The sequence below is a fragment of the Anopheles merus genome, chromosome 2R (assembly GCF_017562075.2).
Source record: "Anopheles merus strain MAF chromosome 2R, AmerM5.1, whole genome shotgun sequence".
Classification (NCBI taxonomy): domain Eukaryota; kingdom Metazoa; phylum Arthropoda; class Insecta; order Diptera; family Culicidae; genus Anopheles; species Anopheles merus.
Genome location: NC_054082.1, coordinates 59,591,693 through 59,663,781, shown reverse-complemented (window position 1 = coordinate 59,663,781; position 72,089 = coordinate 59,591,693). Strand labels below are relative to the sequence as shown.

At 42.7% G+C, this 72,089-nt stretch overlaps 2 protein-coding genes and 2 long non-coding RNA genes across 4 annotated transcripts in view; all 4 read left to right on the top strand.

The window, feature by feature from the left end:
• The first annotated feature begins 2,806 nt into the window (after positions 1 to 2,806).
• LOC121590584 lies at positions 2,807 to 4,216 on the top strand. Its single transcript, XR_006004435.1, has 3 exons — positions 2,807 to 3,109; positions 3,181 to 3,277; positions 3,364 to 4,216. It is a non-coding gene; the product is annotated as an uncharacterized LOC121590584 (long non-coding RNA).
• A 20,598-nt stretch (positions 4,217 to 24,814) lies between these two features.
• On the top strand, positions 24,815 to 26,210 carry LOC121590368. The gene is made up of 3 exons (XR_006004417.1): positions 24,815 to 25,630; positions 25,696 to 25,786; positions 25,875 to 26,210. It is a non-coding gene; the product is annotated as an uncharacterized LOC121590368 (long non-coding RNA).
• Positions 26,211 to 26,406: 196 nt separating this feature from the next.
• LOC121590367 (uncharacterized protein K02A2.6-like) lies at positions 26,407 to 31,127 on the top strand. The gene has a single exon (XM_041909981.1). The coding sequence runs from the start codon at positions 26,428 to 26,430 to the stop codon at positions 30,949 to 30,951; it is 4,524 nt and encodes a 1,507-aa protein (XP_041765915.1). The 5' UTR covers positions 26,407 to 26,427; the 3' UTR covers positions 30,952 to 31,127.
• A 39,109-nt stretch (positions 31,128 to 70,236) lies between these two features.
• LOC121600559 (uncharacterized protein K02A2.6-like) overlaps positions 70,237 to 72,089 on the top strand; it is a 5,079-nt gene continuing 3,226 nt past the window's right edge. The window contains exons 1-2 of the mRNA XM_041929262.1: positions 70,237 to 70,460; positions 72,017 to 72,089. The exon at positions 72,017 to 72,089 is cut by the window's right edge and continues 3,226 nt beyond it. Of these exons, the coding sequence (XP_041785196.1) occupies positions 70,237 to 70,460; positions 72,017 to 72,089 (297 nt within the window). The remainder of the gene's footprint in view (positions 70,461 to 72,016) is intronic.

The following is a 72,089-nucleotide window of genomic DNA, read 5'->3' as shown; positions in this document are numbered from 1 at the left end:
TGGACACGACTGATGCCGTGCGCTGCCTGCGTTCTGCTTTTATACGCCATGAATCACATCGTTGTCGAGCAGCGAAAAAAGCGTATGGATAAAAACTATCAATGAGTAAGCGAGTGAGCGTCTACCCATTGAGGTTGAGAACAGAATACTGCCGCGCTCATGAAACAAAACGCCCATTGAAAAGAACACATGCGCGCTTGCTCAGTGCACACACAAATTTCCCATGCGCACACAACGTTCAACGCAGAAATGCACGCATGCCTTTCAATGGCGTGCACTGGCGAAACACCTGTGAGGGAATGCCGAGTTCATTGCTATTGTGCGCGTTTCCATTTCGCACCGCTGTCGCATTCACATTCATCCAACAGCACATCTGCGTTTACGTCCGAGGAACAAGCGCTGCTGTCGATGCAAACTTTAGCTTTTATCCAAGTGTGAACGCACGCTGTTTCACACACACACACACACACACACACACACACACACACACACACACTCACACACACACAAAGTAACGTGGTAAAACAAGTGACGGTGCGATGAAAAAAAGGCCCTATCATTTTGTCCGATACTGTAACGGGAAAGGTTTCCATGGAGTTGCAGCTGTGGCATCAACGTTACGGTCACATTGGGAATGGAAACCTGATGAAGCTTATCGATAAGAAAATGGTTGATGGATTGGATCTAGAAGGCAGCGAAAATTACGAAAGCTCGAAACCAGTGATATGTGAACCATGTTTGGCTGGAAAACAAACTCGAGAACCGTTTGTAAATCGTGAAGGAAAGCGGACTACACGTCCGTTAGAGTTAGTGCACAGCGACGTCTGTGGTCCCATCTCACCTTCGACGTGGGACGGTATGCTATACTTCATCACTTTCACGGACGACTTCAGTCATCAGACAGTTGTTTATCTGATGAAGTCGAAGGATGAAGCTGTCGATTATTTGGAGATGTACGAAGCTATGGCTACTGCACATTTCCAAACCAAGATGTGTCGTTTTTGTTAAGAATAAGCAACGTTTTGTTGTTTGGGTTTGACAGTACTGGCGTACGGTAGTATATAAGCGATCGAAAATTGTGAACTTGTACAGTTGCGTCTCAGGAATACAGGGTTTACCAGCATATAAAACAACTGTTCACTTGTTTATAACAATAGTCGTTTTGTATAGACACCGCTGTCTACCACTTGCTCACACGTCAGATGGTGTAAGCTACTCTGTCCAATTCAATAACACAATTTTCGCCTTCGATTAGCAACTGTCAGATTCGGCACAGTTTGTTTTGTTGAGACAAATTTTGCAAAAACCAAACATTTTTAAACACGTTTATTTTATTCAAGCAATATGCAGTATAAACCATACATTTCAATAAATCAAAATATTAATTTTGTTTATTACACAACAACCAGAATAAACCGTGCCGAATCCGACCGTTGTGCAATCGAAGGCGAAAATTGTGTTATTGAATTGGACAGAGTAGCTTACACCATCTGACGTGTGAGCAAGTGGTAGACAGCGGTGTCTATACAAAACGACTATTGTTATAAACAAGTGAACAGTTGTTTTATATGCTGGTAAACCCTGTAAAAGAATTAACATCGAAGCTTGGTCGTTATTCTTTTAGTTCAAAGTTCGTCGCGTTACATTTCTCTCGGTTGATGGTTTGCTTTTCGTCGTTGTTTTAACAGTTTTCGCTGTGATAATGGAGGCGAGTATAGCTGCAAGAAAATGAAATCTTTCTGTCGGCTACGTGGCATCAGGCTCGAGATGGCGGTTCCGTATACACCGGAGTAAAATGGATTGAGTGAACGGATGAATAGAACCATTGTCGAAAAAGTACGTGCAATGTTGGCTGGAAGTAACGTATCGGAAAATTTGTGGGGTGAAGCAGTATATGCGGCAGTATACCTAATCAACCGCAGCCCGACTGTTGCCCTGGATGGAAATCGCACACCTTTTGAAGTCTGGAATGCAAGGAAGCCATATGTAAGTAACCTTCGCATTTTTGGTTCAGAATGTTTCGTTCATATCCCCTAGTAAAAACGCAAGAAGCTGGATGTGAAATCCGAGAAGGCGATTTTTGTTGGCTACGCTCCAAATGGGTATCGCGTTTGGAACGGAAAGAAGGTGTATGTTGCAAGAGATATTGTTTTCAACGAATGCATAAACAGAGACGTTTCATCTGATGACATGAAAATTGAAAAAGATGAACAAGTTGTACTTTATGAACGAGTCCAACTACCAGAATTAGTTCAGGCAGTGAACTGTAACAACGGTGTATAATCAGAACACAACGATGTATTATCAGAACACAACGATGATGTGGAAGCTGCTTCGGATGCAGATCTGGATAGTACGTTGGTTGACGAAACTGCCCACCGGTCACCAGCACTCAGAGATCCGCTGAGATTGAAGCTGACTTTGAAGCTGAGTTGGCGAAACGTCTCAGCCTCCGAAGTAACCCGAAGCCGAAGCAAAACCGATCGAGGGGGGGGGGGGTTGTTCGTATTTTTCTCGCAGTAGATTTTTTTCTCTCCCTAGGGAACAACCAACACACTCTCTCGTTCCGCAAACGTTGTATAGAGAGCTCGCTCTATCAGGTTGGCAGAACGAGAAAGCGTGTTGGTTTTGTCCCCTAGGTATTCTCTCAATCTGTTTTAAGAGAGCAGATCACAAAAAATTCTCTCAATAAGCCCAAGTAGCAGAGCCGAAGTTTTTCAGAGATTTTTCTGTGTGCCAAAGCGTCTTCTCTCTCTAGATTTTGGACAGCGAACCGCCGCGCGTGTAGAGGTGTGTGCGTGTGACGAAAAATGATGGATGAAAAACGCGAGGAGCGGGGTCTGAAGTCTTTTGTTGGTCACACACACATGCATCTACCGTTGGATTGCGTTGAACCGAGTCTACCCATCTCTCTCGTTCTACCATGATTGTTCTGCTATCGCACTCATTCGGGTGTTAGGCATTCTCAGTCTGTCCAGAACTTTCGTTGTGGAAGGATGTGCGGGAGTGATGTGCGATTTCTTGTGTCCCCTACTTTCCATGTTTACGTTTTGCGCAGTGTTGCTTCTTATTCCATTGTGGAATGTTTTATCCTAGTTAACTTGTTGAGGTAAGTTTCTTGGTCTCATATGTGCTCCAATGTACTAATTCAACTAATGCTTATCGGCTTCAAAATTACAGGTGCATGCGCCATTCATCAACGCCTACCTGTTGGCATCATCAACAATCTTCAAAATTTTGACGGAAAGAAATTGTTTTCCAGTTTTAAAATATTAAGGTAAGTGTTGCTCTCATCATATACGCAAAACTATCCAAAGTAATACGTACTACATACATTAATTATTGGTTCATTTTTATTGACAGCGTTCAGCACAACTCAGCCACAAAACAACGCACTGGATTACGCTTAGAACCTGTCAAAACGCGCGCAGCCCCCGGGCGCGGTAGGAGAAAGGAAAAACGAGAGGAGGAGAAACTAAAGCCAGCGCTCAGCTCTGATGGTACCCCGGACGCGGTAAGGAGAAAAAAGATCGAGAGGAGGAAGAACGGTAAATTTGGAAGGGGGAGACCGTTCTGCCGTCTACAAAGTGTGAGTATGCCAAAGCACGTGTTGGAACGGAGAGAAAATGTGTGGAATAAACTGCATGCGAATGTGTGCATACACCAAATGTAAACATGTGTGCCACATCATTTCTATGAGCAATCCGAAAAGGGGGTGGAGCAAACACATTGGTATGCATGAGGTGCAGAAAAAATCAGAGCGTGATAGTATGTGTGAACGCGATCGTTCGGGTGGAAGGTGTCTATGTGTGCGTGAAACCACATTTCCACTTCTACTGCAAGTGGGTACGTAAGTGGGTACATATGTGTACGAGACGATCCCATACAAAACTTCGGCTTTTTGCGGACTGGGAGAGTTTTTGGTGATCTCGCGCTCTTTCGATCTTAAATAAAATCACACACATACAAGTATACCTTACACGTGCTTTTATTGTTAACAGCACAAGCGGGATTAGTATTGATGAGCAGTAATGAGCTGTTATTAGTATTGAAAGCTAAACTGTATTACTACATGAATATTAGTGAGTTAGTATTGGTACATGCAAGCAGCATTTGTATCCAAGCAGTTCAATTGTAAACTTATTTTGTGTGATGCAGTTGAAAAGTCAAAATGCAAAGTAGCTTGAAAGAAAATCCACCACCGTTAATATTTTTTAATACGGTTTTATCAAAACGGCAAGCCAGTGATAAACCGTCTAAAGTTCTAACGCTGTACAACACGTCCCGGCCACCCTCGACGTCTTTCAACGTATTGGAAGCTGGATCGAAAAAGCCGCGAACGAAAAAGGAGGCCAGTGTTGCTACTGAGCCGCCTCCCTTGGCCTATTTTGGCGATGTTTCACAGAAATCTGTTGTGCAAAAGTGTAACATGCATGACGTGCCCAGCGTTGTCGCCCGTGAGCCATCTGTGTTGGCCTTTATTGACAGTGGAACAACACAATCTGTTAATCATTGCACGGTACCGGTGTCCAACATTAACGTCCGTGAACCATCTCCGTTGACAATTGACGTAGCTGAAAATCGGCAGAGAGCTGTGGAAAAACATCCCACGGAGACAGTTTCTAGCGTTGACGTCCGTGAGGCTCCTCCGCTAGCCTTTTTCGATGGCGTTTCTATAAAAGCTGCTGTGGAAAGCAACCGCACGGCGATTGCACCCAGCGTTGCTGAACGTCAACCATCTCCATTGGCCACTGTCGAAATATCCTCGATTGATCCGTGTATTGAGGCCATACAGGATTCTCATCCGGTTGAAGCACCGCTCCAGCTACCGTCAGCAACATCCTCAATAGAGTTGCACCACAGAACCGGTGCTCCTAGTGGATGTGCGGAAGAAAGGGTAATTTGTAGTACATGCTGCACACAGCTGGACACATTGTTAAATCTATTACAAGAACAAAACAAGCATTTGTTTAAGTTAACGAAAGCTATTATCCAGAAGAATGTTTTGAATAGCTCTTTTACCTGTCCAAATTGCCCCGCGAGTAATTCAAATTGTTTTACAATAGATGAAGTTGATGAAACACCTAGACCGGCTGAAATAGAAAACATAGAAGCTTTAGACAATTTTGAAAGTATGTTGAGCGACAAAAATGTATTTATCGCTACAGCTAGAAGAATATCGAATTCTCTTACTTCGAATACTCCAGACAATCGAATGCACGAAGCAGTGTTGAAGCTGTTTAGCGCCCCCTTCCTTTGCAAGTGCAGTTGGCTGGGCGGAGGAGCAAATGGTCCGAAGATTCCAATGTACCGGTACAAACATGTCCATCACCTTCTAATGGCCGTTGGTCGAACTTCAAATGAAACTGTAACGTTGAAAAGGGCGCAATTATTTTTAAAATCAAAATTGCGTAATTCCAAGAGCCGCCTTGCTTGCAAGAACATGCGCAAGAGTGTTGTTTGTAAACGAAATAAAAGAATAATTAAATTACCTTCATAGTTATTCACTGCACTTCCTTCAGTCCACCTGAGTGATAATCGATGTTCAATATTGTCTTTCTTTGCTTTTTTCCTTCGCTTTGTCTTCTTTGCGGCATCATCGCTTTTGAGCAGCTCTTGAATTAAAAAGAAAATAAACATTAATTAAAAAAATGGGAATTTAACTAACATTGTGTCCATCATTGACTATGCACTAGACTAAAGGATGAAAAACAATTACCATAAAACGGTGCACTAATGCAGTGCGTAAAACTAATGCATATAATGTTTTCTTACCTTGATGAGTTCGCGTGTCGCAAGTATTAACGATGCGAAGGTCCTTCTTGTGTGGTTCCACCAAACAGTATACCATCTTGTTGTAGAATTGATGTACATAGGTTAGTGTGTCTGACGGTAGCATTGTGCCTGTGCATTTTGTGTTCTGTAAATTTCAAATAATAACGTTAGAAATGGTAACAATCATATCTTACCAATAAACTTACCTTTTTGTGAAGTGTTTGCCTTGCCTGTTTGCTAACGTCGTTTGCGGATGTGATGCTCAAAAAAGTTTTTATAATCTGCATTGCTATTTTTACTATTGTTATGTCGATTACACGGTTTAACGCAAAAGTTGATGTTGGGTATACAGTAATATAACTGAGGCTTTGTCATGTTACATATCCTGGCATCAGGGCAATTAGCCATTTAGGTTATATGCACATTATATAAAATGCAATTGTTTTTTTTTTTGCTCAAATTGCACAACATATACTTCCTATGAAAAGCTTTATCATCAGCCATCCGTGTGTATTTATTTATTTATTTATTTATTTCTACAAATGTCCGCCTCGAGGGCTTAACAATGTTTCTTAATTACTAAGGAAAGGATAAGGATGAGGAAGAGTGAAGACGAGAACGGAAGAGGGATAAAGGAGTGTTAAAATCGAACAAATGATAGTATGAATTAAATGCAATCTGAGCTTTAAGGAATGGGTCATTTTGCCCATATCGAGTTAGCCGGGTGGGAATATAGAGAGGTGGTCTATTGCGAAGATGGCGGGAAGGGGCATAAAAGGAAATGGCAGATAAGAGATAAGGAACATCAAGCTCATTAAGGATGACGCTGGCAATGAAACAAGCTTGCAAGTGCGAGTGGCGAGTTTTTATCGAGTCCAGACCCAAGAGTCGACAACGATGTGGATAAGACGGGATCACTGCATTATCATGACCCGAAAGAAAACGCCTCGTGGCAAGTCGTGTAAATTTGCGTTGAACACCTTCCAATCTAGCAATATCCTGCACATTATTGGGGGACCAAACCACACAAGCGTAATCGAGAATGGGGCGTACCCAGCAACAATAGAGAGACTTGAGACACAAGGGATCACGGATAAAATGAGACAGACGAGTAATAAGGCCCAAAGTTCGGTAAGCTTTGCTTGTGACAAAGTCGATATGGTCTTTGAACGTAAGCTTTTCATCCAACCAGACGCCAAGATCTTTGACGGAAGTTACACGATTGATAGGAATATCTCTCAACGTGTAGTTCCAAAGTACCTTACGGGTGGACCGACCAAACGAGATGGTGTTGCATTTTAGTGGACAAAGACGCAAGCCATTATGTTCACACCAAACAGAGAAAGAGGATAGTACATTTTGAAGTTCACAACAATCCTCAGAAGAAGAGACAGGAAAGAAAATTTTTAGGTCATCCGCATACATAAGAAGACCATCGGGGGGAAGCACATTTACACAGTCATTTACAAACAAGACAAACAAAAGGGGGCTTAAAACGCTCCCTTGCGGAACACCAGACAGGCCCACAAAGCGGTTTGATAGACAATTTACGACACGGACTCGGTAAGATCTTCCAACTAGATAGGACTTCAACCAGGCGACCATAGATTCATTAAATCCCAGTTTAGCAAATTTGGCCAATAACAAATTGATAGGAACGCTATCAAATGCTGCCTTGAAATCAGTATAAATCGTGTCCACTTGACGACCAGAAGCCATGTTGTTGAAAATGAACGAAACTAGGGACATGAGATTAGACGAGGTCGATCGTTTGGGCATGAAGCCATGCTGGTGAGGTGAAATATAATGCACTACACGCTTAAGGAATGAGAAGTGAATAACATATTCGAAAATCTTGGCCGAAGCACAAAGTAATGACACCCCGCGATAATTTTTGGCATTCGTTCTTTCGCCTTTCTTATGTACAGTCACTAGCCATGCACATTTCCATAACATTGGAAAGGAACCGGAATTTAACGACTTTCTAAATAAACGATACAGTAGTGGGACAAAAATCAATACGCATTTTTTAATCACAGATGAAGGAATACCATCGGGACCTGGAGAGAAAGAGACCTTTAGCTTAGATATAGCCATAGCAACAACATCCTCATCTATTGCGACATCAAAAGAAGGAATGATATTTGATGGTGTATGGGTGAGGCCATCTGACAAAGACAAGGGACAAGTAGTTGGGTCAACGAATACGCTTGCGAAGTGTTTGGCAAATAAATTACATTGGTCATCGGGAGAACTGGCAGACTCGCCGTCCAAGGAAAGTTGGGAAGGAATAGTATTAGGGTTTACCCTGGCATTACAGTACCGCCAAAAAGCTCTCGGATGCATCGAGAAGCGATCTTGGAGCCTAATTAAGAATGCGTTGTGACGCCACCGGTTATAAGAGCGATACGCACTAGCTGCATATTTGTATATACGCAAACAATATGAAGTACGTTGTCGCCGATATAAACGTAGTTTACGATTTTTATCTGCTCTAAGTGCTCTTAAGGTTCGATTAGACCACGCAGGATAGGGAGGGGGAGAAAGGAGAGGACAGCATAGAGGGAAGGAGGAATTGACAATATCGGTAAACTTATTTACTACTACATCGATATCACTATTTTCATCGATAAATGCCCAGTCCGTGCTTTCAATGATTTGGCTGAAGTTGAAGAAATCCATTCGTTTAAAGTTGAAACGGTGTGATGAAAAATTAGACGAAGCTCGAGGCGTCATTACCGGGATCGGATCGGGAATCGATAGGGACAATTCCATTGCCGGGTGATAACGATCAATTGTGAGAAGCGCATAAGGAGACTCAAGAATACTGGTGCAACTACGAACCGTAGCATCGTTGGCGAAGGCGAGATCTAATTGACGCCCACGGAAATTTTTTACATCCGATATTTGGAATAACCCATTTAAATTCATCCCGTCCAAAAGCCAAGCCCCATTAGACAGCACGTTGTAAGGGATAAAGAATTTATCGGGTGGCGGTGCAGCTTTCCACGAGAGAGAAGGAATGTTAAAATCGCCGAGAAGGAGCATGAGATCATCAGCCTTCATACTCTCCAAAAGGATCGACACACTCTCATGAAGCGATTCAAATACACATGCAGAGCCACTCCGGTCAGGGGGTATGTAGATTATGCCGACATACAGAGTAGAGTGACGCAATCGAATGCGAACCCATAACAGCTCAAGCGATGTAAAGGTGTGCAGGATGATCGATGAAGAGAGTTTTGCAGAGCAGCCAATAAGCACTCCTCCACCACGAGAGCACGAACTATTAGCCGAATTACGATCACAGCGGTACAAGTTGTATGTCTCGTCGATGATTAACGATGAAGGTATCGTGTCGTCCAACCAGGTTTCCGTCAATACAAATACATCGAACTCGGACTCAATGATTGCCATACGAATGTCAGCGAGTTTTGTGCGAAGTCCTCTCACATTCTGATAGTAAATAAACAAATTATTGGAGAGTGTAGTTGAGACTGTAGTATAGTTGTTTACGCCATGTGGGATTCCTCTGGAACTATTGTATGTTGTAACAGGTTGTTGGTGTTGTGCTGTGGCTGTGTTAGTGGTACACAATCTGGTGCGTGAGGAGAGTGTAGGTGTATCGGATCGCTGGAGTTGTTCAATGGAAGATGTTGGGTTGGTGATCGGCGTTGTAACGGGTCGCTGATGTAGTGCAGTGGATGAGCCTGTGTTTGTGGTAAACATTGCGGAGCGAGAGTAGCAGAAGGAAATTGAGGATCGTGATTGACAGGCCTCCAAAAATTTTGTGTATTGGTAGCTCGTTTATCAATGAATTCGCGGAACACAATACCTCGGTGCCAGGTGGATGCTGATAGTGCTTTCTCTTTGAAGTTAAGCGACATACCAGTAATCAACTTTACATAACTAAATGCTCTCTAGTGTGATCTACGCAAGAGAATTCCTAAGTTTTGTGTGTATTATTTTATATTTTATGTTATATATGTTATATATGTTATACATATATGTTATATATGTTACTCAATTGTAAGGTTAAAACCTTACTTCGACTAAACTATGGTTCTTTGTCATGGCTAAGCAAAAATGAACGAATTTAGATGACGTGGAAAGGTATGTTTACCAAAAAAAAATTGATGCTGAAGTAAATAGCAAAACGAATTCACTGGCTATATTTTACAACACATCATTCTATGGTTCAAGCCCCGTATGGACTGACCTACTCGTAGCAAAGACTTTATAAGCCTCGTAAGCCGTAGCTATGCCATATACAATAAACGGAACGTGCTGATCGTTCCGCCAAATAGAAGAAAAATTCCTTTTCACTGGCAACCAACTATGGTCCTACAGGTATACAAATAGTTCAATCAATCTAATCTAAATTCACACTACAGATACTATTGTAAGATTAAGACTACTACTACTACTAAAAAGTTCGAAGTAAGCTTAAATGTAAACGCAAAATTACATCTTAAACCTACTTACTCAACCTAAAGAAAAGAAAATTCAACCTAAACTTAAACTAACCTATAAAAAAATCAATACAGTTAAAAAAAAGGAAAATAAAAACTAGGTGCCATGTCAGCCGCATGAGCCATTGCCTGCCTTTCATATAACAGGCCAACAGAAAAAAAGCACAATTTATATTTGATTGTGCAAAAAAAACAAACACACAAAACAAAACCCCAACCCGCTTTGTTCCATTAACCACGGGGAAAAGGCAGCTCGCCTGGAGGAGGCCTGATACGGATACGCAGTGTCCAGCACGGCAAACATGTCCTAACATTGCCCGTAGTGCTGTTAAAAAGGTCGTCGTCCCCCCCCCCCCCGCCCCCTTAATGTAAGCTTTGTCCACCTTCCCGTCCATATCACAGATGGATGGGCACGAATTATCCGGAGTTTCGGTGGAAGTTTACCTGTAACAAGAGGAAAAATTAGACCAGCTACTTTATGCAATTTCATGAATTTTTTACTTACCATGTGCAACCACACGTCGTCTTCGAGGGTGTCGAGGAGGCAAATGTTTTCGACTGAAGGGAGGAAATTAATCAGGAATAAAGGTGTGGAGAAGAGGAAAAAAGGCTATGGCGGAAGGAATTGTTGAGTTTGGTGAAGGATCAATGGGAGGGAGATTAAGAGGACGCGTGGGTTGCTTCACTGCAACCATTTTGCATCTGATTGCAGTCCATGGAACCTCCACCACCACAGCCGGCGCGTTTTCCATCGTTTGGTAAACGTGGATCTCAGCAGAAGACATTGGTGCAATAACACCGCCTTCTGCTGAGATCTCGTAAAGCGCGGCCATGGTTAAAAACCGGATCCCAACTACGGTGATATCGTGCGAGCCTGATGTTTTCGCACTCAAAAATTTAACTATGCCATTGTCCTTGGTCAAAAACCATTGGTCTTGAAATTTTGGCAGTAAGACAAAATCGGCGGTCACATGTAGACCGACACCAGCTGGCATCGCGAAAGAAATGGTTTAAAATTAACAGTCGTTAAAAATTAACCAGAGTCGTTAAAAATTGCTAGAATTTGGCATCGCGTACGCAATGAGTTCATTTGTTAATTTTAACGACTGGTCCTATGCCGTCGTTAAACAAACGACTGTCAAGAGCGTATGCGATACAAATTAACAGTCGTTTAATTGTACTGCTCGAATTTTTTCCCCGTGTTTGCCTATATGAGATATCGAGCAGTCGTTAACTGTTTTGACGATCGTTTATTTTAACAGGAGTGAACACCAAATGAACTCAGTTAAACCAAAATGAACTTTAAACGACTGTTAAAATGTGTTCATTTATTCGCGATGCCGGCTACCATTTGCCTTCAACATCGGATACTGTGGAGCTGGCGGGGTAGCAACCAGATCAAGGCTCATTAGATCGCTTGATCTGTTTGCAATTTGCTCCACACATTTCGTGCCCGCTCGGACCCAGCGTGGAAAATTTTGCAAAAAAATTTCTGTTGCGTAGGCCGAAAAATCGTCGAGCGCTCCAAATTTTTCAACATCTTTATAAATGTGAACGAGAAGGTGGATGTTGCTTGTTAAATATTTTCGACCGTAGACTTGGCCGAAATTCTTCACAAATATGCGAAGATAATCTCGTGCACGGAGCCACAAGTGCTGATGAAATTTGGTCGAAAAAATTGTCACAGCACTAAAGTAGAGCAGGAAGTGACCATAGGCGATTGGATCAACCAGGTCCTTCAGAACCACAACTGATGCATAATGTAGATAGCTACGCCACTCGGTAGCTTTCCAAAAGGCGTGATATCTGAGAAGCCGAAATGATCGATGGATCTCAGTAGGAAGCTTTGTCTGCATTAAAAATTTAGACGCAGCTTCCATTTGGAGAGGTGTCCACTTTTTATTACGGGGAAATTTGCCGAACATAAATCCCCGTTGCATAAAACGTGTACACCCCTCGTCACACAGGTGTTCACGCTCCGAAGTGGGAGCGTTGTCGACTAAATCAAAATTATCTAATTCTTCTAAAGGTGTACGCCACTCCTGATGATGGTTCAATATGACTCTACCACGAAACCCTTCGTCCGTACGAAGGGGAGCATCGACAGAATCAAACATTTTTTTCCCTCTTCACACCACTCGCTATGGCAAGTGCACTTTAAACAACTGTCGTATCCGTTGTGGTTCGTCGTTGCTGAAAATAAAATATATATTGTATTTAGCTAAATTATTTACGATAATGTTATTTATTTCGTTACCTAATATGAACGCTCGAGCCGGTGTATCAGCGATAAAATTGCGTACCCGAAACTGCAACGTTTTATCGCCGATGGTCAAGCCTCCTCGCTGAATGATATTAAAATCATTCACTAGCGGCCGCAAAAATTCTTCCACACTTGACGGCTTTGTATGGCCACTATATGCGGCCACCAACATGAGTGGAAGCTTAGGCAAGTCTACCGCTTTCACCAGAATAGGCCAAACCTAGGTCGGCCCACCCTTATGTAGCGGTAGCCCGTCGACCGATACGTCTAACTTGAAAGGATCGTCTCGGGGTTCGATGTTTCTATAAATAATAATATAAAGGATTTTTTGTAGCAATTGAAACATAACTCAAAACATAACATACTTACTGAAAATACTTGGTCAGGACTGGCGATAATCCTCCGTACCAAAAGTCACCTCCCCCGATTTTATAAATGCTGCCAGCAGCACGGGGAGGTGTTCGCACCAAAGTCCGGCTATCTTTTGGAAGAGTGGTATCTACCTTCTTCCGTAGGATCGCCAGTAGCATATTGACCACCGAACGGGGGAGCTGACTCTTAATTGCAAAGAATCTAAGACAATCCAACAAACTTAGATGGTCAAAGATCTCATAAGAGTCATTCTCATCGGAAGCGCCGTGATAAAAATCGTCGCTGTCCTCCCCGTTCGGATAATGTTCCCCGTGGTCGAAATCATCAGCATCATCCGCGACGTTTTCAGCACTTGTTCCGGCAGTGCTTGATGTCGTAGCTTGGCCTTGCGGCACTTCCGGAACCGTTTCGTCATCCGAAAAGTCTTTATTGGGAAGATAATTTATAATCAACAGTATAATTAAATAAAAGACATGTAAAACAATTACAACGTTTCTTTCGAACTTGTTAAATTCGGATTTGGTTAATAAGGAAACAAATCACTTGCTGTGTGTACATATTTTTTAAAAATTTATTTATTCGAATTATAGTACGAATATAGTTTATATGATGAACGCTGTATTATCGAATATTTGTTTTCTGCTTTCCGATCCGAAATTTGAATTGTTTATTCGGTGTTTTCCCGTCGCCACACTACAATGGCTACCTGCAATAATAGGAACGGACCAATTTTTGCCCGATTGACCAGTGCAACAAATAATGTATTTGATCATGATCGCACGGTTTTTAATTTACACTTGGATGGTTGTCAACCGCAATTATATGTTAAAGGCTTTTTAGAATTTATGGTATGAGAAGCAGGATAGTCAGTTCTGGTTTCGTACGGATAGTCAAGAATCGATTCACGTCCGGTCTTGTGGCATTTGCCATGGTGAACCTGTGGAAACCTTATCCGTTTTGCCAGTCTGAACCACTTTTCTTACCCTGCGCTACTGCTCTTAGCCACTTATCTAAGCCTTTTTTTATTTATTTTTTTTTGTCCAACACAATTAGCCCTGCCCTGCTTATAGGATGCTCGGCTCATGCGGTCCTTAAACCCATGACGGGCATGTTCATAGGTCGTGCTCTTGACGACTAGCGGCAACATTAAATGAATAATGTTTTTTCAAAACTAATTTTTGTTTTGTTTTGAAACACTTCTTCATATTTTACTTGACGTCCGCGACCTGCGCGGTCATGATGGACTATTTAAGTTTTTGATATATAATTAGTACCACGCAGCCGGATAGTCAGTCCGGCTACGGAAGGACGGTCCATACGTGGCTTGAACCCATGACGGGCATGTTGTTAAGTCGAGCGAATTGACGACTGTACCACAGGACCGCCCTTTTGAAACACATTTTTACACATTCACTGAACACTTAACACATTTACCACACTGAACACCGAATTGACGGAAATTGTAGGACGATTATAAATACAAAATATAATGCAATTGATTCGCACATTTTTTGTCTCATTCCGTTTTTCACGCCGCGGCTTTTTGACACACGCACATATATCCCGGGTATGATAATATGTTTTTTTTTTCTTGCACCGATTCGCACATAGAAATTTTTATTTTGGTGCCCTTAAATCAATGCACCGAATTCTTCTTCTTTTGACACTACAACCGCTGCCGATCAAGGCCTGGCTGTATCCACTAGTGAAGTGGCATTGGCTTTCAGAGACTTTTTTTTGCTACCGTAGCGGGATAGTCAGTCCTACGTATGGGGGCACGGTCTATTCGAGACTTGAACCCATGACGGGCATGTTGTGAAGTTGTATAAGTTGACGAATGTACCACTTGACCGGTCCGACCGCTTTTACACAGAATTATTTTACACTGAATTATACTGCACATTTTATATAATATTAAATAATATAACATGGTATGCACTGACAAATAACCACTCACTTTTTTACTTACCCATGTTTGGCAGCGGGACAAACCCATCGTTTGCCTCTTGCAGAGCCTCCTGGTACGAGAGCTCAATCTCGTCCATGAGCTTACGACACTTTGCATAAAAATGCCCATTTTGGCTGCAGTTTTGCGACATTTTTGCACTTTTCTAACTCACTTTTCTAACACACTTGACGAACACTTGCACTTGGCACTTGGTAAACCACACAGAATGACAAAAAATTTGACAGCAGAAACGTAGCACCACTACAATCCAAAATATGCCTACCTCACACATACACTCTCATGGCTAAAACGTTGGCGCGTGCTCGTTAGGATGAGATTTTTTCATAGCACACTTTTTTCATCATCGCTGTTTCTCTCGTTCGCTTCAGCCAAGCAAAAAAAACTCGGTTTTGCTCTTCGTCTGATTTGGAGAGCGCACGAAGGGGTTTCGGGTTCCATCTCCAACAACAACAACCACACGAGGAGGCTCGGGGACACTCATCAGGGGAAAATCGCTCAAATTAGAGCGAGAGACAGATAGAAAAAGTGAAAGGTCAATATAAAATCTTCGGCTTTTGACCGTTGGGTGCTGAAGGTATTTGTGAAGAAAACGGTGTACGTCGAAGAGCTAGAAGTCATGTACCTCCTGACTGGCACAAGAACTACAATATATCAGCGTTTGCGTTGAGTGCTGAAGAGTATGTGAACAGCATTCCAAGTGATATAGATGAATTGAAAAAGCGAGATGATTGGTCACTTTGGGAGAAAGCAATCGAGGCCGAATTGGAATCGCTGAAGAAGAATCAAACGTGGACCCTTACAGAACTGCCTGCTGGTCGACGCCCTGTCGGCAATAAATGGGTGTTCACTATCAAGCGTGATGGTGAAGGAAAAATTTACCGATACAAAGCTCGACTTGTTGCGAAGGGTTTAGATGAAAGGATTCGATTATTCGGAAACATATTCTCCTGTGGCCAAGATGACGACCTTGAGAATATTGTTGGCCCTGGCAAATCAGCTAAATCTACATGTTCATCAAATGGATGTGAAGACTGCGTTCCTGAATGGCGGCCTGACGGAAGAAATTTATATGCGGCAACCGTCTGGCTTTGAGGCGGGAAATGGACTGATCTGCAAACTGAATAAAGCCATTTATGGATTGAAACAAGCGTCTCGGAGCTGGAATTTGCGGTTCCATACGTTCATCACTAGCATTAGTTTTGAACGAAAAGGACATGATCAGTGTCTTTACTACTGGTCAAAAGGAGAGATTGGGGAAATGATCCAAATGACCGGTGATCTGTTTCAGGATACGTGTTGAAACTGCAAGATGCAACGATTTCGTGGGCTACGAGAAAACAAACGTCTGTAGCACTATCGACTACTGAGGAAGAATTGATGGCTCTTTGTCAAGCTAGCTGTGAAGCTGTATGGGTGAAAACACTCAATGACACCTATCGCCAACGACGTTAACCACTAGTCGATAAATATATCGACCAATATAATAACAACTATGGCGGATTGGTATCGCGAAGCGGCAAATCTGTCAACCGATAAAACGGTGGAAGCAACTGTCATGGCTACCTTAGCAATAGTCGGTAAACATTCGAGCAGTCGTTAAAAAAGTCGGTAATTTGTAGTGCGAATGGCAAAAATTGGCTATATCGATCGATATAATTACCAACTGCTTCGAAGCAGTTGATAAACAGTGCTGAGTGCACATTCTAGTTGAATTAGACTGTGATTCGGAGCAATAATCATGAATTATAATATGTATTGCATAGAAAACAAAGCATTGAGATATTTTGTATAAGTTTATTACAAATATTGGAAAAATCGCTCCTAATACACACAAAGATTTGTAAAAACTAAAATAAAACTGGAAAGCAATTAAATAAATTGAAAATAACTTATTATGAAAATGCGTCAAGATGATAATTTATTACTAATACTTGGTGTAACGTCCTACTTTGAAATGTTGGACAATACAGGCTTTCGCTTTAAGTACCACGCAGCCGTAAAATTAGTGGTTGCTTCAGAGGAACGGTCCATTTTAGGTTTGAACCCACGAAGGGTATGTTATTATGTCATGCGTGTATCAAGGAACTACGATACTGAAATTCAAAGCTTAATAATTTTATGTAAGACGAAATATTGTTCTTTGTTCATTTCATGGTTAATTAAACGGCGGTTCCGAGGTCAGCCGTCTCGGAACTAAAAAAGTCTCGACATACTGTAAAGGCAGTCATGCTCACGCAGGATGTTAGGTCCAGTAGAAGAAGAAGTACATATTCTACTTCTTCTTATATGGCACAGCAATCGTTGTCAGTCAGGACCTGTCTGTACCACTATTGGAACGAGTTTTCAGTTACTTATTTATTATCTAAACAGGATAGTTAATCCTACGTATGGGGACTCGGTCCATTCGGGGCTTGAATCCATGGCGGACATGTTCTTAAGTCGCACGAGTTGACGATAGTGCCATGAGACAGGCCCTGATTTTTTTATCATAGCCATTGCATTAAAATCATCCTGGACTGCTACCTAATGGTGAAGTTAAAACCACAAGCGTTTGACGAATGACTTCACCATCACCGAATACGGCCCGAAAAGTTTTTACACCAACCTCGGCAACGTCCGGGCTTTGGAGTCCCTTGTCGGCAATCGGAGCCGTCAGAATCGTCGGAATCACCCGAAACCATCTGAAACCGTTCGCAACAATCCGCAGGCGTCCAGAACCTACCGGAGCCCTCCGGTTCCTGATCCATTCACAGCCATCCGGAGCCAGTAGTCGGTAGCCGAAATCGTCGGAGCTATCTACAGCCGTCCGACACCAGCTCCAGCTGCAGATTAGTGACTCCAGACGGTTTAAGACGACTCAGAACGACCGCATGGCACCTGCTGTTAACTAGCAACTCCGGTTGGCTTCGTACGAAAATATGGGTTTGGTGAATCTGTATTTAAACACGAAAATTATAAGCAGTGAATGTACGCATCTAACTGCGATACAGAGCACCCACGAAAGTTGTAAAATTTAACATTTGTTAACATATTTTAATCGTAAAACACTTTCTTGAATCGCTTTGTGGTGCCAACTAGTGTGCTTATTTGTAAACGAACTCAAGTAAACAAAGCCAATTTGACAGGTGGCGAAACTACTCGATCTGTAATTATATCGATCGATATAATTTTATCAAACGGTAAGTGAAATGCGTACGCGAAACCAATTCGAGTAGATAAATTTATTGGTCGATATAGCCAAACCGGTGGTTAATGTTTATCGACTGGTTGGCGATAGGTGTCAATGTTACTGTTCCTTTACCAGTGACTATGTACGAAGATAACCAACCATGCATTGCTACATGTGAAAAGCCAAGGAAACATAGAAGAATGAAACGTATTGATATACAATATTTCTTCCTCAGAGAACTTATTCAACAGAAACAGATCAAACTTCAATATCAGCCAACTGAAGAACAAATAGCTGACATGATGACGAAAGGCCTTCCTGCACCAAGATTTGGCAAACTACGAACGATGCTAGGATTCAAAGTCCATATAATACAGAGGCATATCTCGATTTTGGTCCACCATTTTGAAAGCTTATTTTTGACAGTTAGATGAAAAAGCGTTCACAAACGATTCCAAACAACCAAACACTTTTCAGGGCTAATTGTGCATTTTGTGCTCAAAACTTAGTGTAACTATACATTTCTTTTTCATGAACGTGGCATGGAGTAGTTTTTTTCAGTAATTGATCGCTTTAAAAAGACCACAATCAGAAATCTGGCCTCTTAGCTTTGGCCCTCTTGAGCTGCACATGATCTCGTCGTAATTTCGGGTACTGATCTTGTTGTAATTGATAATTTCACTATAATTCTATCTTTTCTTGATATTCGTCAACTTTTTAAAATACAATATTACAAACAAACGATGTAAAAATAGCCGAAAATGCTATCAGGCAACTGCATGCACAACAACTAAAACCTCAATGTATGCTACGATGAAACAATTGAAGCATTTTCATCCAGCTGTCAAAACTTTCCCACGCGTTTTGATCAAATGTTCTGGACGACTCGATCTCTATATTATATAGACTTTGCTAGGATGGATCAATTGAGGCGGGATGTTGAAGTTTACAATTGATTAAAGTAAACTATGAAATATTACAATTGATCGTAGTATTCTATGAAATCGTGTTAACAGAATGTAGTTAATAAAATGTTCATTCCTCTTTCAACCATCAAATAGTAAAGGTGTTTTAGCTCTGTTAATATCAAGAAACAAACATGGTTCAGTTTAGCAAAATACACAAACCAGCGGCAGAATTTTCAGAAGGAGATCTTGTTGTTATTCGAAACGTGGATAAAACACCAAATGCTAACAAAAAATGTATTCCCAAGTTTAAAGGTCCTTATATAATTTACAAACGACTTCCGAATGACCGTTACGTGATACGGTAAAAGTAAGGCTCAGCCCTCTACGTGACGCTAGCATTACGCATAACGCCTGTTTATCGCAAACCCAAGCAGCATTTTTAAACGCCGTGGATGAGCAAATTGATAGCTAATCATGTCTTAATATTGATTATTTTAATATGATAATTTAAAAAGCAACAAGTTTTGAAAAAATATTAAGTCAAGCAATCGCTATTAACGATAAAATTCAATGATAATTAATGAGTATAAATAAGTTCCCAAGCGCCACAGATTAAGCTTAAACGACTGGAAAATTGAATATCCATAGGAAAAAAATGAAAGCTTCACAGCTTCATTGGTTTGATCAATAGATGGCGTATTACAACTCATCATTATATTGCTATCCTTTTCTTGCAATGTGTTTCGACAAGTTTCATCTTATAATGACCTATATAGCCTTCTAACTTTCCAAGCAAAAATCTATATGAATGGTCGTGTGGTCAGATACGTGGGTATCAACACCAACGACCATTACTCAAATCTCACTTGCTTCAGTACTGGTGGTTTCCGTTGGAGTTTAGTATTTAAACAATCGTATCGCCGTTCTAGTTCTAGCGATGCATAACTTCAATGCGAAACCATACAACAGTACAGAGGAAATGAGAAAGCTCTCCTCCAAGCGAGGAAGCTCTCCACGGTTGGGTATCCCACAAACAGATGGCACCACCAGCTTTTTTGCTATTTTTAGAATGCATGAGTCGTTTGCCGTCTGCTAAACGAAGTCTTTCTATATTCCGTTTAGGTAGAGAATTTGAGGCGTTTAGAAGGCGTTTAGTGGTCGTTTAGTGGATTTGTGGCACTTGGGTTATAATTTTATTATTAAGCTATCATTTTAATAGTAATCAGAGTTGTAATAATTTCAAGAAATACAATTATAACAACCTTATACATAAAAAAAAATAATAATAAAAATTATTATTTATTTATTCACCCACTATTGATAAAGCAGAATAATGTAATACATTCAAGTGTTTATTAACCTCACTAACCTCACTTTAAAAAAGAGCTCTCGCACCTAAAATAATATTTATTCAAAATGGGTATGGATTGGAAATATAGATTGAGAAAGTAATAGTTATATCACCGACAAATCGACGTGACACTTCGAACAAAATGAGCTTCAAAAGTTGTCTCCTTATTTCAAATGAAAATACGTTAAACACTAGCGCCATCTCTATAACGATTCGCTTACTACACTGACACAGAGAAGAAACTGCTAAACCCCCTTTTTGTTTTTCTTCGCAAATTCCAATGCGTATTGTTTTATGTACTTCTCACATCTTTTGCATTGATTTGGAAACTTATAAAATGATTTTCCTGGGTGTTTTGTCCAATAATTCTCACAAAATCTTGCCTCACACTTCCTTCGCCATTTGTATATAGAAAAGTTATTTACATCGAAGCAGCAGTGAACAGAGCTTACTTTGACAGAAGTGTTCGCCTCACTGCCCAAGTGCCACAAATCCACTAAACGACCACTAAACGGCTTCTAAACGCCTCAAATTCTCTACCTAAACGGAATATAGAAAGACTTCGTTTAGCAGACGGCAAACGACTCATGCATTCTAAAAATAGCAAAAAAGCTGGTGGTGCCATCTGTTTGTGGGATACCCAACCGTGGAGCTTCCTCGCTTGGAGGAGAGCTTTCTCATTTCCTCTGTACTGTTGTATGGTTTCGCATTGAAGTTATGCATCGCTAGAACTAGAACGGCGATACGATTGTTTAAATACTAAACTCCAACAGAAACCACCAGTACTGAAGCAAGTGAGATTTGGGTAATGGTCGTTGGTGTTGATACCCACGTATCTGACCACACGACCATTCATATAGATTTTTGCTCAGAAAGTTAGAAGGCTATATAGGTCATTATAAGATGAAACTTGTCGAAACACATTGCAAGAAAAGGATAGCAATATAATGATGAGTTGTAATACGCCACCCGCTGCGCAAAGCGACGGAAGAAATCAAGGCGTTCGGAGAATTTTATCATGCCTTCCTTTTCTCTCCAACGGCAAATTTGTCGAGCAGCTCGTCGAGCTGCACGTCCCTGGCTCCACCTCATTCCCCTCGCCTGAGCGCGCTGCCGAAGGTTTGGATGTGTTGGTGCGTCAGACGGCCAATCGCTGTCAGCCGTCGTCCGTGCTTTTTCCCTCCATAGCGCTATCTCTTTCTCGCGTGTGGTCAATGCTCGCGAGCTGTTGTGGCGCCTAAAAATGCCGTTAACAAACATTGCGGCGATGAAGTTGCATTTTCACAAATCAAACCAAAAAAGCGCAATGAGTTTAATCGATGCCATGTAAAAATACGGCTACGGAATCACTAGCGCACGATGGAGGGTTTGCTGTGCAACGCGCAGAACCCTAATTCGCTCTAACACGTTCAGCCCGGCGCTGATTTTCATCAACATTCCGTTCCGCCGGCATCTAGAACGTAAGCTGATTGTGAAACCGGTATACTGGAAAGTTCACTGGCAGTCCCTGGGGCCTGCCATCGAACTGAACGTGCTGAGCATTAAGCATAACACTAAGCTTTTGCTTTCGTCTGTTGTGGATTACATAGATATGCTAAGCATCCTGCGCATGGTTGTGAGTGTGCGTGTGTCTGTCGTCAAATGTAATTTCTTCCGGAATGTTATGATCCATCGGTCAAAGAAAGGAAGGTGTTCATGAAAAGCGGAAAGACGAATTGAGGCCCCTGAGGAGGGGGTACTGACACACAGCTGTTGGAAGATTGAACAGTATACTTAAATTGCCAGCGGATGGGGGGGGGGTGGCCATGGGACCCCTACGATCATCGGTCACAGGCCCTAACATTGTTGTCGCCATGGGGGGAGGGGAGGTGCAAATGGTTCTCCCGCCACGGAGCCCTAACGACCATCTTTCCGGGGACCCTTGTCGCTAATAATCTGTCCACTTGTAGACATACGGCATACTACAGACTAAAAATCTTCGGCGACCGCCTAGTCCGCCAACCGTTAGGTCCACCGCTGGTTCATGACGGTGTTTTTTCTATCGTGGAGGTGCATCCTTCCCCCTGCCTGCAGCGTATGCATCGAGCAGGAGACAGTGTGGCAGTATGCAAGTTGCACGCTGGATAGGAGCGGGCCCGCAACACCGCCATCATTCCGCACATCTGCATGCCCGTCGTGGGTTCTAACCGCGTATGAACCGTCCGCCGTAGCAAGGGCTGACTATCCGGCTACGTGGTACTCAAGTCCTGAAAAGGCCGGCATGATCGCGTAGACTATTACGCCAAATAATAATAATAATAATAATAATAATAATAATAATAAGAACTTAGCAAAGCAGTCCACACTCGGGGAAGGTTTTTGTTTTGACTTTGGTGCTGCCGGGTCTACCGCTGTGGCGCGACAAATGCACGGAATTCACTCGACTAAAACATGAACCTACCGATCCGAACCCATTCCAAGGCAATGCCGGTCAATCGGCGTCATGATAACTTTTCCAAACCAACAAGCCGCCAGATTCTGGACGGGCAGGTGCAGCACCATATGCGCGAAAGAAATTTGCTACATATCACACGCACGTTTGCTTCGATCGTGTGCCTTTTTAACACCCCCAACAGCAGAACCGATCGCAAAGATCGTGGTGCCAATCCGATAGTTGTGTTGTCTCTCAGGTAGCGAAATCGAAAATGCATGGACTTTGTAGCCGCAGCGGATGAAAATGTACGCATCAGAATCAAATAGTTTTGGGGTTTCCACACGCACACACACACACACACACACACACACACACACACACACACACACACACACACACACACACACACACACACACACACACACACACACACACACACACACACACACACACACACACACACACACACAAACACAAACACACACACACAAACGCACGCGAGCACGCACGCACGCACACATGCACGTACGCGTGTACGCGGGCAGGTACCCGCGAAAGCGCAAACGCAAGCACGCACCCACGAAAGCGCGAACGCAAGCACGCACCCCCCTCCCCTCCCCACCAGACCACCCCCCCCTCCCCGCATGATCGATTACGGCTACCGTATCGGTAGAACGGCTGGTTCAGCTTTCTTGTATCGCATCCTCATTCAAAGCGCCGGGCGGGGTGGGGGATCGCGACATGATAGAGTGAACGGTCACTTTCCCCGCGCTGTGTGCGTGTGTGTGTCGAGACCCAAAACTGTTACGCCTGAATAAAAAAAAAAAAAATTATTGCCACTATACGCCGTGCTACATGATGCTTAGAAGGTCATTGAAGCATCAAACATGTTCTAATAAAAAAATATTAGTTTAGTGTTAGACGTTCTCCTACGCTTGTTTTAAATAGGCTTCTTCACCCTCAAATGGCAGGGGCATCGAATGGTCTCATCAGCAGCGGCACGAAATAAAATAATCCATCAATACACCGATAACACTTTAAATCCCAAAATGAACCAGCTTCTCCTCCCGCATCGTCAAGGTCACACACGAATAAATAAATGCTAACACCCACCAATTACAATACACAACCGCAATGTACATATACACCAACGCATACACACTGATTAGCTGACGGCGAAAGGCACGGGCTGAAGCGCAAGTATAAGGCAAGGCAGGGAGGGGAAGGGAGTTAGAGGAAGAGGAGGAGGAAGGAATGGGCGCCAATATTTTTGAATTTTTCGGCCGTTTTTTTTTTGCTCCACCGTCTGAAATAGTTCATCCATTCCTTCAACAGATGGCGCTCGTTCCGCACCTAAAAACTGCAATAAATACGCTGGCTATCGTAGTTTTGGCTGAAGTCTAGCGTATTTTTTTGCGTATTTTTTTACGCAAAACGACGCAAAAAACTACGCAGAAAACTGCTCGAATTTGCGCAGCGGGCAATGAAGCTGTGAAGCTTTCATTTTTTTCCTATGGATATTCAATTTTCCAGTCGTTTAAGCTTAATCTGTGGCGCTTGGGTGGTAAATGACTGTACCCTACCCGCAAATTTCCGTTAAATGCCTTCTAATCGCCTTGTAATCGCCGGCGAATTGAAGGCGATCAGCAGTGCATTTAGCAGTAATTAAATGCCTTTGAAATATGTCAATGAAAAATTTCGCTTTTAATTTGAAATTTGAAATTGCAACTGTCAAAAGAAAACCTTACAAGTGTCTTCAGCACTGCACTGTTGTAGTGTTCCCAGATATGAGCGTGAGATTCGATAGCACGATTTACATGTTATGTTCTCTTGCGTTAAGCTCTGAGCTATTTCACTTTATTAAAGATGGTCTACATTATTCGGTTGTTAAAGACCAACTCATTGAAAGGTGATAATATATCAAACTCATTTCGATAACTAAAATAAAAGGAAAAATGAGATACATATTTCTCCCATCCTGATAATGAACGGTGAACAAAGTGTAATTATTATGTTTTTTTAAAAGGTATTATTTTAATTTCGCTTCACATAAATTTTGTTTAAAGTAATTATAGTAAGAAAAAATTAATTTAAAAAGAAATAAACGCAGAAAAAAGATCATAAAAATCTGGATTTGAACACACGCTTTCTCGGTTCGGAACCTGTTATGGAGGCGTTTAGGGCGAAACGCGATAAGTGAGCCAACCTGCGCAAACAGTTCGGCTCCGACTGGCTGGTCACTCAGCGAGCCGAGAGGCCACTCAGCACGATCGGAAGGACGATCGTGCTCTCTTGGATTAAGGCGGTCGAGCGGGACGGTCACACCAAAAAGGGCATTTAGGATTAATAAATTATATTATTGTATTGTATCGTTTTAAATAAGTACAATATCGTTTTAGCAAGCCCCGCAATATCACAAAAGTGGCGACGAGAAAAGTTAATGTGATCGTTTCGTGTTGTTAAGTGCTGACCAATTTTTAATTCGTTTTGTTCGTTTTCTTCCGTGTCCCGCTCACACACATACACCCACACAATCCCAACCAGCAAAACCGAAGCTATTGGAAAACTTTCCTGTGTGCCAAAGCGAGAGAGCATGTCTTCTTTCTCTAGATTTTGGACGGCACAACGCCGATCGTGTGGCCTATGAACGAAAAACGGGAGAAGGGGAAACCGATATCCTTCGAGTGACACACACGCATGCATCTGCATGCGTATTCCGCTGAACCGAGACTACACATCTCTCTCGATCTCCCATGATTTTTCTGCTATCGCGCTCATCCGGGTGTTAGGCATCCTCAGTCTGTCCAGAACTTTCACTGTGGAAGGATGTGTTGGAGTGATGTGTGATTTCTTGTGCCCCGTACTTTGCTCGTTTACGTTTTGTGCCGTGTTCCTTCTTCTTCAAATATGGAATGATTTATCCTTGTAAATTTCTAAGGTAAGTTTCTTATCCTCGTGTGTGCTTCAATGGATACATTCAACTAACGCTTGTCGTCTAAAAAGTTACAGTGCACGCGCATGTTAATCGACGGTTGCCAACATCCCGCAAAACGATCGACAGAAGGAAAACGGTGTCCGGTTTTAAAATATAAAGGTAAGCGTTTCTATAATCCTATGTGCAAAATATTGTTTAGTTTGTTATAAAAAACATGGATTAATTATTGGTTAATTTTCATCAACAGATTTCATTACAGCTCTTTCGTAGAAGAGCGCACTTCAAGAACGCCTAGGATACGGCTAAACATGCGCAGCACCAGTCCGTGACGTCATTTCCAGACAGGCGCCGGCTGAACACGCGCAGCACCAGTCGAGGATATCCTAGCGCAGAGGGTAGAAGGAAGAACGAGAGGAAGGGTAATAGAAAGCAACCGCAGCATTTGGAAGGGGTGAAGCATCCTGCCGTATACAGAGTGTGAGTGTGCCAAAACGCATGTGGAAAGAGTAACACCAATAAATAGCATGCGAAAGTGTGCATAAAGCAAAAAGAAAAAGCGTCACTACTACAACCAGCAATCCGAAAATATAAGGGGAGGGATAAAAACAAATGTATGCGTAAGCAGGACCAGCAATCCAAGCATTTGAATGTGTGCGTCGGTTTGTGCCGTGCTGAAAGTTTTTACTTTAGCTGCTGCTAGTGTAAAAACTTAAGGAAAGCTTAAAGTAAAAATTTTTTACACGGGGCGCCTTCGGAAATTGTTGGCTGGGATTGCGCCACCACGTCCCAAGAAGCGCAAGATGAACCCCGCTGATGCAACGATGGATTTACCGACGGAGGAGGAGCAGCGACGTGCATCCTTAGGCCGGTCTGGATTTTTCAACCCGGCGGTGATGCAACAACCCGGAACATCGCGGCCGCACGTTCCCTCCGTGCACGAAGTAGCGTCCCATCATCAGTTGTCTCCAAACGGACACCTCTATCCGCCATCGCAATTGGGACCCGCATCAGCGCAGCCGGTATCAGCGCCATCGCAATTTGTGCAACCGCCATCGCAAACGGGCTCAGCTGTAGTGGATAACGCCGTACTCCTGCAAACGCTAAATATGATGCAGCAACAAATGGCCCAGCAACAGCAGCTTATTAGTAAAATAATGGCCCAGCAAATAAGCCAGCCCGTAGTTACGCCAAATTTCAATCCGGAGCAAGCAACGGAAGCATTAGCAAATTCAATTATGGAATTTCGGTTCGATCCTGAAGCTGGCATCACCTTCAGAACATGGTTTTCCCGGTACGAGGAGCTGTTCAACGAGGATGCTTGTCGGCTGAGTGATGCAGCAAAAGTGCGACTGCTTTTAAGGAAGCTAGGTGCAGCCGAGCATGATCGGTATTTGTCGTTTATCCTGCCCCTACGTTCAAGTGAATTTTCATTCAAGGAAACGATCGCAAAGCTCGCTGTGCTGTTCGACGTACAGGAATCCTTGATAAGCAAAAGGTACAAGTGTTTGCAGCTTACAAGGAAACCTGAAGAGGATCTGCTTACCTACGCATGTCGTGTAGATAAATCATGCGTAGAGTTCGAGCTCAGCAAGCTCGACGAGGAGCAGCTAAAGTGCCTCTTATTCGTTTGTGGATTAAGAGAAGAACGAGACGTCGAAGTGCGAACCAGATTGTTGGCGAAAATCGAGGATCGAGAGCAGATTACGTTGCAGCAACTGTCAGAGGATTGTAGTCGCATTGCCGCACTAAAAAGAGACAGCGCAATGATTCAAGAAAATGAACGGCAAGTACTCGCATTGCATAACAAAAATCATACAAACATATTTAACAAACATACTAAAGCTAAAAATTCGAGTTTTCAGCACCGGCAATTCCCCAAAAGAAATAATGTCCAAAGATATGATAAGCAGCGTCCTCCCGCACGGAACACCCATCCCAGTCGACCATGCTGGCTTTGTGGCGACAGACATTGGGTGCAATATTGTGGCTATAAATCGCACAAGTGCCAAGATTGCGGACAAATAGGACATCGGGAAGGCCACTGCAATACCGCGAACCAAAAAGGAAAATTTCGTCAGAGCCCATCGGTGGAGACACGTATCGTCACGGTAAATGCATGTGCCGTCGCGGTAAACCGTAAGTACGTTAACGTACTAATAAATGGGAAAAATGCCAGGTTACAACTCGATACGGGGTCCGATATTACGATCATAAATAGATCTCTGTGGCAAAGCTTAGGCAAACCTCCTCTAAATGCATGCGAGATACGAGCAAAAACAGTTTCAGGGGCCAGCCTTCCCTTAGACGGGGAATTCGAAGGAATTGTTACGGTTGGAGAGAAAACAAAAGCAGCTACCATCCGCGTAGCTTGCGTAAATCTCTTATTATTGGGTGCAGATATCATCGACGCATTTGATCTCGGATCGTTACCGATGAATGCATATTGTGGAGCTGTTTCGACAGCTACACCAATTGCAAAACAATTAGAAACCAAGTTTCCCAGTGTTTTTAGGGGATCAGGTTTATGCACCAAGGCACGTATAAAAGTGCAAGTAAAAGAGAACACCCAACCAACTTTTTGTCCAAAGCGCCCAGTCGCTTATGCTATGCAAGAAGCTGTGAATAAGGAACTCGACAGATTAGAGCAACTTGGAGTTATTACACCGGTAGACTATTCGGAATGGGCGGCTCCTATAGTGGTTGTTAGAAAGGCAAATGGAACTATAAGAATATGTGGAGACTACTCCACCGGCCTAAATTCAGCATTACGGGCGCATGAATACCCTTTACCATTACCCGAAGACATTTTTGCCAAACTTGCCGGTTGCAAGTATTTTAGCACAATCGATCTATCGGATGCATTTCTTCAGGTGGAAGTGGAAGAAAAATACAGATCGTTTTTGGTAATAAATACACACCGTGGTTTGTACACATACAACCGATTACCACCAGGTATAAAGATTGCACCAGCCGCATTCCAGCAAATTATTGATACCATGCTAGCTGGATTGAATGGAGTGTGTGGTTATATGGATGATGTGATAGTAGGGGGTAAAACTGAGGTTGAACATGATGCTAATCTATACAAACTATTGCAACGGATCGAAAGCTACGGGTTTACAATACGCGCCGAGAAATGTTCTTTTAAAACGTACCAAATTCTATACCTAGGCCACATAATTGATCATCAAGGAATTAAACCAAATCCAGAGAAGATAGCGGCAATTCTCAACTTACCAGCACCAACCGATTTAAGTGGCGTAAGATCATTCTTAGGTGCCATTAATTACTATGGCAAGTTTGTGCCCAACATGCGCGAGTTAAGGTATCCTTTAGACATGCTCTTAAAAAAGGACGGAAGATTCGAGTGGACCTTTGAGTGTGAAAAAGCTTTTAAAAAGTTTAAAGAAATTTTATCATCAAATTTGCTTCTCACACATTACGATCCCCGAGCCAAAATTGTTGTTTCTGCAGACGCCTCTTCTATAGGGGTCGGAGCAACCATTAGCCATGTTTTCTCTGATGGATCCGTTAAAGTAATACAGCACGCATCTAGAGCGCTAACCAAAGCAGAAACAGGCTACAGCCAAATCGATAGAGAGGGATTGGCCATAGTATACGCTGTAACCAAATTTCATAAAATGCTGTTTGGGAGACACTTTATTTTACAAACAGACCATAGACCACTGCTTAGAATATTTGGTTCAAAAAAGGGGATTCCGATCTATACAGCAAATCGTCTTCAAAGATTCGCGCTGACGCTACAGCTTTATGATTTTGAAATGGAATACATACAATCAGACAAGTTTGGAAATGCGGATGTCCTGTCTCGTCTTATACAAAATCATGCAAAGCCAGAGCCAGAATATGTGATCGCGAGCCTAAGCCTAGAAGAAGACTTGGAGGCAGTAGTTATCAACGCGATTAGTTCATTCCCCCTCACGTTCAGAGACGTTGAGATAAAAACCCAGAGCGATCCCGTACTACGACAGGTTTACACAAATATAAAAAAAGGCTGGCCAACAAACGTATCGTATGGATCAGAGCTTGCACGTTACCATGATAGAAGAGAGTCCTTGTCGGCAGTAAACAACTGTATCTTATTTGGAGAGAGGGTAGTGATCCCCAAACTGCTACAAAAACAATGTTTGAGTCAGATCCATCATGGTCATCCGGGGATTCAAAGGATGAAGGCCTTAGCTAGAAGCTACATTTACTGGCCATCTATGGATCGTGATATTACTGAATGGGTTAATTCGTGTCATGCCTGCCAGGCAGCCGCCAAATCACCTCCAAGCACCGATAAAACCAGCTGGCCAAAATCTTCAGCTCCTTGGCAACGCCTTCATATCGATTATGCTGGTCCATTAAAGGGAGAGTGGTATCTTATATTAGTGGATTCTTTTTCAAAATGGCCTGAAATAGTTCAAACTAGCAACACGTCATCAGCGTCTACAATTGCTATTCTTCGTAGTATTTTCGCACGTTTTGGTATGCCGATGACGCTAGTGTCTGATAATGGGACACAATTCTCCAGTATTGAATTTGAACGATTTTGTAAGAAAAGCGGTATTATACACGTTAGAACGGCGCCTTACCATCCACAATCAAACGGCCAGGCAGAGCGATTTGTGGACACTTTTAAGCGAGCTATGACGAAAATCGAAGTTGATGGGTACACGGTTCGGGAGAGTTTGGACATATTCTTACAAACTTACAGGTCTACCCCAAACGCTTGTCTGGAAGGATCAAAGTCTCCCGCAGAGATCATGTTGGGTAGACGCCCAAGAATACCGCTGGATTTATTAACACCATTACAAAACCCACCACAGATAAGCCCTACTGTAGAAGAAAGAGAATTTTGCCCTAATCAAAACGTTTATGCTAAACATTATTCCCAGAATGGATGGAGATGGATAACCGGTACGGTTCTGAAGCGACAAGGTAGAGTCATGTACCTGGTCAGGGCGGCCGATGGAAAGATCATTCGACGGCATATTCATCAGCTACGTCGGCGGACGCAAGAAGAATCTTCAACAGTAGTTCAGCCTTGCTTACCTCTAGATGTTTTGCTTGAAGCTTGGAATTTGGATCGCGTACTAAATCCACCTGCACCTGCACCGTCACCACCAGAAGACTTACCGTTATCTTCAAGCATCAGCGACCACCAAACGGTACCGGTGTTTCCTCCTGCTGCATCCACACAAACATTTGGAAAAACAACAACTGCACGTCCCAGAAGGCTGTATCAGGTACAGGAACCACGACGCTCTTCTCGAAATAGAAGATTGCCCAGTCGGTTCGATGTGTACCGTACATTTTAAGAGAGGGAGATGTTATGGAGGCGTTTAGGGCGAAACGCGATAAGTGAGCCAACCTGCGCAAACAGTTCGGCTCCGACTGGCTGGTCACTCAGCGAGCCGAGAGGCCACTCAGCACGATCGGAAGGACGATCGTGCTCTCTTGGATTAAGGCGGTCGAGCGGGACGGTCACACCAAAAAGGGCATTTCTTCTTCTTCTTCTTTTGGCTCAACAACCGTTGCCGATCAAGGCCTGCCTGTACCACACTACTTGTGGGTTTGGCTTTCATTGACTTATTGATCCCCCCATAGCAGGATAGTCAGTCCTACGTATGGCGGCACGGTCCATTTGGGGCTTGAACCCAAAAAGGGCATTTAGGATTAATAAATTATATTATTGTATTGTATCGTTTTAAATAAGTACAATATCGTTTTAGCAAGCCCCGCAATATCACAAAAGAACCAAAAGCGTTGTCACTGCTCTATTTGGCAGTTACATTGGTATAGGTGCAAATTCAGTATATAAACAAGCTAAGATGGCGGCAAGCTATCTGTTCTCCTTGAATCAAAAAGTTGAAAGATTTCGAAGAGAACCCGTTACAGCCGTGAAAGTTTCGGTTGAAATCTTTATTCGCCTTCTAAGGCGACTAAGGCCTTAAATGCCTTCTGAATGCCTTCAAAGCCGTTTAATGCTGGTAGGGTACTTTCGTGTGGGACACTTTTGTAACGCCAGTGTCATGTCGGTTTGTCGGTGGTTATATTTCATATATTTAATAAAATTATTTATAAATATTTAAAATATTTTATATTTTCTACTCATAGGAAATGTTACTCCAATTGATAGCTTTTAGGGTGTTTATGAGCTTTCTTTCGACTATTTTTCATAAACCATAGTGCAACAAAAAAAAAATATTAAACCTGTTACTTACTTATACTTTAAAAATTTAATCTCGTGAGTATCGATTTATCTGAAAGCAATTAACTTGTTTTTCATCCCAATTTAAAATACTTTATATTCAAATAATATGCAACGGTCGGTCAAAAACGGTGGATGACAAAACTGTTTTCAAAATATGCTTGGGAATATTTTAAGCGATGTAACACTTCTCCAATGCAACGTAGAGGGCTGAGCCTTACCGTATTAATACACGATGCGCAATCTCAAATTGCGCATATATTCGTTTTATCAAAATATATGTCAATTCGCGTATTAATACGTATTACTTAAATACGTAGTATTAGAACGTAGTAATTTCAGATTGCGCCATGATTGCGCATAAATTTTTAAGATTATATGTCCGAGATATATAAATTTTGTTTGACAGATAAAACCGACCCGTTTGATAGATAAATATATGCGCAATCTGAGATTGCGCATCGTGTATTAACCTTTAAGTTGGCAACCGGATACCCGGGTATTTTTTTCAACTTCGAACTGCAATAACTTTTGATTCATTGCTTTTATTCACCTGAAATTTTCCTTAGTCTCTCAACTTTTAATTTATGATTTTTTGATGCATAAATTGTAATTTTAAACAGCCTTTAAGTATTTTATTTTGATTTTTTTTAAACTTTACCACGTAAGTTGGCAACCAGCATACCCGGGTATTCCATACATTTTGTATGGAGAATGACGTTTCTCTTCTTCCTCTTTTCGTATTGTGCTTATTTTCGAGTCAAATTCAAGCGATTCCAAATTTCAATTTGAACGTTATTTTTATAATAAAATGAAAAAACTTAATAAATAAATGAAATAGAAGAGAATATCTGGTCGGCATTACTTGCTTACAGCATTAAAATATAGAAAGCATTGTTTACCTATGAAAATCGTCACTTTTTTGCATCAAAACGTGTGGAATACCCGGGTATGCCGGTTGCCAACTTACGTGTGTAAATCTGGTTGCCAACTCTACGGTTAATACGGTTACTTTTACCGATTGCGCAAATATTTATCTGTCAAACGGATCGGTTTGATACAAAGGTGTGTTTATTTAGAAGGTAAATTATTAGCGCGTTTGCCGGGCGCCATCGTTGAGTATTGTTACGTCAAATCGCATACAATTTTCTATACTCCCCTCCAGCCATTCCAGAATTTAATACCAGAGCACGCAGAATTGTTATGTCAAGTCGTGAAATGTCAATTTGCTCTGAAGCACTTCACCTCCTAATATCCATACACCTTACCCTAAAGGCCCTTATCCACCACCTGATATTTCTAATCCACCTTGGTTCTGAAGTAGGGCTTATTTCGCGCATAATCCAAATCATGTAAACCTTCGGCGCCTCAAACTTAACTGCTTGGTCAGAAAACATTCACGGAAAATCAAGTACTTTTTAGAATTGATAAGCAATTACGCTGATGTACGTATTTTGTGAAGTCTGTCACGAACAACGAACTGCTGGAATGTTGGATTTCTACATAACATCTTGTAGTCATATATTTTGCCGAAAGTGCGCTCGGAACTCCGAGGATTGCACCATTTGTGGGAAACTGTGCTATACTATGCAGATGAATCAGGATTTACCATTAAATGTTAAAGAATACTTTTTGAACCATGCACATCAACTTGGGAAAATTGGAAGAATATACCAATTCCAAACTGGCAAAATGGATCATTTTATAAAAAACAATTGCTCTATCTTCAAAGAATATGAAGCAAGAAAGCATCGAATTCAGAAGCTGAAGCAAATGTATGAAGCATACAAGAAAGGGATCGCCGAGGAACAACATCTAATCATCCAGTTGCAGCAAAAGAAGAAAAAAGCTATGCAGTATGGCACTTCCCCAATCTATTCACAAGACGCAGTGGAAGACGATTTTATTCATAATACAGCCATATAAGGATTCCAGAGTTATTATTGTTGTCTTTGATAATTTGATATGAACAATACACTTCATTAAAATATGGTGTTATATGTCTTCAGACTGAATGTGCCTGGAATTAGCAAAATATTAAATTAAATATTTGACAAGGATTGAGCCAAAAGAAGAGCGATGCCGAAAAAGTGTTTTGACATAAAAGTAAATAGTTATTTTGATATCAGTATTTTATCACTTCAAGAGCCAAAGCCTCGTTGGGTCCAACTAAACTAATGAAAAATAAGACTAATTCGAGCAACTTATTTTTGCTATGCACTATACCAGGGATCTCCAAACTTTGAGTTCGTGGGCCCTATTGCTTCGCAGACACCAGTGTTGAAGGCCATGTTGCCATCCTAATGTTGCCTTAAGCTAATTATTATAAAGCAGTTTATCTACTACGGGTCATACTGTATTAATAAGATGGGTAACAGTTAAAAATTTACATAGCAAAATCAAGCTTATCACCACAGTTCATAGCGGCCACGACAGAAGTCGGAGATAAGTTATATTACAGTCGTTGCCGCTGAATTTTGACTCTAACTAACCTATTTTTGTCTCGATTTTTGACAGCGTGTCACGATTTTTACCTCGAAGGCATCAATTTTTGGCAGTATGCATCAACTTTGCCTCGAAGGCATCAATTTTTGACTGTGAGTTAATCGTTTTATGTACAAAATTAAACGTAATTTCTTAAACTGTGTGTTCTGAAATGATTAAAATTAAGTTAAGTAGGGAATAATTTTATTGAGAGAAATTAAAATCAAACAATCGATTTACCAATTTTAGAGAGAAAAAAATTTGATGAGTTTTCAGCTGTAAACAAAAGATTAACCGTAGAGTTGGCATCCAGAATTACACACGTAAGTTGGCAATCGGCATACTCGGGTATTCCACACGTTTTGATGCAAAAAATTAACGATTTTCATAGGTAAACAATGCTTTCTATATTTTAATGCTGTAAGCAATTAATGCCGACCATATATTCTCTTCTGTTTCATTTATTCATTAGGTGTTTTTCATTTTATTATAAAAATAACGGTCAAATAGAAATTTGGAATCGCTTGAGGCTGCGCTCTGGCACCAATCGAACACGACATCCGACTCGAACAAACCCATATAATCATATGGAGGTGCACTGTCAGACACAAACAAACAAAAAAGACAAACATGTCAAATCCCATACATTTTTCATGTTCGATGTCGTGTTCGATTGGTGCTAGAGCGCCGGGTGAATTTGACCCGAAAACAAGCACAATACGAAAAGCGTAAGAGAAACGTCATTCTCCATACAAAATGTATGGAATACCCGGGTATGCTGGTTGCCAACTTATCCGGCGCTCTAGCATCAATCAAACACGACATTGAACATGAAAAATGTATGGGATTTGACATGTTTGTCTTGTTTGTTTGTATCTGTCTGACAGTGCACCTCCATTTGATTATATAGGTTTGTTCGAGTCGGATGTCGTGTTCGATTGCTGCTAGAGCGCGACCTTACGTGGTAAAGTTGAAAAAAATCAAAATAAAATACTTACAGGCTTTTTAAAATTACAACTTATGCACCAAAAAATCATAAATTAAAAGTTGGGTGGCTACGGAAATTTTCAGGTCAATAAAAGCAATGAATCAAAAGTTATTGCAGTTCGAAGTTGAAAAAAATACACGGGTATCCGGTTGCCAACTTAAAGGTTAAGAATTTCAAAAATTTAATAATTCTTTCTCAAGCAAGAATCAATTTACAGATTTTTTGTATTTTCATGAGATAAAAATCATAACAATTGTTAGAAATCTGCTTAAATACCTTGTAAAATTGTCAAGCTTCCTACCAGAGTCAAAAATTAATGACTTACAGACGAAATAGGTGCGTTAGAGTAAAAATTGCTGCCTTAGAGTCAAAATAAGGTGGCAACGACTGTAACACGTTCGACCCGGTGAACTTTCCCGTACGCCGGTGGCAGGCCTTGGGGCCTGCCATTGGTCTTTTGGTAGGGAAACATACAACATTGTGAACAACTGTACTGTTCTCGCATAAATAGCAGCTCCGTTGCGCAAATTCGAGCAGTTTACTGTGCAGGAAATGGGGTAAAATCTGCGCTGGCTGGCCGGTTTCCTGCACAGAATTTCAGTGAACCCTGCGCAGGTTTGGCGCCCTCTGTTGGCGAAATGGACGGACTATTTTAGGCGGTGGAGCAAAAAAAAACCGTTAAAAAAATCAAAAAATACTTGCGCCTATGTTTACGTCCGCTTCTTCTCCCTCCTTCACCCTGCCTTGCCTTACTTGCGCTTTTGCCCGTGCCCAAAGTGGATTTAAAAATATCAGGTTTTGGACTCTAATGCATTTTGACAATTCGTCACTTGACGTAAGGTCCCCAGGATTCAAACTTTGTTTACATTTAATATATTTGTTCATATAATTTATCTTCCCCATTTTTTCGATAAATTTTTTTTTCTAAATATATTTTCGACTTTGCGAGTTCTTATTTAACATTAAAACATGGATAAAAGTGTGTGATTTTGTGTTATTCCGTAAATTTATTCTATAATTCATTGTGTTTTCGACATATTTGATGATAAAAACTGAAACGACTAACTTTCTTTCGACTTCTTTTTACAATTAAATAAATTATTTTCATTTGGTATTACGCCAAACCAACTAAAAACTTTATTGCACGGGTATCCGGCAAGGTCGCTACAAAACTAAGAAATCATTATTTTTTCAATTCTCACATTAATTCTTCATTATCTACGAGCCGCATGGGCAATTTACATGAGATTAGAACTCTTACCCAAATAGCCAAATCGTCCTTAACCCACTGTAAAACCACTTCAAACCCACGTGGGTTTGTGGTGGTCGATTCAGTCGTCAACCCACCAAATTTTAGAACAATCGGAGCTGCCAGTTCCGATCCGATGTATTGATCTTGCTTTGAGGAAAAGTTTGGTAAAGGGTTGGCTAAGGTCAATATGCTGAACAGGATTTTAACTCCTCGGTTGATTAAATTCATTCACTTACACAACTGCACATCAACTTCAGCAATATTATTAGTCTATAAACTATGCACTGACCAGCGAAATGGAAGAGTTCATTCGCAAGTAAACAAACACACATATACACATATTACACATGAATGTTTTACAATAAACCAACTTAAACACACTCGTTTAATTGCTTCCATTGCACAATTAAATACCATTTTAACACAGGTGAAACATGTTGAGCAAATAAATTGCCCGTGCATAAAAATCTGACTTCAACAACATTGAAGTGGCTGCTTCTGTGGCCGTGTGGCTTAACCGTAGAGTTGGCAACCAGATTTACACACGTAAGTTGGCAACCGGCATACCCGGGTCCACACGTTTTGATGCAAAAAATTAACGATTTTCATAGGTAAACAATGCTTTCTATATTTTAATGCTGTAAGCAAGTAATGCAGACCATATATTCTCTTCTATTTCATTTATTCATAAAGTTTTTTTTTTCATTTTTTGATAAAAATAACGGTCAAATTGAAATTTGGAATCGCTTGAATTTGACTCGAAAATAAGCACAATACGAAAAGAGGAAGAAGAGAAACGTCATTCTCCATACAAAATGTATGGAATACCCGGTTATGCTGGTTGCCAACTTACGTGGTAAAGTTAAAAAAATCAAAATAAAATACTTACAGGCTGTTAAAAATTACAACTTATGCAACAAAAAATCATCATCATCATAAATTAAAAGTTGGGAGGCTACGGAAATTTTCTGGTCAATAAAAGCAATGAATCAAAAGTTATTGCAGTTCGAAGCTGAAAAAAATACCCGGGTATCCGGTTGCCAACTTAAAGGTTAACCCACTAAACTGATAGTTTTTTGCTTTGTTTGATGGAACTGGATTTTTAGTACAAGAAATTGGTGACGTTTTCGGTATCGTGGTTATACGGGTACTCACATGATTTTAAATTTCGTGCTTAAAAAAATCTTCTAATATTTTGTCCATATATCTCATTTTTTCGATTAAATCAATAGACACACAAAAATGCACAAAGTAACAACCCAAGCTCCCGACCACGCTGGTTTTCGCTGGTCTTTTCGGGGATAATTCGTTAACGAATTATCCCCGAAAAGACCAACGAAATACAGATCATTTTCGGGGATAGTGAACACACGTGAAAGATGAACCCATGCAAAAAAGAGCTAAAAATAGAAATGAACATTCGGATTCACTCCCTCCACTCATGATCATGCTTCATCCTTGATGCTACCAACCACATCGCTAGTTCTACTTCGAATCACTTTGCCAGTTGCGCCACCATATTATTATTCATTATCGTGCTATTTACTGGTTTGTTTGTATGAAGGGGTACTGATACTAAAAGAATTAAAAGAAATAAATAAAACAATAAAAATAACAGATTAACTATTAAACACGCATTTCTAGCAATGAGTAAATGAGTTTGAAGTTATTGGAGCTGGATGTTTTAAAAATTAAATAAAACTTTAAATCATAAAAAAAACAATAAAAATGGAATTGAACTCAGGTCGACCATGGTACAAACATTACACCATTAACATTTGACCATAACTAGTTCATGAACATGAATTGTTATCTATCACTTTTAAACCCTTCAAATATAGTACAATGAACAAAGAGATGTGTAAAAGTTCATCGATGCGTGTGAGAGAGTAGGGCTGATGAATAGAAAGAGATGGCATGAGTTTGTGTTCATTATCCCCGAAAAATTTCGCTTGGGAACCGAATCTGTTCTATTTGCTATGCTTTTTGTGCGGAAACCAATGGTTAACGGTTTTAAAATGACGTAATGTTAGTATTGTTTAGAGAGGCTTTGGCTCCTGCGGAGTTCTTTCGCCTAAAATGACGTAATGTCCCTCAACTATGGCGACCCCTAAAGGCCCTTATCCACCACCTGATATTTCTAATCCACCTTGCCCGTGCCTTCCGACGCAAGCTGATTGGATGTGTGGTGTATGCGTTAATACTTACCCGGCGCTCTAGCACCAATCGAACACGTCTTGTTTGTTTTTTTTTTGTGTCTGACAGTGCACCTTCATATGATTAAATGGGTTTGTTCGAGTCGGATGTCGTGTTCGATTGGTGCCAGAGCGCAGCCTTATATGTGCATTGCGGTTGTGTATTGTCCCAAGCTGCCGACCACGCTGGTTTTCGCTGGTCTTTTCGGGGATAATTCGTTAACGAATTATCCCCGAAAAGACCAACGAAATACAGATCATTTTCGGGGATAGTGAACACACGTGAAAGATGAACCCATGCAAAAAAGAGCTAAAAATATAAATGAACATTCGGATTCACTCCCTCCACTCATGTTCCAATTCATGCTCATGCTTCATCCTTGATGCTACCAACCACATCCCTGGTTCTACTTCGAATCACTTTGCCAGTTGCGCCACCATATTATTATTCATTATCGTGCTATTTACTGGTTTGTTTGTATGAAGGGGTACTGATACTAAAAGAATTAAAAGAAATAAATAAAACAATAAAAATAACAGATTAACTATTAAACACGCATTTCTAACAATGAGTAAAGGGTTTTGAAGTTATTGGAGCTGGATGTTTTAAAAATTAAATAAAATATTAAATCATCAAAAAATTAATAAAAATGGAATTGAACTCTGGTCGACCATGGTACAAACATTACACCATTAACATTTGACCATAACTACTTCATGAACATGAATTGTTATCTATCACTTTTAAACCCTTCAAATATAGTACAATGAACAAAGAGATGTGTAAAAGTTCATCGATGCGTGTGAGAGAGTAGGGCTGATGAATAGAAAGAAATGGCATGAGTTTGTGTTCATTATCCCCGAAAAATTTCGCTTGGGGTAATTGGTGGGTGTTTGCATTTATTAGCCGGCATCGCGAATAAAGGAACTCTTTTTAACAGTCGTTTAAAGTTCATTTTGGTTTAACTGAGTTCATTTGTTGTTCATTCCTGTTAAAGTAAACGATCGTCAAACCAGTTAACGACTGCTCGATATCGCATATAGGCAAACACGGGGAAAAAAATCGAGCAGTATAATTAAACGACTGTTAATTTGTATCGCATACGCTATTGACAGTCGTTTGTTTAACGACGGCATAGGACAAGTCGTTAAAATTAACAAATGAACTCAATGCGTTCGCGACGCCAAATTCTAGCAATTTTGAACGACTCTGGTTAATTTTTAACGACTGTTAATTTTAAATCGCGATGCCAGCTGTTAATTTGTGTGTGACCTTGAGACGATGCGGGAGAAGCTGGTTAGGGATGACAGTCTGTTCCCAAGTTACGCGGTTTGTGCGTTCCCGAGGAATCCGCGTAACTCGGATATCCGCGTAAATCGAATTTCGCAGTTTTCGACCAAAATACCCCTACCAGCATTAAACGGCTTTAAATGCATTCAGAAGGCATTTAAGGCCTTAGTCGCCTTCGAAGGCGAATAAAGATTTCAACCGAAACTTTCACGGATGTAACGGGTTCTCTTCGAAATCTTTCAACTGTTTTATTCAACGAGAACAGATAGCTTGCTGCCATCTCAGCTTGTTTATATACTGGTTTTGCACCCTCACTTATGAAATTGCCAAATAGAGCAGTTACAACGCTTTTGGTTCCGAACCGAGAAAGCGTGTGTTCAAATCCTGATTTTATTTTCTTTTTTGTGTTTATTTCTTTTGAAATTAATATTTCCTTGCTATAATTAATACAAACAAAATTTATGTGAAGCTCAATTAAAATAATACCTTTTGAAAACCCATAATAATTACACCATGTTCACCCTTCATTGTCAGGATGGAAGAAATATGTTTCTCATTTCTCCTTTTCTAATAAAAGTTATCAAAATGAGTTTGATATATTAACACCTTTCAACTGGTTGGGCTTTAACAACCGAATAATGCATACCATATTTAATAATAGATAGATATATAGATAGATATAGATATAGATATAGATAGATATAGATATAGCTCAGAGCTTAACGCCAGAGAACATAACACATAAATCGTGCTATCGAATCTCACGTTCATATCTGGGAGCACTACAACAGTGCAGTGCTGAGGATGCTTATGAGGTTTTGTCTTTTGACAGTTGCAATTTAAAGTTTCAAATTAAAAGCGAAATTTTTTATTGACATATTTCACAGGCATTTAATTACTGCTAAATGCACTGCTGATCGCCTTCAATTCGCCGGCGATTACAAGGCGATTAGAAGGCATTTAACGGAAATTTGCGGGTAGGGACAATTGGTTACTCGGAATTTGTACTCAAATTAGTATTTTATTCACTCCATCATTTTTTGATGCTATTCGTGCGGAAAATTGTGATATTTATCGCTTGTAAGTGAATTAAATTTATTAGAAAACACCCCCTGTGCAAAGCGACGTAAGAAATCATTCCCTTTCGCGCATTTCTCAGGCCTTCTTTTTCCCTCCCACGGCAAATTTGTCGAGCAGCGTTTCGAGCTACCCGTCCCTGGCTCCGCTTCCTACCCCTCGCCTGAGCGCGCTGTCGAAACTTTGGAAGTGTTGGTGCGTCAGACGGCCAATCGCTGTCAGCCGTTGTCCGTGCTTTTTCCCTCCATAGCGCTATCTCTTTCACGCGTGTGGTCAATGCTCGCGAGCTGTTGTGGCGATTAAAAAAGCCGTTAACAAACATTGCGGAGAAGAAGTTTAATTTTCACAAATCAAACTAAAAAAGCGCCATGAGTTCTAACGCTGCAATGTAAAAATGACTACGGAATCGCTAGCTCACGCTGGAGGGTTTGCTATGCAACGCGCAGAACCCTAGTGCGCATTAACACGTTCAGTCCGAAACTGATTTTCATCAACATTCTGTTCCGCCGGCATCTAGAACGCAAGCTGATTGTGAAACCGGTATACTGGAAAGTTCACTAGCAGTCCCTAGGGCCTGCCATCGTGCTGAATGTGTTAAGCATTAAGCGTAACACTAAGCTTTAGCTTTCGTCTGTTGTGGATTACATAGATATGCTAAACATCCTGCGCATAGTTGTGAGTGTGCGTATGTATGCAAAACTGTCGCCGAATGTATGCTCTTCCGGAATGTTATGATCCATCGGTCAAAGAAAGGAAGGTGTTCATGAAAAGCGGAAAGACGAGTTGAGGCCCCTGTAAATGGTAACTGATGACCGGTAGGAGGGGGTAGTGGCACACAGCTGTTGGGAGATTGAACAGTATACTTAAATTGCAGGTGGATGGAGGGAGGGGGGTTGCCATGGGACCCCTACGATCATCAGTCACAAGCCCAAAAATTGTTGCCGGCATGAGGGGGGGGGGGGGGGGAGGGGGGGGGTGATGGGAGAGTTCAGATGGTTTTCCAGCCACGAGGCCCCAACGACTATCTTTCCAGGGGCCCTTGTCGCTAATACTCTGTCCACTTGTAGACATACGGCATACTACAGACTAGCGATCTTCGGCGACCGCCTAGTCCGCCTACCGTTAGATCCGCCGCTGGTACATGACGGTGTTTTTTTTTTAATTGTGGAGGTGCATCCTTCCCCTGCCTGCTGCGTATGCACCGGATAGGAGACAGTGTGGCAGTATGCAAGTTGCCCGCTGGGTAGGAGCGCTCCCGTGGCACCGCCTTATTCCGCACATCTCAACAGCATGCCCGTCATGGGTTCTAACCGCGTATGAACCGTCCGCCGTAGCAAGGGCAAACTATCCGGCTACGTGGTATTCAAGTCCTGAAATGGCCTGCACGATCGTGTAGGCTATTACGCCAATAATAATAATAATAAGAAGAAGAACTTATCATAACAGTCCACACCCGGGGAAGAGTTTGTCTTGACTTTGTTACTGCCGGGCTATCGCTACGGCGCGACAAATCAACGGAATGAAATCGACCAAAACATGAACCTACCGATCCGAACCCATTCCATGGCAGTGCCGGTCGGTCGGCGTCATGATACCGACTCCAAGCCAACAAGCCGCCAGATTCTGAACGGACATGTGCAGCACCATACGCGCACCATAATAAACAAATCCAGAATCCTCTTTTGTATGGATTCTTTTATGTTTGAATTTTTACACATTTATTAACTGAATTAAATAATAAATAATAACACAAAACACAATACAATGATGTATGGGGCCGCGCGCACGAGCCGTACCGTGAGCCCTACCGGGAGCCCTGCTCGACCGGTAGCCTGTTACACACTCCTGCGTTAGGTGCGCTCTGCACACACTTAGCGCGCATCGCTAAGTGCGGCGTATTAGTGTGCGTGAGCGCAGTGTCGATTCCTGGATGTCGACCAGCAGCAGCGCAACTGCTACGGCGAATCCAGGGCTCGGCACGTCTATCCACAACAGATTCAATTCAAAATGTTGTTTCCACTTGCGTCCGCTAGCTGAATTGCAAATAAATGTGCTACATATCATACGCACGTTTGCTTCGATCGTTTGTCTTTTTGATACCCCCAACAGCAGAACCGGTCGCAAAGATGGTGGTGCCAATTCAATGGTAGTATTCGGCCTCAGCACCATTTTTCGATCGAAAAAATTCGATAGGCGCTCACGTAAAACTGACAGTATAACTATTTCTTTCATACTCCTACATGAAGTCGATTCCCATCGAGTTCAGTATTTAGTGTAGGCTAACCATTTTTTTTAAATGTTTAACAAATAATTTTTATCACCCAAAATATTGAAAAAGAACCAAAACAATTACCAACTTGCTTTTACATAACGTTTTTCAAAACCATTAACCTTGATTTATGGCATTTTTCTGATATTCGAAAATTTCCGCAGCTCAATGAGTTGCGGATTTTTCGCCATACAAAGCGGAACGATCGAATTTTTGTAGCATAGTTCATTTTGCTCGTGAGTGTCATGGTATACCAGTTTTCAAAAAGACCAGTAAAATGAACACCTTGGCGGCGAAATGAGTGTCAAATGACACCAAAATGACAGCCGGATCTCCTAGGTAGCGGTCAAGGTTATTAGACTCTATACAGGTTATGACAAAAGCCTGTTTTGGCCGATTTCCAATAAAAAAATGAATGAAAAAATTTTGACAGACAAATTGGAATAGTTTGTTCACAATTGGACTGGTTTATTTACAATTCGACTGATTGCAACTGGATTGCAATCGTGCAATAGTACGATGTTTTAGGTTGAATTGTTGAATTATTGTAAATCTAATTTTAATTATGTACTTTCTACAGGACTTGTGTCGAAAATGGAGAAGGGATTCCGCTATAAATATTCGTGTGTTATCGTAATAAGACCCAACATGTACGAGTTGACAAATCGTTGTGTCGGAAAACGATGTCAGGGCATTAACTTAAGTTTGCTGCAAAATCATGTGTGTATAAGCAACAAGGGAGAGCCGATAAAGAAGCGGATGAAGTAGCCAGATAGTGAGCATATGCTGGATGGAAAATGTATGCAGCGGCTGGACATTAAAAAATCATATCGAACGACACGTTTATAACCATAGATTGACATCAAACCAGTATCTAACAGCACATGGTAATTTGATTCATATTTTAGTTAAATGAAAAAGAAATATTTTTATTTTTTAATTTCTCGTAGAGTTTCATCACACAAGTTTCCTTTCCATCCAAGAACAGTCCTGTGATCTAGTGATGGGTGTTTCGGAGCGCACCAACGGCTCGGGACTAACGGGTCCGGAGCCAGTTCCGCTCCGACGGCTCCGAAGCCAGCTCCGCTCCAACGGCTCCGCAGCAATAGCTCCGCACCAATGGCTCCGCACCAATGGCTCCGCAGCCGGTTCCGGACTAACAGCTCTGCACTCACGGCTCCGTTCTAACGGCTGCGGAGCCGGCTTCGGGTCCACTGTTTCAGAGCCGTCGACGAATCAACGGCTCCGGACCAACGGCTCCGGACTAACGGTTCAATAGAGATAGCATTGTATGATAGCGTAATAAAAAAACGAATATATCTTCTCGTGGAATCTAACACACGATGTGATTGCAGTATTGACATGTATGACGTTGTCTAGCGTTCGTTCGTCTCGCCTTTCTTAACTATATCAAAAACTCATCGATTTTTTTATAAATTATTTTAAACATGACCTACTCCGCTATTTACGGTTTTCCTCGATTGAAACTTTATTGAAAAAGTTTGTTTGGTCCCTTGTGTTAAAACCGGCTCCGGAGCCGTTGGAGCTGAGTCGGCTCTGGAGCCGTTGGTGCAGAGCCGGCTCCTGAGCCGTTGGTGCGGAGCCGGCTCCGAAATTGTCTGGAGCCGGTCGGAGCCGGCTCCGACTTTGGAACAAATTACCGTTCCTTCTTAAAAGCAATTGCTATTCGTGATGGTTGTAGAAAATTTCACCGGGTGTGAAATGAGAGGAAAACTTGTGATATTTTGGGGGAATATACAAATAACGTGTAGACGGTTGAACTTTCACTTTGCTAATGTGTATTCACTTGTCTGTTTAAGTTCAGTTGAACATGCTATAATTCATTACATAGTTCATTCAATCCTCATCTATTTCCTTGTTTATATTCTAGCCTTCAAGTGTTGTCTGTTTCTAATCCCGTTACCATAATCCCATAATTCATGCCATAATAAATTTAATTCAAATAAATATTTACAGAAATTCAAACATTCCGGCCACCAAAAGAGAATTCTTTTTAAATTTCAAAAATGCTATAAATTCAAATAAAGAAGTGAGCGAGCAAAGTATAAACCTGGCTGACCTTTAACACTTGACATCTCGCTAATGTCAACATGGTTTGTTTACTATATTTCACGTGGTGAAGCTGCGCGACATTCTAACCTTTGCTGCTCAATGGGATTAGGTAGCAATGCGATCCTATTTACTGCCCTCACTATTTCTTTTCCCGTGCCTGTTCGTAGTGTAACTACTCTAACTACACCGTCTCTACCCGGATGTAAAGCAGTTTTCGCCCTTTCGGTCAAACGGTAGGTGGAACATTATCTTCCTTTACTATAACCAGCTGATTTATTTCTAGCTTGACCGGCGCATTGTTTGCGTGCCTTGCTCTGGCTTGCAGCTGCTGCAAATATTCCGGGTACCACCGGGACCAAATTCCTTGAAAATGCTTTTGCATTAATTGGTACTTTTTTAACCGATTGGAAGAAAGCTTACTTAAATCAACCTCCGGTACTGCCTGCATACTACAACCTATCAGAAAATGAGCCGGGGTTAATGCTTCCAAATCAGTTGGTTCGTCGGATAACGGTACCAACGGGCGAGAATTTAAACATTGCTCAACTTGAGCTAAAAGGGTAAGCATATGCTCATGTGTAATGCTACTAACTCCTATTGTTTTTTGAAGGTGCTTTTTGGCCGATTTTGGTAAGTGCGCCGCTTCCCAAAGACCTCCGAAATGAGGTGCACGCGGAGGGATAAATTTCTACACCATCTCATTTTCGGCGCACCAATCAAAAATCTCTCTCCTATCAGCCTCATTGATTTTCAGCATCTTATGGATACGATGCAGTTCATGCGCTGCCCCCTTGAATGTTGTTGCATTGTCTGAATGCAATTCAGTAACCTTCCTCTTCGCGCGACAAAACGACGTAATGCAGCCAAAAATGCAGTCGATGTGAGATCACTCACCAGTTCGATATGAACTGCCCTGGTCGCGAAGCAGACGAATATCGCGATATACGCCTTGGTGGGACTGCGATTGCGGATGGTAGACTTCAACAAGAACGGACCGCAATAATCCACCCCACTCACCGCAAACGGTCTCGTTGGTGTTACCCGTGACTCAGGCAAATCCGCTACCGCCTGTTTCACCAACGTCGGCTTGTTTCTAAAGCACGTGTGGCACTGGTGATACACACGCTTTACCATATTTCGGCCTCCAATCAACCAAAACTTCTGTCGCAGTGTTGACACGCCAAAATATAAACAATACAAAGGTTGGGATAAACAGAGGTGCGTTAATCGATCTGAGCGCAATCGATCACCACTGCTATAAAACGCGAGCAGGATAGACGATCGGGCGAGAGAGAGAGAACAATCGTTCTAAGCGGTCAGGGTTCGTGTGCCAGGTCACCGGTCGAGGATCGGGAATCGGCGGAGCGCGCGAGAAATCTTGACCAAATAAGGGCATGCGCAACAGAAGCGATTTATTAATCAAAGTGTGAAGACCAAAATTGTAAAAAAGTGTGAATAATTTTGAATCAATTAAAATAAATATAATTTCAAATCCACGCTATACAAAGGTCTTGTTATCGCTTCCACACGCAGTATGGTTAACATTGCTTGTGGTCCGGCGTGCATCTCCTGCTGATGGACCCTTTCTGCCAATAACACTGACAGACGATGTGATGCTGCAAGGACTGTCGAATGCTTCGTTGCCTCTGGGATGTTGGCATTACCTAGCCGACCACCGACACCTAACACACCCTGTGCGTCGATGTATGGGGACAACCACTTCAGCTTCGATCTCGCACTAACCTGCTTCCCTCGTTGTAGATCGACCAGCTCTTCCGCGAACGACTCCTGTTGTGCTAGCTGGCACAAACGCAGCTCGGCTTGTTGTAGCTCCTCTGCTGTAAGCGGTGGAACGGAGTGCAGTAACGTCTTGATGTCCGCTTTTACCTTAACGCGCTTGCACGATGATGCCTTGGTTGCCCTAAGCGTTGTGATGAACCGCAAGCAGAAAGCCACAACTCTCCTTAACTTGCCATACTTAGAGTATTTGGCGAACAGTATGTTGCTAAAATCACACATCGTAGATGTAGTGACAATGTGTGAGACTGCCAGTCGCTCTTCGATGTCAGCCTCCCCTTCCTTCATCGCCGGTTGCTCATGGGGCCACCCCAAGTGACATTTTCGAGCAGATTGTTAGCGTTTTTCGAGTTGCTGGAAGCTTAAAGAGCAGGCTTAAAATTGGCTTAAAGAGCAAGCGATATTGCAGAGTTTAAGCTTATTATAACAGTTGAAACGTCAGTGTGAAGCATTTTTTCTGGTGCCATTTTGAGAATTGTCATCACGTTGTGCACAAGCTACCGGCCCAAAACAAAACATGCGTACTTTTCAATCCATATTAAACAACAAGTTTATTATAAAACACTCTTTCACGTTGTTTTGTTATTTTCCCAGCGTTTCTCCGCTATTCTGATGCTCCTGGATAGATCGTTTATTTCTTTTTACTCAGTGTTTTGGCTGTTGAACACCAAGGACGAAACTGCAAGCTTCTTGTTTGTCCGGCTTCTACCGAAGTTCTGACATAAACTTCAACGCTTCAACACATCGTTGTTCACTCACACACCCATGTTTTCAAGAGTTCATATGAGGCAATGGGTTAAATCGAGCTGTTCACGAGGAGTTTAAGCTAAAAATGTAGAACAGTTGTCACCTGGGACTTCTCTTGTCCGTAGGACAACCAACTCGGCCCATGCCACCAACGTGTACACTGCAGCAATTCTTCCGGATTCAGCCCGCGCGAGATGTCATCCGCCGGGTTATCAACTCCAGGAACATGACGCCAGCTGGAGATACGCGTTTCTTCCTGTATTTGTGCCACCCTGTTGGCCACAAATGGTTTCCAGCGACGCGGTGATGAGTTCAGCCAGTGCATTACTGTCATCGAATCTGTCCAACAGATAGCCGTAGCTGACACCTTGAGTGCAGAAACCACCTTCTGAAAAAGGTGCACTGCTAGCCGTGCTGCACACAACTCCAACCGGGCGATTGAGTTTGTGTTTGCTAACGCTACCACCTTGGGCTTGGCAGCTAGTAATCTGACCTGGATGCCTCTTGCGGATACTGCTCGTACATAGCAGCATGCTCCATATGCTCCTTGTGAAGCATCAGCGAATACATGTAGCTGCAGGTCTTCTGTGCCTGATTGTGATACAAATCGAGGCACTCGTAATTCGCGTAGCGAGTACAATGTATTGTGCAGCTTTCTCCATTCCTCTTGCAGGTCATTTGGTAGTGCTCGATCCCAATCAAGCGTTTTACCGCCTTGCTTCAACCCCCATAATCGCTGCAGAAACATTTTGGCAAGTATTACCGTTGGCCCTAGTAGGCCCAGGGGATCGAAGATTCTGGCCGTGTAAGACAGGACCAAACTTCGCGTAAGCTCTTGAGCGGGTGGTGGAAGGTCGACTCTAAACCGTAGCATGTCATTAGATGGTTCCCAAACCAAGCCCAATGTTGAAATCGCTTGATCTTCTTGCCAGTCTAGAAGTGGTTTGATCGCTAGATCGTCGCTCGGAACTCCTTCAAGCGCTTCGGAGACGTTAGATGCCCACTTCTTCAAGAGGAAACCTGCCGATTCAAGCATTTGCGAAATTTGCGTTCGCATTCCAACGGCCTCTACTACATCATTTGCTCCAGTCAACAAATCATCCACATAAAAGTCATGTAGCACTGGGTCGACTGCCAAAGGGTATTGTTGTTTGTGGTCGTGCGCGATTTGTTGTAGCGTTCGAGTGGCTAGAAATGGTGCTGTTGCGGTACCGTAGGTCACCGTTTGCAACTCAAACGTGGAAATGGGATCGGAGGGACATTCACGGTAACGTATGCGCAATAGATTTCGATCGTTTTCACAATGACGAATCTGCCGGTACATTTTCTCTACGTCTGCCACTATTGCGACAGCGTGTTTTCGAAAGCGTAGGATGATTGTAAGCAGATCATCCTGCACTGTTGGACCAATCAGCAGAGTATCGTTTAGCGAGTAGCCAGATGTTGTTTTGCAGGATGCATCAAAAACAACACGCACCTTGGTGGTTGTACTGGTCTCTTTGACTACCGCGTGATGAGGAATGTAGCAATGTGGTTTGTTGTCATCAATGGGTTCCGTGAGTTTGATCATGTGTCCCAACGACTCATACTCTCTCATAAATTTAATATATTCCCTTTCACAAGACACAATGTAGCGACCTTGTGCATTACGGCTCGTAGTAGCTACGTAATGTTTTTCACACATGTCCTCCTCAATTGACAAGGCAGGACCTTCCATAATACTCTCAGCCTCCCAAAACCGCTGGAGCAAGCGTTCGATGGCACCTTCGTTGGCGGCCGTGTGACACAATCGTAGATTGGGGCCAGCAAGTTGGGAAGTATTCCCCGAGACCGACCATCCAAACGCAGTTTCTATCAGCCATGGCCTTCCGTTACCCAATGACTGTTTCCTTCCAGTATGTATCTCCCAGAATGTGTTTCCACCGATTACAACATCGACATTTCCCGGAACGTGGAAAGACGAGTCTGCCAACTGTACGTTTGGGATGTTCCATTTCGCAATGTTTAAGGGAATGGTTGGAATTTCAGCTGACGGAGTCTGGATCACTAGAAATTCCATTGACGAATGGAAGTCTTCTCCTAGCGATCGAACGGTCGCTGTGATGGAACCCTTCACGTGCTGTTTGATTTGCCCTATACCCGATACAGCAATGCTTACTTTGGAAAGCGGTGTCAACAGTCGATGGGCCATAGATTCGGAGATAAAGTTGCACATCGATCCGGAATCTAATAGTGCTCGTGCTGTATGTTTATTGCCGTGATCATCGACCAGTTGTAGCTGGACTGTTTCCAGTAAAACCACTTCATCATCCGACTGCGCTGCCATTGTGACAATTGGCGTTACGTGCAGCAAGGAGTGATGGCGTGCGTTGCACGTAGTGCATTTAAACGCGGAACGACAATCCTTCACATGGTGACTGCGATTGAGGCAGTTCCAACACAGTCGCTCACGGGTGGCTACTTCTCGGCGTTGCTGTACGTCCTTTCGCAAGAATGCAGGACAATTGCGCAGATTGTGAAGTTCTGCACAACCCCAAAACACACTGTTGAGCTGAAACATTCGGCGAAGCTCTCCTTGCAGTTGCAGCATTGCCCACAATTCTCGGCCTATGGTCGGAGACCCTTCTGTTGCCGGCCACCATTCTCAAACTGCCATCACCGTTATTGGAAAACTCGCGCGATGATTTTAATATTCGTACACGATCTTGCAAAAAGTCTACTAATTCCTTGTACTTATCTTTTTTATGTTGCGCTGAGTGGTTCTCCCATGCCAGAATGGTCGACGAATCCAGCTTCATCAGAATTGAAACTGATGAGACAATCCGACGATATCCAGGGCATGTAAGCAAAACTGATTCAGCATTAACCAATCCAACATAGAAATCATGTTATATAATTGATATAACGAGTTAGCATGAAGGAAAATTGTAGCAGTATTTTCGTCTTCTGTAAACTTATTTATGTTGCTCGTGCCAAGCAACAGCTGGCCAACATCTATTTTGACAGACAAATTGTAAACAAGGTATCCATAATGGTGACCCTCTCAAACGCTCTGTCGTAACCTGTATAGAGTCTAATAACCTTGCTAGCCAGCGCAGATTTTGCTCCATTTCCTGCGCAGGAAACTGTTCGAATTAACGCAGCGGGATTCTTCGTCAGAGTATAGTTGTGTGTAGTATGTGTGAATGTGTTGTCTGATGTCTCCTTCTTGATCAATTACTCTGCCATCTTCAGACAAAAGTTTGTCAATTACGGTACGAGCTCGCCTGCGTTCCTCAAGTTGAAACGTAGACACACTCTCGCCAGCAACGCGTGTCTCGTTAATTTGTGTGTATTCTTCTGATAAGCGTCTTTGAAGAGACAGGATTTTACCCTTGACTCTGTTAATGTTGCTAAGCTCCACAGGGTTTGTTAGATAGTTGTTGTAAGAGTTTTTTAAAACATGTCCCATGTCCCTACGCAAGCGAAACGAGGAGTATTTTTGATTCGTCTTCCAGCGGAAAAACGATTTAATTTTTGGTTTGGCGAATTGAATCCACCAATCCATCCAGCAGCTGAAATTCCTTCTTTGTCTTGTCCATACATCCCACATACACCTGAACTCCTGCATATTTTCCTGTGTTAAAATATGAGGCCTTAGCTGCCAGTATTCATTGCTTCGTGATCTTGGGCAAATGTTTACTGGAAGGCTAATTCGAACCGTCAGAGCTTTATGATCAGAAAAGGCTAGTACGTGTAAATCAGTCGTGCGTAAGTGTCTTGAGTGTAGATGATACGTAGCATCGATTGATGCGAGAACCCGAGCCGCGTGTGATTTGGGAATACTCCACAAAGTCACCTTTGAGAACCTCCCACCTATCGCACATCCCCATACCGTTTACAGCGTTCCTCAGAGTAAGGCTGATATTTCTCTCACCCGTTGCGTCCTTTTGATTCAAAACACAGTTAAAATCCCCTGCAAGAACGACATGCTGACCAGTGCTGCAAAATGTCACTATCAATGTCATAAAAAAATCTTACTGAAACAAAATCCATATCAGCGTTACGTACTCAATTGTGATAATCAGAGGTGATACTCAGAACGATTTGTGTGACTAATACATGCTCATGACATGTTTGTGACCATCGCTTGGTCAGTCACTATATCACGATCACGATCACGATTTTTTTTGCTGTGATCAATTTTGCAAAATGTCACTGACATAGTCATGACAAAATCCGGCTGAAACAAAATCATCTCAGCGTCACGAGCTCTACTGCGAAGATCAGAGGCGAGCCTCAAACAGTTGGTGCGACCATCGCATGCTTGGTGACATTGTGTGCAATCAACTCGTGTTCAATCACTTGGTCGCGACCAAGGACCGTAAAGATATCAGGTCAAGTTATAAGCCCGTTTTGACAGCTAGGTGGAAGAAGAATCGACGAAGAAAACTGACAGTTAGTTTTCCGCGTTTGGCGAACGCTTCAAGTTCCTGAAGGAAAATTTCCATTTTAAATCACGGGCTGTGTTCTAATAAACTAAAATATTCACCCAAATTGATCTCCACCAAATATTGACCATGCAAAATGTAAACATGCCATCAATACATATACAAGCGGAAAACCATCTGTCAAAATCGGAGCCCAGGGGGGGGGATCCCCAAAAGCGCTATAACTACACCTCATTATTTATTTATTTATTTATTTATTTCTACAAATGTCCGCCTCAAGGGCTTAACAATGTTTCTTAATTACTAAGGAAAGGATAAGGATGAGGAAGAGTGAAAACGAGAACGGAAGAGGGATAAAGGAGTGTTAAACTCGAACAAATGATAGTATGAATTAAATGCAATCTGAGCTTTAAGGAATGGGTCATTTTCCCCATATCGAGTTAGCCGGGTGGGAATATAGAGAGGTGGCCTATTGCGAAGATGGCGGGAAGGGGCATAAAAGGAAATGGCAGATAAGAGATAAGGAACATCAAGCTCATTAAGGATGATGCTGGCAATGAAACAAGCTTGCAAGTGCGAGTGGCGAGTTTTTATCGAGTCCAGACCCAAGAGTCGACAACGATGTGGATAAGACGGGATTACTGCATTATCATGACCCGAAAGAAAACGCTTCGTGGCAAGTCGTGTAAATTTGCCTTGAACACCTTCCAATCTAGCAATATCCTGCACATTATTGGGGGACCAAACCACACAAGCGTAATCGAGAATGGGGCGTACCCAGCAACAATAGAGAGACTTGAGACACAAGGGATCACGGATAAAATGAGACAGACGGGTAATAAGGCCCAAAGTACGGTAAGCTTTGCTTGTGACAAAGTCGATATGATCTTTGAACGTAAGCTTTTCATCCAACCAGACGCCAAGATCTTTGACGGAAGTTACACGATTGATAGGAATATCTCTCAACGTGTAGTTCCAAAGTACCTTACGGGTGGACCGACCAAACGAGATGGTGTTGCATTTTAGTGGACAAAGACGCAAGCCATTATGTTCACACCAAACAGAGAAAGAGGATAGTACATTTTGAAGTTCACAACAATCCTCAGAAGAAGAGACAGGAAAGAAAATTTTTAGGTCATCCGCATACATAAGAAGACCATCGGGGGGAAGCACATTTACACAGTCATTTACAAACAAGACAAACAAAAGAGGGCTTAAAACGCTCCCTTGCGGAACACCAGACAGGCCCACAAAGCGGTTTGATAGACAATTTACGACACGGACTCGGTAAGATCTTCCAACTAGATAGGACTTCAACCAGGCGACCATAGATTCATTAAATCCCAGTTTAGCAAATTTGGCCAATAACAAATTGATAGGAACGCTATCAAATGCTGCCTTGAAATCAGTATAAATCGTGTCCACTTGACGACCAGAAGCCATGTTGTTGAAAATGAACGAAACTAGGGACATGAGATTAGAAGCGGTCGATCGTTTGGGCATGAAGCCATGCTGGTGAGGTGAAATACAATGCACTACACGCTTAAGGAATGAGAAGTGAATAACATATTCGAAAATCTTGGCCGAAGCACAAAGTAATGACACCCCGCGATAATTTTTGGCATTAGTTCTTTCGCCTTTCTTATGTACAGGCACTAGCCATGCACATTTCCATAACATTGGAAAGGAACCGGAATTTAACGACTTTCTAAATAAACGATACAGTAATGGGACAAAAATCAATACGCATTTTTTAATCACAGATGAAGGAATACCATCGGGACCTGGAGAGAAAGAGAGCTTTAGCTTAGATATAGCCATAGCAACAACATCCTCATCTATTGCGACATCAAAAGATGGAATGATATTTGATGGTGTATGGGTGAGGCCATCCGACAAAGACAAGGGACAAGTAGTTGGGTCAACGAATACGCTTGCGAAGTGTTTGGCAAATAAATTACATTGGTCATCGGGAGAACTGGCAGACTCGCCGTCCAAGGAAAGTAGGGAAGGAATAGTATTAGGGTTTACCCTGGCATTACAGTACCGCCAAAAAGCTCTCGGATGCATCGAGAAGCGATCTTGGAGCCTAATTAAGAAAGCGTTGTGACGCCACCGGTTATAAGAGCGATACGCACTAGCTGCATATTTGTATATACGTAAACAATATGAAGTACGTTGTCGCCGATATAAACGTAGTTTACGATTTTTATCTGCTCTAAGTGCTCTTAAGGTTCGATTAGACCACGCAGGATAGGGAGAGGGAGAAAGGAGAGGACAACATAGGGGAAAGGAGGAATTAACAATATCGGTAAACTTATTTACTACTACATCGATATCACTAATTTCTTCGATAAATGCCCAGTCCGTGCTTTCAATGATTTGGCTGAAGTTGAAGAAATCCATTCGTTTAAAGTTGAAACGGTGTAATGAAAAATTAGACGAAGCACGAGGCGTCATTACCGGGATCGAATCGGGAATCGATAGGGACAATTCCATTGCCGGGTGATAACGATCAATTGTGAGAAGCGCATAAGGAGACTCAAGAATACTGGTGCAACTACGAACCGTAGCATCGTTGGCGAAGGCGAGATCTAATTGACGCCCACGGAAATTTTTTACATCCGATATTTGGTATAACCCATTTAAATTCATCCCGTCCAAAAGCCAAGCCCCATTAGACAGCACGTTGTAAGGGATAAAGAATTTATCGGGCGGCGGTGCAGCTTTCCACGAGAGAGAAGGCATGTTAAAATCGTCGAGAAGGAGCATGAGATCATCAGCCTTCATACTCTCCAAAAGGATCGACACACTCTCATGAAGCGATTCAAATACACATGCAGAGCCACTCCGGTCAGGGGGTATGTAGATTACGCCGACGTACAGAGAAGAGTGGTGACGCAATCGAATGCGAACCCATAACAGCTCGAGCGATGTAAAGGTGTGCGGGATGATCGATGAAGAGAGTTTTGCAGAGCAGGCAATAAGCACTCCTCCACCACGAGAGCGCGAACTATTAGCCGAATTACGATCACAGCGGTACAAGTTGTATGTCTCGTCGATGATTAACGATGAAGGTATCGTGTCGTCCAGCCAGGTTTCCGTCAATACAAATACATCGAACTCGGACTCAATGATTGCCATACGAATGTCAGCGATTTTTATCAAGACCAATTATACATTCCACCTTGGTCGCGACATTTTCAGTCGGTGATCATCGCGATGGTCACGGGATCATTGCGTGCGAGTGGTTCCAAGAAACAAAAAGAGAATGTTTTCTCGCTCTGTTTGACCTGACAGATAATCAAAACAGATAGAGGGAGAAAGCATGCTCATTTTGTTGCTAGAGCCCACGCGCCAAGTATATTCCAAGAATGTCGCGATTATCGCCGACAACAATGTCGTGACCAAGTGAGTGATCAAAAGTTGGGTGCTAAACTAAATGTCACCAAGCATGTGATCGATTCTTCAACTGTTTCAGTATAGTCACTGATCATCGCAGTTGTGTACGTGATCTGATTTGAGCTTCGTTTCAGTCATGAGTGTTAATGATTGAAACAGTGGCATTTGGCAGCACTGTTTACAGCCAGAAAAAAAATCATGATTATGCTTGCGCCGGCATTAAGCTAAGCTCGTCAGTCAGAGTATCGCGTTGGACTCAAGAATTCGCATGTCGTGTTCAGCATGTCATAACGCACTTTTATTGACTATCAGCAATGAGCATCAAGCTACCACGGATATGTTCATTATTTTCGTTGGTGAAAATCTCGTGATACTCATGACATTTTGCAGCACTGATGCTGACATGCCTTTCGCAGATAGTACGCTAGGGTGCGATTGAAAAACTCCTCCCGCGCTGACCAACGCTGGTTTCCAGAGGGAGCATAAACGTTACAGAGTGTAGTAGTATTCTCAAGACGAAGGCAGATTATACGTGAGTCTAAACTGCGTTCGACGTGAGAATATTTGAGGTGTTCTCGTAAAGCTATCGCCGTTCCACACTCCCTCGATCGATGCATTAGACGTGTCACTGTCTGTGTCGTCTATGTTTCTGCGCTTACCTTTAGTATCAGGGTCAGGATTGGTAGCGGGAGGTGTGGGGGAGAGATCTCGAGGAATTTTGAACACAGGTACAACAAGCGCCGTAGTGCACTCGTATTCCTTCCCCTGTGCTGATGATGTCGATGCTGTCGGTGCGCTGCTTGCTTCCGTCGGAGCCTTCGGTGCTACAGTCGGAGCCTTCGGTGACACGGTAGGTGCCTTCGGTGCTAACGTCGGGGCCTTCGGTGTCGCTGTCGAGGCCTTCGGGGCTACGGCTTTGCTAGCATGCGGAGCAGCAGCATCTTTTAGCGTTTTTACTGTCTGTGTCGTCTATGTTTCTGCGCTTACCTTTAGTATCAGGGTCAGGATTGGTAGCGGGAGGTGTGGGGGAGAGATCTCGAGGAATTTTGAACACAGGTACAACAAGCGCCGTAGTGCACTCGTATTCCTTCCCCTGTGCTGATGATGTCGATGCTGTCGGTGCGCTGCTTGCTTCCGTCGGAGCCTTCGGTGCTACAGTCGGAGCCTTCGGTGACACGGTAGGTGCCTTCGGTGCTAACGTCGGGGCCTTCGGTGTCGCTGTCGAGGCCTTCGGGGCTACGGCTTTGCTAGCATGCGGAGCAGCAGCATCTTTTAGCGTTTTTACCGAAGCCTTCGATGGTGTATTGTTTTTGGATACTGATGCTGGTGCTGTTGCTTTTGTCACTCCGGCATATGACACGCCTTGCTTAGCAAGGCTGCGCTTGCTCTGCATGCATCCCATGCCAGTATGTTCGGGCATTAGGCAATACCGGCAGTATGGATTTTGCCGATTGTAAGTGACGGTGGTGCGCTCGTCTGCGATGGTCATTGTCGGTCCGATTTGGATTGCCGGTGATCAAAGGATGATCTTTACTGCGATAATCCCGGTTTTTCCCCGGCACTTTACTATCCGGACCGTACTCCGTCTCGGTGATCGAAACTATTTTGCCGAAACAACACATCACTGCTTCTATTTCTGCTCCCGTGACATACGGTGGAAGCTCGTGTAGCCGCACTTCCGTTGCACCGTCTTCCAGTAGAATTGACAGTGGATAGGATGTTCCGTCAATCGTTAGGGAATGCTTCCCCTGGTGTTGTGCAACGATCAGCTCCGCTTGATGCATCGTTTCCGTCTCAACGTAAACGATTGCCGTCGAGGTGCACATTTGGATTCTTGTTGCGACCTCTCCGGCTTTGAGTGTATCGACAATAAAGTCAATCACCTCTGAGCGGGAAGGGCGTCTCGAAATCCCCTCGTACACTAATTTAAAAGAATTTGCCCTAATGGGCCGTGGTTTCATTGTCTATATGACAATTCGTTCGCTTGTGTAGTGTCGATAGGTACTCTTGCTGTTTGAAAAAACAGTCTGATCAATTCAGCAGTCAAGAGCCAACTGTACAAAATATTTATTTTTTTGTTGTAATTAAAAACTTTTGTTCCGCTACCATTCGGAGGGCTTATTGCGAGCGTCCACACGTGAGGTACAAAACAGCCGAAGTCATACAAAATCATGAGCAAGTCTGCTCCCTTACGTTCCGGGGTCCACCCGACGTTTACCGAGCCGAACCAAATTGTTGTATTCGTTAAACATGTGTACGTATGAGGTATCAACACTTCAGGTAGCGGGAGGAAACGTTTCTGAGTCTTTTTTGCCTTGTCCTTGCCTTTAGATCCTGATAATTGAAGCATGCATACCTTACGGTTACGTTCATGATATAAGTCTATCTCTCTTACGTTTCCAACCAACAATAGCCGAAGGCGTCGCGTGTAAAAAAGATTTCCTGTAAGATTGCCTTAAGTTTTTACAAAAGTGTAGGGATTATGAAAGACAAGGAAGTGATAGATAGAGAGAGAGACAGGACGAGCGTGAAAGATCATTCGAGAAGACAGGAAATGCGAATAAACGTCAGTCGGGTTGGACTAATCAACGGAAGAGCATAACACCGGGTGTTCCTTAATTTCTTGAATCCGAAAAGTTGCTTTAAATTAAAGCGGGTTGACCCGGTCACGACAACAAGCAGCTAAAATATAAACATTCAGCACGGCACAAACTGACCTTCACGGACGCATTCAAATGATTGGATTGCTGGTCCTGCTCCCGCATACAAATATATTTATCCCACCCCCTATATTTTCGGATTTCTGATGGTAGTAGTGACACTATTCTATGTGAAGTACGCTCTTATACAAAAGAGCTGTGTTGAAATCTGTTGATGAAAATTTAGCAATAATTAATCAATGTGTTTTATAAGAACCAACTAAACAATGTTGTGCCCATACGATTATTGAAATGCTTACCTGTTTGCTAATATTTTAAAACCGGACACCGTTTTCTCTTCGTAGATCATTTTGCGGGATGTTGGCAAGACCAGTAGGTAGCCGTCGATTTACAAGGTTTTTCAATTGAGATAAGACAAGTAGTATACTTTTTTTGAATAGTCGCTCATGTGTAGTTCTATCGATTTTCGATCGAATATCGGTTTACAATTGAGCACACAAAAACTCAATTTTTCTAACCAAAAATCTAATATTTTTCTAAGCATAGATCGTTCAACCATAAAATTGGAATTCCATGCATTTTATGAGTAAATAAAAACTTGTTTTACCCAAAATTATCGAATTTGCTTTAGATTTCCTACCGATAACTTCTAAAAACAATCTTATCACCACGCGCCAGCAACCGGCCTGCTGAAATCAATTGCTCCTAGTCAATTATTCATTGCTCGTAATAAAAAATAGAGGATGCTAGTCAAGAATCTATTGCAACCATTTAAAAAAAGTATGCTGCTAGTCTTAAATCAATTAAAAAACCCTGTATATGCGCGTGCATGTGTAACATTTTAGATTACAAGGGTTAGTTGATTGTACCTGTGGTATTACAATAATACAGGCGGTCCCCGAGATACACGGTACCTCTTATACGCGGATTCGGAGATACGCGGTTTTCCAAATTTGACAGTTCTTTGAGCAAATTGTACTGATTTGACACATCCATTGTGAAATACCAAATAATTTCCGTATTGAACGAATGTAAAATACTATTTAAAAAGGTTTAAAATTGTTCAATTCAGTAGAAACATGTCAAATAATTAATTTGGTGGCGAAAACCACTCCCTACTTGCAACATTGCACGAAAATTAGTGATATTTTGGCTGGAAATCACGAGATTCGACTTACGCGGAAATTCGAGATACGCGGTATTTTGCGGTCGTTTTCGGTCCCCATTAACCGTGTATCTCGGGGACCGCCTGTATTTAGATTGCACATCACTACATATCACGAAAGTTTCAGATCGGTTGACACCAACCGATCCAGGGATGACAGCGGTGCTGTCAAGGGATGACGAGAAGATCGTCCTGTATATTCATGTACGCGTTCACGACCGGACCGAAATTGCAGAGTAACACAGTTGGCGACGAGGAAAAATATAGTTTAAACAAGTGAATTGAAAATTTACATTGTTTTGAAATAAATGTGGTAGCTGTGAAAATGTTTAAATAACTGTGTTGTGTCAATTTGTGTATGTGTAATAAGTTGCCTGTAGGAGACCAGCATCCAAGTAGATAGGGTTGCCGGAGAGCAACACGAAAGCAAGTAATACCGGAGTGCATACAAGCATACCTTTTGGATGAAGGATAAAGGAATGCCGGAGAGCATTTTGGGAATGGTCGTCAAGGGAAATTGCTGAGTCGATCCTGAAACTGCCGGAGTGCAGTAGCAAATAACGGTAGGCTGCCGGAGAGCAGTAAAAAAAAGGAAAAAGGGATAATGTACCTTCCGGAGAGCAGTACAAAGAGAATGCAATGGTGGTTTGTAACTATTAGAAAGATGGAACAGAAAGAAAATGGAGGCACTGATAAAATACTGGTTTATAAAAGAAAACAAAATGGTTTCATATTACAGGAAAATGGACGCATGGAATGTAAAACCATTTCTCTTCAAAGCGATGGAAAGAAACGCTGTTAGGAACGAATGGGTGAAATATCGACGTAACTTCGAGTACATTAACGCCGCGACTGATTTTCCATGCGAAAGCTGGCCCTGATGTACAAGAAGTTTTTACATCCATTCCTGGAGCGGATGTCCAGCGAGAAGGGGAGGAAAGCGTTGACCCTTATCTAGTGGCGTTAGAGAAGCTAATCGGCTGTGGAGGTCCATTATTTCTGTCCAAAGGAGCATGACGTTTTCGAAAGGAACCGGTTTTGGACATTAAAACCGGAACAATCGGAAACTGTTGAGGAGTTTGCTTTCCGCTGCCAGAGTTGCGCACAGAAATGCAGCTTTGGAAACAACGAGAAGGAAGCACGAGCGATTAGCGTGTTCGACAAGGTAATCTTATTTGCTCCGTCTGAACTCAAGGAAGGATTACTGGCGTCAAAGTGATTGGAATGGGATGAAACGATCTGTTTGATTAGTTCGTACGAGTCGGTGAAAAGGCAGGCAAGAGCAATGAGTGCACCAGTGACGCCCTAGGATGGGAACAGCGACAAAACAACTCGTTTGTTAACCGGGTGACCGAACGAGGTTTAGGCTGCGCACGTTGCGGAAAAAGAGATCACAATTCAGGTGATTATCAGTGCCCAGCCAGAAACAAGGAATGCTATAAATGCAAAAATGTTGGTCATTTCGGAGCCCAATGCCGGACGGCAAACAATTTAAAACGGCGACCAGAAGCATTTTACCAGGGGGCTAACAAAAACATTATCACAGAAAAAGCTCCGGAATATATGAAAACCTCGAAGGCTGAGCGGTTTGGAGAAACGCGAGAACCGAGGAGGAGAGTTTGGAGAAACCAACTATAGAAGAACGCAAATGCTTTCAGTAAACGTCAATAATGTGCAGCAGCGACGTAAATTCGTGCCTATTGTTATAAACGGCACCCCAGTCCGATTGCAGCGGGACACAGTTTGGACATAACCGTGATCGACCGAAAAACCTGTGGCTGACCAAACCAAGAGGGTTAACATTTCAGTTACTCCAGCTCGCCTGCTTCTTCTAGGGCTGGATCTGATTGATAAGTTTTCATTGTGGTCAACTCCCATCGATCAATTTTGTTGCCAGCTGACAAAATCCAACAGCACACACGAATCATGGCAAAAGAGATTTCCTCAGGTTTTCGGAGATACTGGGCTGTGCACGAGAGCGAACGATTCTTTTAAAGTGAAGGAAAACAGTCGCCCAGTTTTTCGCCCCAAACGACCAGTTGCTTACGCAGTACGCGAAGCAGTTGATCAAGAACTGGATCGTCTACAAACTATTGGGGTTATCACTCCGGTTAAGGCATCTGATTGGGCTGCTCCAATAGTAGTCGTCAAGAAAACTAACGGTTCAATCCGGATATGTGGAGATTATTCCACGGGTCTAAACGACGCTCTCGAACCTAATGATTACCCGCTACCGTTACCGGAAGACATATTCGCAAAGCTTTCCAACTGCAAGTTCTTCAGCAAAATTGGTTTATCTGATGCCTTTCTTCAAATTGAGATCGACCCGCAATACCGTCCATTACTAACCATCAATACGCACCGAGGACTTTACCTTTACAATCGCTTGCCACCGGGTATAAAGATCGCACCAGCAGCTTTCCAAATGGTAATCGATAAAATGCTAGCTGGCCTAAAGAATGTATCAGGTTACCTCGACGACATCATTGTGGGTGGCACATCAGAAGCAGAGCACGATCCGATCTTGGCAGACACGCTTGCGCGGGTTCAGGATTACGGATTCACTATTCGTGCTGATAAATGTGCTTTTCGTATGCCTCAGATCACCTACCTGGGGCACGTAATAGATAGTCGCGGACTACGCCCCGATCCGGCAAAAGTTGCACTTATACGAAATCTGCCAGAACCAACAGACGTTACAGGCGCGAGATCCTTTCTAGGCGCTATTCATTTCTATGGTCGTTTTATCCCTAACATGCGAAAGCTGAGATACTAATTAGATCAGCTCCTCAAGGCTAATGATTCATTCGAGTGGACGCCAGAATGCAAACATGTTTTCCATGAGTTTAAAACTCTGTTAGCCACTGAACTACAGCTAGCTCACTATGACCCGCAGTAAAAGATCGTGATTTCGGCGGATGCATCTTCAATCGGCCTGGGGGCAACAATCAGTCATGTATATGCGGGGGGGTTACAACGGGTAATTCAGCACGCTTCCCGACCCCTCATCGAAACAGAAAGCCGCGTCAGAACAGAAAGCGGACGTCAAATCGATCTTGGTAAACACACTAGAGACAACGCCTGTTAATCTTGTGGAGCTAGCAAAGGAAACAAAGACAGATCCATTATTACAGAAAGTCGACCATTACGTTCGCCACGGATGGCCCGAAAATACAACATATACTGGCGAACTGGCCAGATTTCATGCTAGAAAAGAAGGCTTGTCAATCGTAGACTGATGTCTTCTTTTCAGTGAAAGGGTGGTAATACCGAGAGCACTACAGCAACGATGCCTTCATCAAGTGCATAACGGACATCCAGGGATCGTCAGAACGAAGGCCTTGGCCCGCAGTTTTTTCTATTGGCCATCTCTGGATGCAGACATCGCGGACTCGGTAAAAACATGTGATGCATGCCAAGCAGCAGCCAAATCACCGCCTCACGAAAACCCAATTTCTTGGCCCAAGTCTATGATTCCTTGGCAGAGAATACATGTAGACTACGCCGGCCCACTTGAAGGAGCATATTTTCTCGTCGTGGTAGACGCATTCTCCCGCTGGCCCGAAGTAATTCGAACGAATAGCATCACATCTGCGACAACAATAGACATTCTACGCTCGATATTCGCTCGTTTCGGAATGCCAAACACGCTCGTTTCAGACAATGGAACGCAATTCGTCAGTACGGAATTTAAGGAGTTTTGCATTCACAATGGTATTGACCATATTACAACAGCACCTTATCATCTACAGTCAAACGGGCAGGCGAATGGCACATCGATTAACGAAGCATTAGACACCTTCCTACTCACTTACAGAAGCACGCCGAATTCAGCGTTAGGTTTCACGAAATCACCAGTGGAGCTAATGCTAAACCGGCCGATTCGAACAACATTGGATCTGCTACGCCCGATGCCTGCACGAAGTACAATGGAGTGTGCTGAAACAAACCATCTGAGACAGTTTCGTTTGTTTGATCCAGTCTACGCTAAACGATATACGCGCAATGGATGGACCTGGGTAGCTGGCAAAATTGTCAAACGCATCGGGACTGTAATGTACACCGTCCAGACGTTTGATAAGAGGATTATACGCAGCCACGTTAATCAGTTGCGCGATCGTCGTAACCGTCAGCAACATCACCAACATCCTGTTAAACCGGTTAATACAAATTTCTACAAAATCTGCACCTCTGGGTTACCGTCTAGCCCGCTACTGCAGATACCAGCATCGGTCAGCAATACCGATGATACCTCAGCCGTGCCTAGCTGCGCTCCCGGCTTATCGTCTGATTGTCAATTGCAAACTTCGGTAGCGGTCAGCAGCTCGGATACCGCCACAGCCGAGCCTAGCCGCACTCCTGGCCTATCGTCTGACCATCAACTACAGACTTCAGCATCGGTCATCAATCCTGATGCAGCCTCAGTCGATATCTCTCAAATGCTCTCTTAATTCACGAGCACCAGTGCAATCTTCAAAACAGGAACCACGCCGGTCTTCTAGGAACAGAAGGCCGCGCAGTAGGTTCGATGTTTATAGGTGTTTTTAAAAGAAGGGGAGATGTTGGATGCATTACAATGCGGGGCACTCAGGTGCGCTCTCCGCGAGAGCGATCTCTCGTCGGCTGACGAGCACGAGTGCCCACCGTCTCGGTATCGATGGAATTCGATCTCTCGGTACCGATCGGATGAGAGGGAACGTAGGAAGAAGTCGAGAGAGTAATATTAGAAGAGATTAGGGGGGCATTCGGGCCCGCGACGCGTTCGGAGCAACAGCTCACCATCCTCCCGCGTATCAATGTAATAGTCGTAATATGAATAAATATAATATAATGCAATAGAACACAAAACTTTCAATAGAGGACAAAGGCAAAATAGAGACAGTAGCTGATTTATTTGTAGTTAAAGGAGGACGCCAATGTCTCCTAGGCAAATTAACAGCAATGAAACTAGGAGACACACGGGGTGAGAGCTGTAGAGGGAAGAACAAAGCAGCCTTTTCCAAAGATTAAGGATGTGATCGTAAAAATTCCCATTGACAGATATGTTCAACCCATTTGCCAACATCCCCGAAGGCCACCAGTGGCTCTATCAGCAAAAATTGAGGAAAAATCCAATATCTATTAGATAGGGACATAATTGAATCAGTGGAACGAGGGTGCGCATGGGTTTCTCCGTTAGTACCAATTACCAAGGATAATGGGGAACTTCGCAATTGTGTTGATATGCGTAGGGCAACCATACAGCCATACTAAGAGAAAAGCACCTAATGCCATGATTTTAGAAGATGAGAAAAGGCATGATAGAAGATTTTGTTCCGCGATTTTCTGCAGCCAAATTATTCACTCGGCTGGACATAAAGGAAGCATTCCGTCAGGTGGAATTGCATAAGGACAGTCGATGCATCACCACCTTTATTACCCATATAGGATTGCATAGATACAAAAGGTTGATGCTTGGCATAGTCATTGCGCCAGAAGTGTTCCAACGAATAATGGAACAGATGTTTGCCATGGTTAGTGGCAATGTCGTTAATTATATAGACGACATATTAGTGTTTGGAAATACGAAAGAGGAACACGATGAAATGCTAAAAAGAGTGCTTGGAATATTAAAAGAGAAAGGAATCTTGCTAAACCAGGAAAAATGCATTTTAAGGTTACAGATATTGAATTTTTAGGGCATAAAATTTCAAACAAAGGCATAGAACCTCGCGACAAGAAGGTAGAAGCACTGCAGAAATTTCGAGCACCTTCATCGACGGAAGAAATGCGAAGTTTTTAAGGGTTGTTTACGTATTAAGGCAGATTTCTAATTGATTTGGTAACAACAATAACTCCGTTACTCAAACTGACCTATGTAAAATCCAGTTTTATCTTGGACAAACGACAAGAAGAAGCATTCAATCAATTGAAGGAGATAGTCTCAGATGTTAAGATATTGTGCTTCTTCGACAACAGTTTGAGAACTAGAGTGATAGCTGACGCTTCACCTGTTGCGTTGGGAGCTGTGCTAGTTCAATTTAACGGACCAACCGACATTGAACCAAGACCGATAGCTTATGCAAGCAAAAGTTTAACGTCCACCGAGCAACGCTACTGTCAGACCGAAAGAGAGGCATTAGCCCTGGTTTGGGCGGTAGAACGGTTTGCGCCATACTTGCTCGGCCGTCTTTTTGAATTAGAGACGGATCATTAACCACTAGAGACCATATTCCTGCCGGCAGCACGGCCATGCGTCACAATTGAAAGATGGATTTTAAGACTGCAATCATTTAGATTTATAGTAAAGTATCGGAAAGGGAAAGGAAAAATTGCAGATCCATTATCCCGATTGGTGGCAAACGAGAGAGATGAGCCGTTTGAGGAAGAGAATAAGTTTATGGTGGGGGATAAAATCAGCGGCTATAGACGTTGATGATGTGGAAGAGAGTGCTAGTGTTATATATGAACCCTGGTATTTGACAGTTGTGTCATAACGCCTGACCGGTTGACCCTGTTGTGGGCAGCCGTGCGTGCCGACCCCTGGACTTGCCGTGGCAGTTGCGCTGCCATCGGTCAACGTCCAGGGGGACGACAGTGTGTACACGCACACTGTCGCACACACTAAGCGCGCAAGGCTTAGTGTGTGCCGAGCGCCGAGCAGAGTGTGCACGAAGGCCGATCGAGCAGGAGCTCTCGGCAGGGGTGCTCGGTGCGGCTGGCGCGCGGCCTACGTTGTAAAGTATCGTACGTTTTAACATATGTATATTTCGTGTGTATTTATTATAATGTAAAGTTTTAAGTGTTTAAATAAAGTAAAAGTGTTTAAACATAACAGACCCTACCTTTCGTCTGTTGTTAAATGCCATTCCTTCTTTGCACATTATTGAATTCGTTTGTTACTTTTTGCATCAACTCCTAAAACAAACCTCATGTGAACTTTTCTGCCTAAAAAAAAGAATTAAATACATAACATTTTGGTGTCAGAAATGGGATAGTCCAGGATACGTGTCGGATACATCGGAACAAGCGGAAAAGCGATTGTCGGCCGCAAAACAAACGATACATCACACACACATCCCAAGCAGAAAAGTGAGGTTAGCATCACCACGTGCGAACAACACTACGACAAGGAGGTTTCTTTCTCTGTACGCTGAAAACAACTTAAAACGATGGCAAATTATTGTGGTCCAACCTGACTACGCAGTCTGTTCACCGGGACGCGCTACTCACCGACAGCAGTCGACGGCTGTCGTATGATATGTGCGTGAGTTCCCGGGTCGCTGACCAGAGAAGCCAAAGGGGGAATAGGGGAGCGAAGAGAGAGGGTAGACACATTCGTGCGGTAGAGCTAGGTTAGGATAAACGGGCCCGTTACAGTATTAGTATAGGAATAGGGAATAAAGATTTTGTAATAATTTGTGTGTCGATGCCTCTAAGTCTTGTTTGTTTCGAATTGTTTTAATCCCCGTGCATCCGACACAAAACAAATGATAACCGTGAGTTGCTGGAGGCTCTTTCCGGAATGCTTGTGCAGGCACTTAAGGCATCCATCGGACCAGCCGTCGAACAAGTAAGTGCAGAACTACGCAACACAGGTGAAAATATCCCAGCGCCGCTTCCGAAAGCCCCGTCATTTGCTATGCCCGAATACCGTGCCGACGAGGGAACATCGGTCGCTGATTATTTTAACCACTTTGAGTGGGCGCTTCAGCTAAGTAAAATCCCGGAAATACAGTACGCGGATTATGCTCGTGTGCATATGGGAGCCGAGCTAAACACGTCGCTAAAATTTTTAGTCGCACCAAAACAACCACAAGAAGTGCCATATTCAGAAATGCGGGAAATTCTAGTAGCTCATTGGGACCAGAAAAAGAATAAATTCGTAGAAACTATTAAATTTCGAACCATTGTGCAACAACGAGACGAATCGATTGCACGGTACGTACTCCGGTTAAAGCAAGGTTCAGCAAATTGCGGATAGGACAATTTTTTAGACTGAATGCTCATCGAGCAAATGTTACATGGATTGACAGAGCGCGACATCTGTGACGAGATAGTTGCAAAGAATCCATCCACATTTCAAGACACTCTCGATGTAGCCCTCGCGTTAGAAGCAACTCCCAATATTGCTCGCGACATTAACACGTCGCAACCAGGTTCTGAAGCTACTAACAAGCTAGGCTACGAAAAGCCAAATGTAAAAAAGCCATACACGCGTCGAAACACGACAAACAAGCAGCATGCAAACTCGCCATAGAACACCGCATTCAACAACACACGGTAACCAGCCAGTAGTTTGTAATGGCTGTGGAGGTCCACACCTCAGAAGCGAGTGTCGTTTCCGTAGCGCCAAATGTAACAATTGCCCTAAGAAAGGTCATATTGCTAAGGTCTGCAAATCGGGTAAGTCCAACTATCACATTTCACAACAACAGATCTCTTCGCCCTCCGGTAGTATTGAGTGCAATGGCTTAACCGTATTCATAACATACCGTCGAGTGAGAAAAAAATGGTCGATGTTAAGATCGATGGTAAATCGCTGAAGATGGAGTTTGATACCGGTGCACCTTGCGCAATCGTATCAGAAGCAACCCTCAAATCAATTAAACCACATTTCACCTTGCAGACAAGCGACAGACAATTTTCTAGTTATACTGGGCATCGCATCAGCTGTATTGGTAGGATGAATGTCAATGTAACGATTGGAGCCACAACGCGAAAGGAGCAACTCTATGTAGTGTCCGGAGCACACGATTCGCTCCTGGGACGCGAATGGATCTCTCACTTTGCAGATCAGATCGATTTAAATCGCATGTTCTCCTCGCGTACATCCATCCATACAGTGTCAAGTAGCACATTATCTCCAAATTGCGAAACGCAGCTAACAAGATTGTTAGACAGCTATGCTGATGTTTTCAGTGAGTCTCCGGGTAAACTGACAGGTCCCCCGGCAAAAGTACACTTGAAAGGAAATGCAACACCAGTGTTTCCTAGAGCACGCGACGTTCCCCTCGCGCTGCGAGAAAGGTATGCCAGAGAAATCGACAGTAAAATAAATTCCGGTTTTTACGAAAAGGTCGAATTTTCGGAGTGGGCATCTGCTACACACGTGGTTGTTAAGAAAAATGGGAAGCTGAGGATAACAGGTAATTACAAACCTACTGTAAACCCTTTAATGATAATAGACGAACATCCTATTCCTCGAATTGAGAGTATTTTCAACCGAATGAAAGGTGCTACTGTATTTTGCCATTTGGATGGTACCGACGCATATATGCATCTTCCCATAGACGAACAGTTTCGTCATGTCCTAACCCTTAACACCACAACTCATGGGCTCATTCGACCAACCAGAGCAGCATACGGTGTCGCCAACATACCCGCAATGTGGCAACGTCGAATGGAAGAAGTTCTCTTCGGCCTTACAAATGTCGTTAGCTTCTATGACGACATTATCGTTTTCGCGAAAGATTTTGAAGAGCTTTTACAAGCCTTAACAAATATCCTAGGCAGAATCAAGGAAAGTGGTCTGAAACTTAACCGATCTAAATGTGTCTTTGCCACACCATCACTCGAGTGCTTAGGTCACCGAATCGATCGCGAAGGTCTTACCAAGTCGACGAAACACATTGAAGCGATCCGAGACGCACCAAGACCGTCTTCTCCCGAACAATTACAGCTATTTTTGGGTAAAGCCACATACTATTCAGCGTTCATACCAGATTTGTCAACAAGAGCAAAGGTATTGCGTGAGATATTATCAGCAGATCGTTTTGAGTGGACGACTGAAGCCGAAGAAGCCTACCGCGATATCAAAAACATTTTTATTTCACCACAAGTCCTTACTCAGTATGATCCAACACTACCTCTGATATTAGCTACAGATGCGAGCAAGACGGGTCTCGGAGCAGTGCTCTCCCATCGACTCAGTAACGGGGTAGAAAGACCCATAGCTTATGCAAGCTGTACAATGTCGGCGATGTAACAACACTATCCGGTTATCGACAAAGAAGCTCTCACTATCGTTTGGGCAGTCAAGAAGTTTTTCAACTATTTATATGCACGGAAGTTGACGCTCGTCACGGACCACAAACCGTTGACGCAGATCCCGTATCCCAAGAAGTCACTGCCTACACTTTGTATAAGTCGCATGGCAAACTACGCTGACTACTTAGCATACTTTAATTTCGATGTAGTGTACCGATCGACTAACGAAAATAAGAATGCCGATTATTGTTCACGCATTCCAAGACCCTCGACACAATCCAGTGTCAACAGCCTTTCTCTTCGTAGAGGAAATGAGGATCAAGACGATTTCAAAGATTTTGTGCTTAACCAAATCCAGCAGCTGCCCATTAAATCCGATCAAATCGCACGCGAAACGCGAAAAGATGAGCACTTGGGTAAAATGTTGAAAGACCTCGAAATGGGACGAAACCTATCACAAATCGGCTATAAAGCACCAGAAGCCAAATACACCATGGTCGCCAATTGTTTGCTGTTTGAACACCGTGTCGTGATTCGCGACGGATCCTGCAATTCTGCAAGATTTGCACGCAGCACATATTGGTGTGGTGAGAATGAAGTCTTTGGCCCGTTCATATGTCTACTGGCCGGGCATAGACAAAGACATCGAGCAGCTAGCCAAAGCATGCCACGAATGCGCTCAAACGGTCTCAGCACCTCCTAAGTTCAATCAACACCATTGGGAGTATCCATCTAACCCTTGGGAGCGTGTGCATGTTGACTATGCGGGACCCGTTGCTGGTGCGATGCTACTGATCATCGTGGATACGTACAGCAAGTGGGTTGAGGTGAAAGTGACTCACTCAACCACTACCGAGGCAATCATAAAAATCCTCGATGAGCTATTTGCATCTTATGGAGCCCCCCTAACTGTTGTAACAGACAACGGAACACAATTCACTGCAGCAGAGTTCACCACATTTCTTCAACGAAGCGGTGTCAAGTTCAACAAACGCTCCGCTCCATATCATCCGGCAACCAATGGGCAAGCAGAGAGATACATTCAGACAGTTAAGCGAGCTTTGAAGGTGTTGCATAGTAACACGCATAACGCAGTAACATTGCAAGACTCGATCAGAGTACACATTGAGTGAATAAAGACGATTCCATTCTGAACTAAGGAATAAAGCAGTTGTGTTTTTCTCAAGATATATTCCCTGCGACATATCATTTTGGCGACGAGGATTATTACTGAACCCGGAACCCGAAGCTCACGAGATTCTGAAGCTAACGAGAATTAGCGTCAAGGATGAACAATGAAAACCTTGAAACCGTTATCAACCAAATGGCTCAACTTCTTCAACAGATGGCTGCTTTTAAAACTAGAAGTCCTGACGAAATCCTTGAATCTTTATCGAAAACCATCGAGGAGTTTCGTTTCGATGAAGAAAACAACATCACTTTTGAAAAATGGTATGTACGTTTCAAAGACCTTTTTCAAAACGATGCCAGCAGTTTGAATGACGAGGCGAAAGTGCGACTTTTGCTGAGGAAGCTGGAAACGTCCGCTCACAGCCGGTATGTGAATTACATTCTTCCGAAGCAACCGCATGAAAATTCGTTTGAAGAAACCGTCAATATTCTCAAAAAAATCTTCGGAAAGCAATATTCGGTGTTCCACAAAAGGTACCAGTGCTTGCAGATAGTGAAATCTGCATTAGAAGATATCATCACTTACGGCGGAAGAGTGAATAAGGCATGCGAGGATTCTGAGTTCGAGAATTTGAAATTAGACGATTTCAAATGTCTAATTTTCATTTGCGGACTGCAAGCTCCGGAATTCTCGGATATCAGAGCAAGACTGCTATCTCGAATAGAAAACGCGACGCCGGAGGCTAAAGTGAACATTCAAACACTAATGGCAGAATTTCAACGGCTTATCAATCTGAAAGCGGATACAACGATGATCGAAAATCAATCAAGATCGAAGCATTCCGTGCATGCAGTTTCAGAGAAGAAACCGTATCGTTTGCCACAGCCTTCCCGATTCGACAATTCAAAAGATCAGCGTCAACCGAAATCAGATTCGAATACTGTCCCTCGTACTCCTTGTTGGCAATGTGGAAAAATGCATTTTGTACGGGATTGCAATTTTACAGATCATCTCTGCAAAGTGTGCAAAAATGTAGGCCACAAGGAAGGTTACTGTAAAGCCATGAGATCAAAATCTTCAAACAACAACACATATCAAAAGAGTGAGAAGAATCAAAATCAAAATCAAAAGAAATCTCAGGGAATTTTCGTTAATCATGTCACGAAAAACACTGCTAAAAGGAAATTTATCTCTATCATAATCAATGGCATAACTACATCACTCCAACTGGACACCGCAAGTGACATAACAGTTATTTCTAAAACAACATGGCAACATTTGGGTCAACCGAAACTTTCTCAAGCATCCATTGAA

Coding starts and splice junctions, on each gene's coding strand:
- LOC121590367 (XM_041909981.1), top strand. CDS start 26,428: ATGAACCCCGCTGATGCAACGATGGATTTACCGACGGAGGAGGAGCAG.